General features: G+C 39.6%; 3 protein-coding genes across 5 annotated transcripts in view; all 3 read right to left on the minus strand.

Annotated features, from left to right (window-relative positions):
- Positions 1 to 359, minus strand: part of SUPV3L1 (Suv3 like RNA helicase) — a 22,881-nt gene extending 22,522 nt beyond the window's left edge. The window contains exon 1 of the mRNA XM_065894533.1: positions 86 to 359. Coding sequence (XP_065750605.1) covers positions 86 to 359 — 274 coding nt within the window. The remainder of the gene's footprint in view (positions 1 to 85) is intronic.
- A 4,201-nt stretch (positions 360 to 4,560) lies between these two features.
- On the minus strand, positions 4,561 to 30,142 carry VPS26A (VPS26 retromer complex component A). 2 transcript variants are annotated; one of them, XM_065893981.1, is made up of 9 exons: positions 30,067 to 30,142; positions 25,339 to 25,488; positions 18,242 to 18,317; positions 16,970 to 17,126; positions 16,169 to 16,333; positions 14,422 to 14,528; positions 10,920 to 10,988; positions 8,815 to 8,957; positions 4,561 to 6,289 (listed from the first exon to the last, which is right to left on the minus strand). In XM_065893981.1, the coding sequence occupies exons 1-9, from the start codon at positions 30,073 to 30,075 to the stop codon at positions 6,176 to 6,178; spliced, it is 990 nt and encodes a 329-aa protein (XP_065750053.1). In that variant the 5' UTR covers positions 30,076 to 30,142; the 3' UTR covers positions 4,561 to 6,175. The 2 variants fall into 2 exon arrangements, with proteins under 2 accessions (XP_065750053.1, XP_065750052.1); XM_065893980.1 differs by lacking the exon at positions 30,067 to 30,142 and adding an exon at positions 29,716 to 29,817 and having other exon boundaries at positions 6,176 to 6,289.
- A 14,629-nt stretch (positions 30,143 to 44,771) lies between these two features.
- SRGN (serglycin) lies at positions 44,772 to 61,141 on the minus strand. Of its 2 annotated transcripts, XM_065894519.1 has the most exons (4): positions 61,008 to 61,139; positions 52,042 to 52,189; positions 49,229 to 49,231; positions 44,772 to 45,666 (listed from the first exon to the last, which is right to left on the minus strand). In XM_065894519.1, exons 1-4 carry the CDS (start codon positions 61,081 to 61,083, stop codon positions 45,435 to 45,437), a joined length of 459 nt encoding a protein of 152 aa, XP_065750591.1. In that variant the 5' UTR covers positions 61,084 to 61,139; the 3' UTR covers positions 44,772 to 45,434. The 2 variants fall into 2 exon arrangements, with proteins under 2 accessions (XP_065750591.1, XP_065750592.1); XM_065894520.1 differs by lacking the exon at positions 49,229 to 49,231 and having other exon boundaries at positions 61,008 to 61,141.
- Between the last annotated feature and the right edge of the window lie 10,948 nt (positions 61,142 to 72,089).

A 72,089-nucleotide genomic window follows, 5' to 3' on the forward strand; every position in this document is an offset into this window, starting at 1 on the left:
AAGGGCGGGGGGGGGGGGCGGGGGTAAGCTTCTTCGCGGGCCCTGAAACACCACCCGCGCCGCCCTCGCCAGCTCCTGCACTCACTCTTGTCCAGAGGGCGGGTTAGCTCGGCCCCGACATCGCCGTCCGCGCTGCGGCCCTGCGGTTTCACAGTCAGCGGCACGAACAAGGACGTGTTCGGAGCTTTGGAGCCTCCTGAGGCAGAGGAAGAGGCGCAGGCAACGGCAGGAACGCGCCCCAGAGTCCCAGGAAAGGGCCCAGTGTGGGCGCGAAGGGCAGAGCAGATGGCTGCCCGGGGGCCAGGCTGGCGCCCCGGGGGAAGCCGAGCCCACAACAGGGCACACCGGGGGAAGGACATTGAGACCGCAGACTCGAGAGGAGGCTGGCTGGAGCAGCCTGCGGACACGGCGGCGGGCAGTGACGTACAGCGCCAGCGCCTATAGCCCGCAAAGACCCAGAACAGCGGAGCTGCCCAGGAAGACGCCCGATCAATAAAGAAAAAGTAGTGCCGAAAGATTGCTCGTAAAGGGGAGGAAAAGCTTAGAAGCGAAAATCACAGAAGATAAGTGCTTGTAAGTCCTTGTTCTCTCTCCCTTTTTTATTGGAGATTGGAGCCAGCTTTCTTAAAAAAAATAATCTGGCTCCTTTGGGGATGTCATAGATGAGAGGCGGGGCCTGCGAGGTGTGTCACATGACGCAAGCTGGCCCTGCGGGTAAGTGTTCGGAAGCACGTGGGTAGTGAGGCCAAGCCTTGTGGGTGCGACTGGTGAGAGACGCCAACTCTCTAGGTTGTGGCGCCACCGTGGCTTGCGGACTCGAAGCTTTGAAGAGCATTTCCCAAAAGTTCCTTAGATTATTAACTTTCGTTTCCTGATGGAAGGCGTTAGAGAACATAACTTGATCTGCCCTTCAGGACCGTTGTTAAGGAATTTTGTTCCACAAGTTCTTAGGTAAACCCCTTCTATGACGTGTGTAGGTACTTATACTTTAATATGAGCAGTTTGTATACATCATTCTAGCAGCTGGTATGTCACAGCCGCGTAGCAAAAATATGTACCCTGTACTCGGGGCAAAGGTTAATTTCTTTTGCATTAGTTGGATACTGTTTCATTTGAGGTTGCAACATCTTAAATTCAAGATATGCCGTTGGATTTTCCATATCTCTTATACTTAAAACATTAAGGTCTTGCAACTTGAAGGAGCACGGCATATGATTTGTACTATTGCATGTCAAATAAGATTTCAGTAACAATTTGCTATTGTGCCTTTGATTCACCGAATACTTTTTTTTTTTTTTTTTTGCTGTACGCGGGCTTCTCACTGTTGCGGCCCCGCCCGCTGCGGAGCACAGGCTCCGGACGCGCAGGCCCAGCGGCCTTGGCTCACGGGCCCAGCCGCTCTGCTGCATGTGGGATCTTCCCGGACCGGGGCACGAACCCGTGTCACCCTGCATCGGCAGGCGGACTCTCTACCACTGCGCCACCAGGGAAGCCCATCACCGAATACTTTTTAAACATCAGTGATTCAAGTAGACGGCCCTTTGCCCTCAAAGAGTTTTTGATCTGGTTTTGGTCATACTAACGGTTAACGTTAAGTAATGAAAATGTTTATTATTCTTAGGCTAATGAGAGTTCAGAACTACAGGCCAGTTGTTATGTCATCGTTTCTCACCCACATACCTCTGAACACATTGGGTGCCTAGTACAACTATCAAACCACTAAAACTGTATCATAATTGTGTTTCTGGAGTAGTAGTACTCAAACTTCAGGGTGCATCAGAATCATCTGGAAAGTTTGTTAAAATTGTTGGGGCCCTACTCCTGGAGTTTCTGATTCATAGGGTCTGGGGTGGGGCCCAAGAGTACGAATTTATAACGTTTCCAGGTGATGTTGACCCTGCTGGTCTGCGGAACCACACTTTGAGAACCACTGCTCTGGGTTATAGTTCCTTCAGGGTAGGGCAATAAAATAGCACTAAGGAAATACTCAGGAAAATGCTGAATGAATGAATAAATAGAGAAATAAATGGGGGACAGGGAAAGGAAGTGGGAGAAGTAAAGATATCCTTGGCAGTGGGGAATAAACTAAGTTCTCTCTTCTTTGCCTTTGCTATTAACAAAACCTGGTTTATAAGTTTTCTCAAAAGCACATTCTAGTAGATTTCTCCCCCTCACATCTTGCCTACAGATTCTGTAATTTGACATTTCTAGAGTATTTTTCTAATGTAAGGTTATCATGATCTGGATAACAAATTGTTTATCCCTTAGAATCATGGAGTAATAGAGCAGGAAAGGGGTCTTAGAGATTATCGGTCCAGTTTCCCCAGACCTAGGGAGGAAGCAACTATCAAATGCATTTGTAGAACTTGTAGATAGTGTCCACATGGTCCTGCTCTGCTGTCTTGCTTTCTCTCCCCAGCCTGATAAGACTCCTAGAGAGCCTAATCTATTTCCTTTATTCCAATACTAAGTTGCATAACAGTTCTTATCCGTAATTTTATTACATTTAGACACATTTTTTTTCTAAAGGAGGACACCTTTAATTTTATAAGCACTAGGAAAATAAGCTTCATCCATTTATTCAGATATTGAATGTATTATGTGATAAGCACAAAGTATACCAAAACAAAACAGGCTGAGCCCTCAAGAGGCTTATTAAGTCCATACAATTAAAAAGTCTTCTAGAAGTGTGGTAAACAGTCCTGGAGGTGTGCACAGCATGACTTGGAAGCACAACAAAGGGACATGTCTTTGACTTAGAGGTGGAGATTGTGTCAGACAAGAGTGGTCCGGAGAGTCTTACAAGAATTTAAGTGAAGTGCCAGCACAAGAGCACGTCTTCTCCAAGGAGTCTGGCATAACTGGAGCTTAAGGTGTTTTGTAATAGGGAATTTAAGCGTTTCCTGGAATCGAGTCACTGAAAGATTTTAAATAGGGGAGTGACATAAGAATTATGCTCATAGAAGATCCCAAGCCTAAAAAGGGATCTGTCATATTTGAGAGTGCACGTTTTCCTCACTGTATCTTTGATTTGAAACTGTAAAATGTGTTACATTTCAATCCAGGCTAGTATAAACCCCCTGGAGAGTGCCTGTATATGTGTTCAACAGATTCAGCTGAATATAAAAGGAACAATTTAAGAATTTACTGACTCACATGGTAATTAGAATTGAGTATTCCAACTACTTGATCCACATTGAAGGGGTCCAGAATATGCCACTGGGGCATAAAATTTTTAGAAGGCATTGGAGTTCCTGAAATCCTGTCTGCCTAATAGCAGAGCCTCCCCAAAGAACTCCATTGCCATAAATCCCCTCACAGGTAGCAACCAGGGAAGATTAACTCATCACCAGAGACAGCGAGAAATCGACACCTAAACAGACTTTCGTTACAGAACTATCATATCTACCATCTATTTTCCTAAGGATCGTTTTATCTTTCCTAAAAATCATTGGCTTTCCCATTAGTGCTTTCTCCCCACAACTTCCTCTAAGTCATTTATAAGCGTACTTCACCCCCTTTCCCCTAGCAAGATGATATATAAGCCCCAAATTCTAACCACCCCTTTAAGTCACACTTTTGTGAACTTCCTCTAACTCGACTACAACTGTCTTTTCTTTCGCTAGTCTGTCAGTTTAATTAGTAGGCTCTCAAACACAAAAGTGGGTAAAGTTTTTCCTCCCCAACAATTCAAAACAACGAAATTAGCTATTTCTCTCTTCACCAGCGAGAGAAATAACTAATTAAATGGTTTGAACAGTGGTTCTCAATCCTGGGTAGTTTTTATTTTTTAAATAAATTTATTTTTGGCTGCTTTGGATCTTTGTTGCTGTGCACGGGCCTTCTCTAGTTGCAGCAAGCAGGGGCCACTCCTTGTTGCAGTGCGGGGCTTCTCATTTCAGTGGCTTCTCTTGTGGCGGAGCACAGGCTCTAGGCACTCTGTCTTCAGTAGTTGTGGCACGTAGGCTCAGTAGTTGTGGCACGTGGGCTTAGTTGCTCTGCAGCACGTGGGATCTTCCCAGACCAGGGCTTGAACCTGTGTCCCCTGCATTGGCAGGCAGATTCTTAACTATTGCGCCACCAGGGAAGCCCCAATCTGGGGTAGTTTTTAAATGCTGCTGTCCGGGCCCCTGAAATTCTGATTTTGTTGACCTGGATAGGACCTGGCATGATTATTTTTAAAAACTCCTAAAGGTTGAGAACCACTGGATTAGATATTGTACTCTTTATTAAAGACAGAAATTTCTTTTTCAGTTCATTTCTAATTAACTGGCCAACTTTTTACAGTTCACCAAATACTGAGCTCAAATTTTTATTTTTTAAATCGGTTATGCAACGAAGTTCCAAGTGAATAAGCGTCCTATTTATGACAGTGTTTTAAGCCACCTAATTAAAAGCATTATATATTTAAAATTGAAATTGAATATTTTTAAAAACTTCTAATCATCACAATTATAGCTTCCTAAACTACTGAGCAATCCTGCCCACAAAGATAAATATGACAATGAGAAGAGATTTGAGAATATAAATATTTTAATCATTCACATAGCAAGCTCAGTATGTTTCAAATTCTTTATTATACATCATGGTTGCACAATTTGAGGCTGGTTAAATACAACTGTTTTTCAACTTTTCTTTGAATATTTTCCAGATTACTACATGCAAGTGACCATGAAAATATTTGGCATTTTAAAATTTTGAAACTCTGAACAGGCACTTACATGAAGGAAAACATTACCATTCACAGATATCCACATTTAAAATAGATGCTCCAGCACATGGTACCTGGAACCTTTTGCCAGTTAAGAAGTTGGTTACTGACCATTTTTCAAAGTGCCATAGTAGTAAAACAGGCTTAAAGAAATGTAATTTGGGTTACTTAGCTTACCCATAAAGTAAGGTTAACTGACAAGACTTGCACTGAAGTGTATAAAAAAATATTGGTACAAAAACCAATGAACCGTAAGTGAAAGTAGTTTCACACAACAGGCTTCATTTTAGTTCCTACACCCCACATTTAGTGTATTTGCGATCAGACCCCATGCATAGCATAAAAACAGATGACTGCAACCTTCTTTTTCAGAGGCTTTGAACAATACTTGAATTTAATATTAAAAAAATTTAAACAGAGTGGATGAATTAGTTTAAATTTGAGTCTGAACTAGTCAACTTTCCAATTTAACAAACATGAAATTGTCGAGATTTGGGTAACTACATACTTCACCAGTTCTCCTGAGTCCCCCATCCTCAAATTTTCCCCTGAAAAAGGAAGAGAATATTTGCAAGAAAATTATATTTGCATATATGTGCTAAAAAGATTCCTTAAATCAAAAAAATTTATTTTCAAAGTATTTATGGAAAAATTATATAGTTTTAACAAACTAAAATGCCAACATAGAGTCAACTCCACATTGCAGAAAACATACCGTGGTACCTATCTGATAGTAGTAGCAAAATGGTTACTTAATGTGGTACCCCCCCCAAAAAAAAGCTGCAATGACATGCCACATAATCTCTTATGGAAAAAAATTTAATATTCACACCACAGAAGACTTCAAAGAGAACAAAATTCAGGAAGCCATGAAATGGTAGACTCAGAGGCACCTACAGCGAAACACTCATATGCATTTCTCAAACACGTATGGAAAAACAAAAATGTAGTTTTCAAAAATATTGAGATGCCATGTTTTAAATCTTTGCAGGATTAAGGGCCACTCAGGTTTTTCTAATTTTATTTGAACACAAAATGTTTAATTTTTTGCATGTAGAGAATAAGAGGTGATCATTAGCATGAAAAAGAATAAAAGAATTTGTAATCAACATTATGCAGAAAGAAAGCAAAATTACAAATACCAACCTACTCACATGAAAATCTTTAATGTTTATGCTGATGTACAGCTGAGTGCTTATCATTAAATGAAAGTGTGTGGTTAAAAAAACAACAACACGGCAGTTTAAGAAAGTTCCAGTGTTTCAAAGAAAGCACTTTTTAAATGTATATACATGAAGAACATTTAGTTATGTCATAAAATAAACTCAGCACTGTAAGATAAAGGAAGACTATCATAAATGGGGTTTTGGCCTTTTCCCCGTCCTACACGCTGCGACCATCTTTAACCTGCCGAACTTCAATCTCAACAGATATAGTTTTTTTCTTTTTTTTCTCCTATTCAGTTCACATTTCAGGCTGCTCAGCAGATGCCTGCGATTCTGGTGATTCAAATCGCTGGTGAAAGTTTGTTCTCTGTTTCCTCAGTTTTTCAGGAGCTTTTCTCCACAAAATTATCTCCTAGAAGACAAATGCAAGACAACAAATTAATGTCCTCATATTATTCCTTGTATTTTCACCATAGAAGTAATGCCACTTCAATTTTAACCATAACAAAACTAACTTCTTCCCTACAAAATCCCTCCTCTTTCCTTATTGACTCACCTTCTTCCAATTCTAATATTGGGCCTCCCCTTCTGGCAACTCTGCTCCCCCCCCACCAACACCCATGCATGCCACCACCATGAATCCAATCTGGCACAAAGTTCTAGCTATTACTGCTTTAAAGAATTCCTAAAATCTACCTTTTGTTTGTTGTTCCACTGCCCTTATCCAAATTCAAGCCGTTGTCACTTCAACCTTAGATACTAAAACAGCTTCCTGGTAGATGGCTCTCCCTTCCTTGCCTGATACCCCTTTCTAAGCTATCCTTCCTATCACTTCCAGATTAGTCTAAAACATTGCTTGGATGACTCTTCCAATAGTTCTCAGTTCCTCCAGGATAAATCTCCAACCCGGCATTCAAGCCCTCCATAACATTTATCCAATTTATCAATACATCACTCTCTTCCCTACCTAGACCCCAGTACCCCACCAGCCAAACTGGGTTACTCTCTGCATCTAACGCACTTCAAATTAAACTTTCCCTCCATCTTCCCCTTTATATTCTTCAAATCCCTCTTCCTCTGCCTAAGTCTTACCCTAACCAATACATCCTGAGATCTCTTCTCTTCTAAATTCTTAAAATTACTTGCTTCATAAAGTCATGGCACGCTGTTTGTTTTTTAACCAACATAGCAGAATTTAAACATCCAAATGAATGCCCGTGGGAAGCATATACTTACTCAATAGGGCCACAATATGTAATTGATTTGGAAATTGTAAATTTCATATAATCTAATTTGAAATTATAAATCACCTATGTTTAATTATACAGCATTATGGCAGCATTAGCAGAGTAACTTTTCTCTCTTCCAAATTACTGTCAAACTATTACTTAAGTTTTCTGTTAATTATACAGTCTCTCTCCACATATCGGCAATGTGAGGGCCTTGAGGACAAACCATGTTTAAAAAGGTAGCTTTTGTATTCATCAACAGTACTCAACGCAGAATAATCTCTAATTTAGTTTTGAACACTCAGCTGACATTCAAATATTTATTAATCTGATTCTGAATACAGAAGACCATTCTAATCACAATCTTTTATTCAAAATTCACCAAAGGCTTTTAACTGATTTTCAAATGAGAACAAGTTTTATGATAAACATCTCATATTTAAAAAGTATTAGGGGGCTTCCCTGGTGGCACAGTGGTTGAGAGTCTGCCTGCCGATGCAGGAGACGCGGGTTCGTGCCCCGGTCCAGGAAGATCCCACATGCCACAGAGCGGCTGGGCCCGTGAGCCATGGCCGCTGAGCCTGCACGTCCGGAGCCTGTGCTCCGCAACGGGAGAGGCCACAACAGTGAGAGGCCCGCGTACCGCAAAAAAAAAAAGAAAGTATTAGGGACTTCCTTGGTGGCACAGTGGTTAAGAATACACCTGCCAATGCAGGGGACATGGGTTCAATCCTTGGTCCGGGAAGATACCACATGCCGCGGAGCAACTAAGCCCGTGAACCACAACTACTGAGCCTGTGCTCTAGAGCCCGCGAGCCGCAACATGCCTGGAGCCCATACGCCTAGAGCCCGTGCTCCGCAACAAGAGAAGCCACTGCAATGAGAAGCCCGCGCACCACAACGAAGAGTAGCCCCCGCTTGCCACAACTAGAGAAAGTCCGCACACAGCAACAAAGACCCAACGCAGCCATAAACTTTAAAAAAAAGTATTAGATTTGGGTCATCTCAAAAACATTTATAAGAAGATTGTTTAATTATGGAAAAATGGAAACCCCCAAATCCATCAAGTTGATGCAGTCATTAAAAGTGATAAAGGAAATCTCTGTCGATAAAGGAAAGCTATTCAAGATACTATTAACTGAAAAAACAAATTAAAGAACAATATGCATAATAATCATCTAAAAGCACATATACCAATTTGTCTAGAAAACTAATCACAATGGTGGCGGAATTTTTGTTGACCTTTTACTTCATTCTGTTTTTTATTGCCTGATTTTTTTTTTTTAACAAGTAGCAGGTATTGTTTTTATAAAAAACAAAGGTTTCAAGAGAAAAATAAAAGCCTTGCCAGGGACCTCCCTGGTGGTCCAGTGGTTAAGACTCGTCACTTCCACTGCAGGGGCCGCGGTTCGATCCTTGGCAGGGGAACTAAGATGCCGTGTGCCACAAAATTAAATTTAAAAAAACAAAACAAAACAAAACAAAAGCCCTGCCAAATTATAGCCCATTCTGGAGTCCTGCAGAATGACCAGGAAGAGATGGATTACAACATAGTTCCATTCATGCTTACTTCTATAACATACTGTCAGTGTTTTCACTTACTTAGAAACCCCCACTTGCTCAGTACAATAAAGCTTAGAAAAGTGGCTGCTTTCCAGGTGTTTTTGGAATTGCCACAGAACAAAATAACATCTGGGTGGCACCATACCTGCTGCTTGAAGTACCTCCTGTCTTCCTCATCAACAAGGACTAGATTCAAAAAGTACCTTACTGAAAATTTTTTGTTCACATCTCTCATTGTTGGAGTTGGGTCATAGCCTGCTAAAAACAGTCTTATTGGAATTGATTCACCTGAAAGAAAAGCAATTTCCATTTAATTCTAAAGGATGATTAAATATATCAATAGTTACATAACACCTAAAACTAAGCATCATAGAGAAGACATTAATGCTTCAGTTCCTCACAAGACAGCAGCATAACAAAAGCTTTAGACAAGGGTTTCTCAGCCTTGACACTATTGACATTTTAGGCCTGATAATTCTTTGTCATGGATAAGGTCCTATGCACTGTATGAAGTTCAGCAGCATTCCTGGCCTCTACCCACAAGATGCCAGTAGCAGTCCCCAAATATGATAACCAAAAATGTCTCCAGGCATTGTGAAATGTCCCCTGGGGAGGGGGGACCAAAACTGCCCCTAGATGAGAACCACTGCTCTAGAGCCAAAATGCCTGGATTTGAATCCCAACTCCAGCCAAGTCACTTAACCATCTGTTTCATCTGTACCATAATTTCTAATCATGTATATAAATTCTTGAATACTTATTACTAATTCACCCAAAGCAACAAACATGTTCAGAATGATGACATTCCTTCATTAGCAATGAAGCAATAGCAAAAAGATTGCTATTCAGATTCTCATGGCTTCTTTTTTTCTAAGAATAATTATTTGCATATTCTGCTTTGAATCCTTTTTATGTAATACTTTTCTTATGTATATCTATTTCCTTAAAGATGTACAACCCATCACTTTACATGAAAATTTGTGGCTGCTGGAATTTTACAAAGTTATGTTGCATAACACAAGAGTACACACACGAGTCCTGGAGTCAGAAACCCCTGGACTCAAACTCCAACTGTGCAATGACTAGCTATTGAAGGAAACCAGAATATGTCACCGAAAAATATTCCTCTTTGACATACAGATTATTTTGAGCTGAAGGCAATTAAGCAGCAGCAAAATCAGAAAAGAATCCCCTGTTCTGCCTAAAGGCAGGATATAAATTCTCCTTTTACTGAAGACAGCCTCTTTTCAGGCCAGGGATGGTACCAGAGGAATATGCAAACAAGCCTACTCCATTGGTTTTCTCCCACATATTTACCTGCCCGTAGTTTGCCGCCCTGGGAAGCCTAAACTGCTCTCCTTTGCCCAGTCATTTCTCTCCAAATTTATTGTTCTTTTGAAGATGCTATATAAGCTGAAATTCTAAGTCACAGCTTTGAGTTACTCTTTTGTTGAGGTTTCTCCTGGGTGATGTGTACTGCATGCATTAATCAACTGTTTTTCTCTTATTAATCTTTTTGTTAAAGAATTCCAGCTGAAAATCTAAGACAGGTAGAGGGAAAGTTCTGCCTCCCCTACAGTATATCACCTTTAACAAGTTTTCTACCTCTACATCTCAGTTCCATGTATAAAATAAGGGCTACCACTACCTAACTCAAAGTGTGGTAGGGAACTTGACAGCGCCTAAGAATACAATGCCTCATCTATAGTTGGTACTCAGTAAATGGTAACTACTCTTTGAAGTAATTACTAACAGAGTAAGAAAAACCCAAAGACATAAATTTAAAATGATAAATACTGGCTTCATTGTCTTAGACACTGAAAACTATCTACTAAGGGAACTGCTTATTTTCTTGAGGGCTATATAAGAACTCCAAAATCCCACAGAAATGAATACTCAATTATACTGCACCTTATGTTCAGCGTGAGTAAAAAAGATTTACAGAGAGAAACTACTGTAACAAAAGATAATTAAAATATTATAAATTCAGAACTAGGGAAGAGATATCCATAAATGTCTCTTCTAAATTCTAAATTTAAACTGAGTAAAAAATTAAACCTTATTTCAAACTAGGAAGTACTACTATAGTCTTCTCAGCATTTATACAAAGATGATCTTAAAAATCATTGTAAGAATCATTTTAAGAATTCACAGATATATTCACACCGAATAAATACTTTCAAACTAATCTGCCATGAACAGTGCTATCTGCACTACCTGTAACTTAAAAGTAAATGAAAAGTGTATTACCTTTTACTGGTGCACCATCCATTATTTCATATTTAGCGATTGTTTCTGTTTCTGTTGTGGTACTGGGTCCTAGTGCAATAATGTAAATGATATTAATTTAAATACTGCTAGAATATGATCTCCAGACTTATACCTTCTTCCTATTTTCTGACTACATTATTTTAGTACTAATTTACTTTCCCCTTTTGTGAAAATGTTGATCATTCTTTTCTATTTCTTGATCTACACTTACTTACCACCCAACTGAAGGTCTCACTCCCTTCCTCCCAAAGGTAATTCAGTAGACTCTTGAAAAACTGCAGGGGCTGGGGCGCTTGACCGTACACACAGGAAAACGTGTGTATAATTTATAGTCCATTCTCTGTATCCTCCACTCCTCCCTATCCACGGTTCCTCCCTATCTGTGGATTCAACCAACTGCAGATCATGTAGTAGTGTAATACTTACTACTGAAAAAAATCCGCTATAAGTAGACCCATGCAGTTCAAACCTCATGTTATTCAAGGGTCAACTGTATACAGTTCAGAAATAATCTTCACAGACTTCCTTCTATCATTTCTAATATCTGCTAAAATAGAAACTATCAATGCACAGCAGTGCACTGACATGCTAGTTTTCTCTGCAACACCCAAAATGTTTTCTCTTGTTAACTTTAACATAGACAAAACATCAAAGTGAATACCTGACATACATACAGTTCTTTTAAACAGTCAATGATACAAGTTTAAAAGGTACACTAAAACATATAGTAATGATCCCAATGTTGTAAAATATATAATACGCAAAGGCTAAGGTCTGTTCTGGATTATGAGTACAAATTATTTTTTATTTAAAATTTTCCAGAACCGAACATAATTTTTATAACTAGAAAAAAATGTTTAAATAAACAATTTCTTTTTAAACAACAAATGGGAACCTGAAGTTTGGTCTTAATATCTTTAAATCACTTTAACTTTTTTTTTTTAATATTTTTTTCCCCAGTCTGTGGCTTGTCTTTTTATTCTCTAAACCATAGACAGTTTTTTTTCTTTTTAAATTAATTAATTTTATTTTTGGCTGCCTTGGGTCTTCGTTGCTGTGCACAGGCCTTCTCTAATTGCGGCAAGCGGGGGCTACTCTTCATTGAGGTGCGCAAGCTTCTCATTGCTGTGGCTTCTCTTGTTGCGGAGTGCGGGCTCTAGGCGCACAGGCTTCAGTAGTTGTGGCACGGGCTTAGTTGCTCTGTGGCATGTGGAATCTTCCAGGACCAGGGCTCGAACCCACATCTGAGCATTGGCAGGTGGATTCTTAACCACTGTGCCACCAGGGAAGTCGCTAATCACTAACTTTTATTAGCAGGTGAAAAATGGAGATTAAGAAATTACAGATATTTAAAATCATGACTACCAATTATAAATTCTTAAAAAGTGTTGCCTAAAATTCTTTTTAGCAGAAAACCAGCAAAGTTAAAGGGAACAAACTAAATCTAAATATTAATTAAAATCAGGGAATTCCCTGATGGTCCAGTGGTTAGGACTTCGCACTTCCACTGCAGGGGGCACAGGTTTGATCCCTGGTCAGAGAACTAAGATCTCACAAGCCACATGGCGTGGCCAAAAAAATAATAATAATTAAAATTAAAAAGCAGTTATGGGGCTTCCCTGGTGGCGCAGTGGTTGAGAGTCTGCCTGCCGATGCAGGGGACACAGGTTCGTGACCCAGTCCGGGAAGATCCCACATGCTGCGGAGCAGCTGGGCCCGTGAGCCATGGCCGCTGAGCCTGCACGTCCGAAGCCTGTGCTCCGCAACGGGAGAGGCCACAACAGTGAGAGGCCCGCGTACCGCAAAAAAAAAAAAAAAAAAAAAAAAAAAAAGCAGTTATGAACCAATAGAAGATTTGGGGGCAACTGGTCAGCTATCTGGAGAAAAGTAAAGTTGGATCCATAGCTGATCTCTTACATCAGGACAAATTGCAAATGAATTAAAAGTTTAATTAATTAATTTAATTTTAATTAATTAAAATTCCTAAACTATAGTGTATTACTTTCGTAGAATCAAGCACAGAAAATTTTTAGAACCTCAGTGTAAAAAAGGCCTTTCTAACTGTGGTATAAAACCCAGAATCCATAAGAGTAAAAACTGATAAATCTGACTTACATAAACATCAAGAACTTCTAGATGGCAAAAACCACCATAAGCAAGACAAACTGGGGAAGTTTTGCTGCTCTTAATACAGAAAGAGGGGGACTTCCCTGGTGGTGCAGTGGTTGAGAATCCGCCTGTCAATGCAGAGGACATGGGTTCGATCCCTGGTCCAGGAAGATCCCACATGCCATGGAGCAACTAACCCTGTGCACCACAACTACTGAGCCTGCGCCCTAGAGCCCGTGAGCCACAACTACTGAGCCCACATGCTGCAACTACTGAAGCCCACGCGCCTACAGCCCGTGCTCCGCAACAAGAGAAGTCACCACAATGAAAAGCCTGTGCACCACAATGAAGAGTATTCCTCGCTCACCGCAACTAGAGAAAGCCTGCACACAGCAGCGAAGACCCAATGCAGCCAAAAAAGAAAAAAAAAAAGAAAAAAAACAGAAGAAAAAGGGATTGATTTTCCTAATATATAAAGAGTTTTACACATCAAAAGGAAAAGACTAATAATCCAATAGAGATGGGGCAAAGGATATGGATAGGTGGTTTACAGAAAAGAAATACAAATGGCTTTTATACACACATGAAAAGATGCTCACCCTCACTCAGATGAGAAAAATGAATTAAACTTTTCCCCCTACCCATGAGATCAGCTAAAAGTTTTATAACATCATGCTTATGAGAATACAAGGAGAAAGAGGTACCCTCCTACATTCATTGCTGGTAGTAATGCAAACTGGTACAGTCCATAAAGAGGATAAACTGATAATATGAATCGAAATTACAAATGAATATACCCTTGGAAACAGCAATTCCACTTCTAAGATTTTATCTTGCACACAAACCAACACATATGTGAAATGATATTATTAACTAAAGCATTGTTTATAATAGCAAAAGACTAGAAACAACCTGTTATGTCCACCAATAGCTAGTACACCCATTGAATGGAATACTGTAAGAAAGATGAGGAAGTGTTCCACACATTGATATGTAAAGAACTCTAAAGTATGTATTGTATATAACCACTTAACTAAAAAAAGGGGGGGGGTGTGATGTAGAGGCACTTGCAGGTATATGGATAAATACTTAAAGGATTTTAAAACTTATAAACATATCACCTATGAGTAGCTGGAGTACATAAACAGGACACTTTTTACTGTATAATCGTTCACACTTTATTTTTGAACCATGTGAATTTATCTACTCAAAAATTAATTTTTTTAAAAACATAAATGAGTAACTCACTGCCAGCAATATTAAGTATCAAAGTTAGTCTCCAAGGTGGATATTTATTTTAAGTTTAAACAATATTTTAAGATTTCAAAATTTCAACTAAAATGAATTTCAGTTCAAATACTCTTCAACTTACCAATTCCCGTGATCTCTTTTTTGATCAGTTGTAACTCCATATGTTGGATTTTTATTCTTACTAATAAGAAGTAAATTTTTCCAACAATCACATCCTTTAAATGATACCTTTGGGGAAAGAGTATTTGTCACTTACTAAATATCAGTTTACAAAACAAACAAAAAGAGTGAAATATGTCCTGAAAGGCTTTATTAGATATCTAATAATAGGATAATAGTAGGATAATTACTATTTAAGAATACCATTCTGACCATTCATGTGTTTAATGTTCTTTTTTGAAAAAAGTACTATAAAAATAAGGAAGCAAAGTTTACTTGACCATCGATACACCTCAGAGGGAAGAATTAGCCTGATTAATTGTTGGTCCCTACGTAGAGGTTAACTTAGTTTCCAAAGAACTTAAGCATGGAAAATTAAGATTTTTATGCCTGAAAATTTTTATTTGGTGTATGAAGATGTTTTGAACATTAAAAACTCTACACATGGGTTTAGTGTCAGTATTACTCCAAGTGCTACAATAGTGCAGCTAACAAATCACCTGGCCACAAAGAGAGACTCCATAAATTGAGTTTGTTGCTGTAATACCTACTAATCAAAGACTTTTCCCAGGGACCTTGAAATAATATGGTAGCAAACCTAGGAATTCCTGTAATTCCCAGAGGGCTTTTTTTTTTTTTTAAACTTCTCCCAGGTTTGGATCTCAAGAGTTGATTAATGCAATTATGTTAGTCTGAAAGGAGGCTTCCAGTGACAAGTTTTAGATCCTAAACTATCTAATAATTTTATCAACAATATAATTTAAGACCCTGAACGCGTATCACAATTTCAGTGATATAAACTGGGACATGCCAAGTAATAAAAATCATGTAACAGAAGAGTGCACAGGAAGGGGACAAAAGAATGAACATCCATTTCTTCAACAATAAACTTTAGCGAAAAATAAATAAATAAAAGAGAAAACCTATAAATTAAAAGAGATTTAAGAATAAAAAAAAACAAATGTAGTGTGTTTGGATCCACTGGATTTGAGCAAGTCTTGTTTGGATACTGATTTGAACAAACCATATGGGGAAAAAACATTTATGAGTAAATTAGGGAAAAGTGAACACTGACTAAATATGTGACGAGGTTAAGAAATTATTAATATTTTTAGATATATACTTTGGTATATGTTTGAAATTTTCCATAATAAAGCTTTAAAAGGCATTAATAAATAAAATAAGTGCCCATTTCTGAAAATGTACAACATATATAAACATATATACCCCCTCCCATGGAAAGATATACATGAGAATTTAATAGTGGTTAAGTAGTAATGGTGAAAATATGTGGTATTTTTACTTCCTTTGACTTTTCTACATTGTCAATTTTTTTAATAATAAAAATGTATTGCTCATGTAGTCAGAAAAAGAACATTTTTGCTTATTTTTAAAGAGATGACCAGCTAAAATGATCTCAAGACAAGAAGATAAATTTTTTGAGACACAGGATTAGATGCCTTCTGAGATGGTGAGATCCTCTATAAAAAATGGTCAATTACCAGGAATAGAATAAGAAAGACATCTGTGCTGAGTGAGAAACAAAACTAAATTCCTAAAGTTTCTTTCAGCTCAGAGATTCTGTTGGTCTGTTAACATCAGATTAATGTTGATTCTATCCTTACCTTGACCAATTTACAAAGACATAAAAGGTTTACTTCTTAATTTTCCCTGAACATTTATGTTATCTGTTTGTGAAAGGTACTTACTTTGATTTATTATATTCAAATTCTATGTGTAGACAATCTTCAATGCCCACTTCCATCTTAATAGAATTGTTGACATCAGGATAGGTAGCAAGCTGGTGAACAATAAGATCATATTCTTTTACCAAGTCTGTCAGTCTTCTTACTATCGTCACTTTAAGGAAATACCTACAAAATTAATGGAGAGGACAAGTTAAATCTCCTGTGATATATCTCAGTGTTTTAAATAAGCAAACATTAACTGCAACTCTGCTTTCTCCTTGCTGGAACTCCTTAGGGATCAATTTACTCCATTTACTTCATGAAGAAGTTTTAATTTTTAAATAAATACCCCCACCATAGAAAAAATACAAAGTTCAATTTTAAGAATAGTGTACATACTTTTTAGATCAATTTGAAGCACCATCATCAAGCCTACTTGAGGACATCTCTCTAGATCACTGCTTTTTGTTTGTTTTTTCTTTTTCTCTAGATCACTTCTTAACCATACACTAAATGAGATTCATTGGGAAACTAATGGATTTAGAGAGTAATTCCATTTACAGGACAAATGAAGTACCTAAGAATGATTCATACAGGGAAGTGTATGACTAAAACTTCTCATAATAGGATTCTCTAAAACTACAGAAGGCTCTTACTACATCAGATGAGCATTAGCCAGAAAAAAACAAAATATCTGACAGAATTTTAAAAATCTTAAGCCTTCCAGTCCAAAATTATAATTAGAAGTTCTAATAGGACATTCAATAGTAGTCATTACTTTCTGGTTTTGATCTGTCTACAGTTTCTGATACACGTTCATACCTTAAACGGACATTGGCACCGATGTAAGATTCATATGGCTTTTCAACTTGCATAAATTCAAAATCATAACTTCTGCTCTGAGTCAGTTCTCCAGGTAAGGCTAGTTCTTTCACTAGGTTTACAAATTCGTGAGTATTACTCTTGTCATTGAAAAGTTCTAAGAAATTTTAAAAAGCAAAAAGACCAATTATATTTAATACCCATCTCATTAAAACCCAAACTTCTACTTCCAAAGCAAATAATTTTTACAAAAAGAATTAGTTGGATTTGTCTCCACTTTAAATACTAGAGCTATGATCTGAATTCCATTATCTTTCTCACTATTATGCTCCACTTAGGCATAAAAAAATTCAAGCAGCATAGCAAAATGAAAATTTCTATTATAAAAAAATGAATTCATTCCTTTAATGCATTTAGGGTTTGCCCAGTATGAAGCTGTTTTAACAGACATATTTCCAGCAATTATTTGAACTTCCTCCCTTCTAGGCAAAAAATGTATTGTCTTGTTGTTTTGCTTTAGTTAGGCAAATATATTACCTTGATAAAACTATAATACGCAAAAGACTAAAATCAACAATCAGTTAATTACTATAATTTGCCCCTTAAATATAATCTCATCCAAAATAGACATGTAAATAAATATCCACCCATTCCAATTTTGATACTTTAAAAATGTACAGTAAAACTCAGAAAGCTAGGACCTATTTTCTTTTCTCTTTTCCGAATCTGCAATACCAAAAGATTTATACAGTTTAACTCCTACTAAATCAAGAATGTCTCTGAAATACACATATGGAAACATACACAAGTTGATCTAAGTCAAAAAGAAATTACATTTTTCCTTTTCACATGGAATTTTCTATTGACAAGTGAGTCTGGCTACAGGTACACACTAAGTTAGGAAGACAAATGGCGTGGGTAATTAGAGAGTGAAGGATGAAGGTGACACTGCTAATTGTGAATAAACCTGGTGAAAAATGTAGGCAGATGGAAATTTCAGTGAGTAAACTAATTTACTTGAATTATTTTTCAAGGCTGGTAGCTTACGTAACTCCTTTCACTTTTAGTAATTAAGTTTAATCACAAATAAAGGCAGGATTAGTCAAATATCATTTAATACAATTAAAAGAAACATGATTTAATGTTTATAAAATAAATCCTCTTTTATTATGCAAAATCAAGTCCTTCTTTCCATAAAGCTAAGTGCCAAATCAAACTCTCTTCAAACTCAGTTATCAAAGAAAAAAAAAGTAATACTATTTTAAAACTCACCAATTTGACCTACAAATTCAATTCTAATTCCTTGGTGCTCTAGCCTCTTTCCAGATTGCTTAAAGGCTATGTTTACCTGCCAAAACATGAAATTGTAAGAGATGTTAACAATCCTTTGCGGGCCTACTAGCAGACTGCTTCCAGATGAATACAATGTATAAATATTTCAGGTATTCATTTCTGAAGTCTGAGACACCACCACATACCTAGATCCTACCTAGACCTTATAGCGCCAGAGAAGGTAAAACCTACTCATATACAATCAGTAATGAACCTCTTACTTATACGTACACTTAAAGCATCTTCTTTGTTAGTAAGGAATCCTTCTTTACAGCTGGAGAACTATAAAGACTCAATAAAAGGGAAAACTTTCAACTATCCAAATATGTTTTCAGGTCAAACAGTTAAAAAATTCTACAACAGCATTTTAATGTAAGGTTATTACTAATTCCAAGAACTGATCTTAAAGATCACTTTCAGCCTTTTATAACCAACAATATATTGTTATAATTCCTGATCTTAAAAGCAATGCTTATTGCCCTGAGTTTGCTACTCATCCTAAAAACAGAATGTCTAAAGATTTAAATTTTGAGTATGATTATCTTACATACTTTTCAAATTAAATATATAATCTAAAATCCCTAAATTCATATGTGCCAAATGAAAACCTTAATTTTATACATTTTAATTTGACAAAATATCTATAAAGTACATACATATTAAAAACAAAACTCGAAACATTTAAGGATTAGCTAACATACCAAAAAGCATACTTCCGGGTTAATTCTTTACTATAAAAAATATTGGTAGCATGACTCTTAAAAGCTTTTCTTTCAAAAGACAACAGAAATTAAGGACCAATAAAAACTGAAGTTCAGTTACTTCTGTCTGTAAACTACATAATTAAAACATTCATGCTTCTATATCTTCCATATATCTGTGACCAGGATGAGTTAGTTACTTGCCTTCCAAATTAATATCTCAGAAAAACAAGTAAATAATTAAACAAATTTGTAGTACATCATATGATGGAGTATAATTAAAGTATAAAAATAATAAGGTCAAAGAATATTTAATGATGTGGAAAGATGTGCATGGTATGTCACATGAAGGAAGCATGGTCAAACTGTATACAAGTATAATGCCAATTAAATTTTTTAAACTAAAGAAAAACTCTTAACAGGAGTTACTTCTGGAATGTATGCTTATGGGTAATTTTGTTTCCTTCTCTGTAGCTTTTTTTGACAGACGGCAATTAAATTTAACTTTAAAAAGTATATGCTTCAGGAGTCCCAAGACAATTCAATGGGGAAAGAATATTCTTTTCAACAAATAATGCTGGAACAACTCAATCTCAACATACAAAAAAATGAAATTGGATCCCTACCTTGCACCATATACAAATATTAACTCAAAATGGATAAAAGACCTAAATGTAAGAGCTACAGTTACAAAACTCTTAGAAGAAAACATAGGTGTAAATCTTCTTTATCTTGGATAGGCAACTGTTTCTCAGATGACACCAAAAGCACGAGAAATGAAATTTTAAAAAAGATAAACTGGACATCATCAAATAGAAAATTTTAGTACTTCAAGACACCACCAAGAAAGTGAAAAGACAACTCACAGAAATAGAGGAAATATTTGCAAAACGTAACTGACAAAAGACTTGTATCTAGAGTATATAAAGAACTCTTACAACTCAACAATCAAAAGACAAATAACCCAATTAAAAATGGTCAAAGGATATGTACAGACTTTTCTCCAAAAGAGTTATACAAACAGCAATAAGCACATGAAAAGATGCTCAATATTATTCATCGTTAGGGGAAATGCAAATCAAAACCATTATGACCACTTCTCACCCACTAAGATGGCAATAAAAAATACAGACAATAATAAGTATTGCCAAGAATGTGAAGAAACTGGAACCCTCATACATTGCTGAAGAGAATATAAAATGGTGCAGCTGCATTGGAAAAGCCTGGCAGTTCCCTTAAAAGTTAAATATTAAAAAAAAAAAAAAGTTAAACATAGAGTTAACGTATGACCCAGCAATTCCATTCCTAACTATACACCCCAGAGAAATGAAAACACACAGTCACACAAAAACTTAACACACAAATATACAGCAATATTCATAACAGTCAACAAATAGAAACCCAAATATCCTCAACTGAAATGTCCTCAACTGATGAATGGATGAAGAAGTGTGGTACATCCATATACTACACAGATATATACTGAAATATTATTCCGCTATAGAAAAGAATGGTGTTTTGATACATGCTGCAACATGAATGAACCTTGAAAACATTATGCTACATGAAATGAAGCAGACACAAAAAGACAAATCTTATATGACCACTTATATGAAATAGAACAGGCCCAGAACAGGCAAATTTATAGGAAAAAAAGTAGACTAGAGGGACTTACTTCCCTGGTGGAGCAGTGGTTAAGAATCCGCCTGCCAATGCAGGAGACACCGGTTTGAGCCCTGGTCCAGGAAGATCCCACATGCACGCAGCAACCCTGTGTGCCACAACTACTGAGCCTGCACTCTAGAGCCCGTGAGCCACAACTACTGAGCCTACATGCCACAACTACTGAAGCCCATGTGCCTAGAGCCTGTGCACCACAAGAGAAGCCACCACAAAAAAAAAAAAAAAAGAAGCCACCACAATGAGAAGCCCACGCACCGCAACAGAGAGTAGCCCCCCTTCGCCGCAACTACAGAAAGCCTGTGAGCAGCAACAAAGACCCAACGCAGCCAAAAATAAATAAATAAATAAACTTATTTTTTTAAAAAAGTAGGCTAGAGGTATCCATGGACTGGGAGGAAAGGGAAAAGAGTAGTTATTGCTTGATGGTACAAAGTTTCTGTTTGGGGTGATGAACAAATTTTTAAAATAGTGGTGATGGGGGCTTCCCTGGTGGCACAGTGGTTGAGAATCCGCCTGCCAATGCAGGGGACACGGGTACGAGCCCTGGTCCAGGAAGATCCCACGTGCCGCGGAGCAACTAAGCCCATGTGCCACAACTACTGAGCCTGTGCTCTAGAGTCCGGGAGCCACAACTACTGAGCCCACGTGCTACAACTACTGAAGTGCTACAACTACTGAAGCCCGTGCGCCCTAAAGTCCTTGCTCTGCCACAAGAGAAGCCGCTGCAACGAGAAGGCCATGCACTGCATCGAAAAGGAGGCCCTGCTCCGCAACTAGAGAGAGCCCGAGCACAGCAACGAAGACCCAATACAGCCAAAAATAAATAAATAAATTTATTAAAAAAAAAATAATGGTGATGATTGCACAACACTGTGAATGTGATTAATGCCACTGAATTAGACACATAAAAATGGTTAATATGGTAAATTTTATTATATATATTTTTTACCAAAATTTTTTTAAAAAGGAATAAACCTTGAAGACATCATGCTGAATAAAAGAAGCCAAACACAAAAGGCCACATATTTTATGATTCCATTTATATGAAATGTCCAGAATAGGCAAATCCACAGAGAAAGAAAGCACATTTACAGATTAGTGGATGCTAGGTGTCTTAGTCCATTCGGGCTGCTATGACGAAATACCATAGACTAGGTGGCTTAAAAACAACATAAATTTATTGCTTACACTTCTGGAGGCTGTGAAGTTCAAGATCAAAGCGCCAGGAGATTTGGTGTCCGGGGAGAGCTTGCTTTCTGGTTCACAGACGGCTGTCTTTTCACTATGTCCTCACATGTCAGAAGGTGCACGTGGGATTTCTCTGAGGACACTAATCCCATTCATGAGGGCTCTGCCCTCATGACCTAATCATCTCCTAACCACCCCCAGCCCCACCCCCCCAATATATCACACTGGGGATTAGGTTTCAACACATGAATCTTATAAGGACACAAACATTCAGTTTATGGCACCAAGGGAGTTAACTGCTAATGGTATGGTGTTTCTTCTGGGGTGATGAAAACATTATGGAATTAGATAGTGGTGACAGTTGCACAACTTTGCAAATATAGTAAAAACCTCTGAACTGTACACTTTAGTAGGGTGAATTTTATGGTATGTGAATTACAACTCAATAAAGCTATCTTTTTTTTTTTTTTTTTTTTTTTTTTTTTTTTTGCGGTACGCGGGCCTCTCACTGTTGTGGCCTCTCCCGTTGCGGAGCACAGACTCCGGACGCACAGGCTCAGCGGCCATGGCTCACGGGCCCAGCCGCTCCACGGCATGTGGGATCTTCCCAGACCGGGGCACGAACCCGCATCCCCTGCATCGGCAGGCAGACTCTCAACCACTGCGCCACCAGGGAAGCCCAATAAAGCTATCTTTAAAAAAAGAAATGAAAAAAATAAAAAATGAAAGTATATGTCACAAATAAACCAATGGAACAGAACAGAGATGTTGAAACAGACTCATACAACCTCTGGCTGATGACAAAGGTGATGCTGCAGTGTAGTGGGGGAAAGGATGGCTTTTTAATAAATGTCCTGGGTTAATAAGATATCCATGTGGGGAACAAACAAACAAACAAGTAGCCTTGACTCCTATATCACAAAGACAAAATCAATTCCAAAAAACTGAAGATCTAAATGTGAAATGTAAAATTGTTTTAAATTATAGGAAAAACAGGAGAACATCTTCATGCCCATACGGTAGGCAAAGATGTCTTAAACAGGATACAAAAAGCACTAACATTTGTAGAGTATTAAAATTAAGAACTCCTGTTCATCCAAAGATACCAGTAAGATAGTGAAAAATCCAGCCAGAAAGATATTTATAATACATATGCAGAGGACTCTATATTGAGAAGCACGTATCAAGAACATACCAAGGGGCTTCCCTGGTGGCGCAGTGGTTGAGAGTCCGCCTGCCGATGCAGGGGACACGGGTTCGTGCCCCGGTCCGGGAAGATCCCACATGCCATGGAGCGGCTGGGCCCGTGAGCCATGGCCGCTGAGCCTGCGTGTCTGGAGCCTGTGCTCCGCAACGGGAGAGGCCACAACAGTGAGAGGCCCGCGTACCGCTAAAAAAAAAAAAAAAAAGAACATACCAAAAAAAGAAAAAATCCTACATATCAATAAGAAAAAAAGTCAACTGAGTATAAAAATGAGCCCAAAAAACTCCCCACCAAAACCCAAAGCCTTGAATAGGCATTTCACAAAGGACATCAAATAGCCAATAAATATATGAACAGTCACTCAACCTCATTAGATGTCAGGGAAATGGAAATGTACACATGTAGTGAGAAAATGAGAAGATAAGACGACAAGCCATAAACTGGGAGAAAATATTTGCAGAAGCCACATCTGAGAAAGGGCTGTTTTCCAAAAAGGGCTGTTTCCCACTCTTAAAACTCAATAAGAAGAAAACAAACAACCCGAATGAAAATTAGGCAAAAGATTTGAACAAGCACTTCACCAAAAAAGATATATATTTGAAGATAAACATATGAAAAGATGTTCAACACCATATTATTAGGGAACTGCAAATTAAAACAATGAGATACCACTACAAAACTATTAGAATGGGCAAAATCTAGAACACTGACATCATCAAATGCTAGCCAGAATGTGGTACAACAGGAACTCTCATTCATTGCTGAAAATGGTAGTGCTACTTTGGAAAATAGTTTGGCAGTTTCTTACAGAACCAACACTATTTCCTTTACTCGTTTGACATGTTCCATCCTTTTAATGATTTTGTCTGCTCTCTTTCAGGCCTCTTCTCTTTCTCCCCATCATTTTAAAGGGAGAGTAAAGTAGAAAAGCAAAAAATTTATTTCAAATATAACACTAAGACATCAGTAAGTAAACTGGCAAAGGACCAGAACAGACAATGCAGTAAAATAGCTAATAAACCTAAGTTCAACCTATCTAGTAACCAAAGAAATGCTATCAAAGAATAATATCATTTTTGCCTATAGAAATAGCAAAGATTAAAAAGTGACCATATTCAGTACTACCCTGAGTGAAACAAGGCATTAAGTGAACATGTGATTTGATGCAAATTCTCCAGGTTAATATGTATTGATACCCTTCAAATATTCATGTCTTTTGGTCCAGCAACTCACTTCCAGGAATTCATTCTAAGGAAGTAATCTTATCCTACAGAAATTTGGAGAAAAACTTATGTACTAAAGTTTTATTACTAAAAACATGCCTGTATTACTAAAGATACGGTGATATACTACAAGCAGTCTGAAAAATACAGTAGAAACTATTTAAATATCCAATAATAGGGAAAAGTTATGCTTAATATATTATACATACATTAACTAATGCAGAGAGACTAGGAGGAAACACATTCAAATTTTAACAGTGAATTATTTCCATATGGTGGGAATATAGATAATTATTTTATTTCCCAAACTATCTACCATGTGTATGTATCACCTTAACAAGCAGGGGAGAGAAACTCTTAATATTTCAAAAATATTGAAAATAATTGAAAAATTATTTCAAATGTTTTATGACTTGATTTTATCTAGGATATTACCATTCTTCAGTATCACAAACTAATGAGTACTAATCATGTTCCGTAAGGTATAAGAATAATCTTATACATCACTTGGTAAGGAAAAGGAGGAAAAAGTTAAACCACAGAAGGTATCATAAATGTATCTGACCATGCATGGACACATTCCAAATGTACTTAAGCCCTCTACAGAGTATCAAGAAATGAGATCAACAGACACAATGACAGTAGTACAGACAGATAAGCTATAAAGAATGAGAAAGAAACTTTTAGAAAGGTATACTAGAGAATTATCCCCAATCTCCACAACTCAACTTTATGCTAAAGGAGAAACAAACTTTGAGTGGATCACAGCCCCACTGTAGAAGCTGTCTGAAGTTAAACAGATGCACATAGTCACAAACACACAAAATTTTGCACACAGCTTAATTTAGACTCTGCCCCTGTAACCCTTCCAGTTTAAGAATCTTTCCTGTAAATGTTCTATTGAATCAAGGATTTAACTGACCTGAAAAAAATTTTCCATCTCTAATAAAATCATTCAAATTTAGATACAGCACAAGCCATTTTCATGACTAATTCTAATATGCTACAACTAGGTAATTCTCCAAACAAAATATTTACCTTCCCTGAAACAGACTCTCCATCATAGAAAAGATAGTGTTTTTCTACTTTGCCATCCTCAGTTTTCATTTCTGCCATTTTCCTGGTTTCCCCATCATTAAGGACAACATCGATCTCACAAATGGGACCAAAAAATCCTCCAAGAAAACTCTGAAATAAAAGGAAAATGTTCATAATTATGTTTTGTCAGTCACTACATTTCTAAATTCAAATTTAATTACCTATAACCTACAGTTAATCTATGAATTCACAAGGAAATAACAACTTATATCAAATACTACATCAAAACTAAAATTTCATACAATATGCATACAGTTAATGCTGTACTGTATGCTTAAAATTTTGCCGAGGATATATTTGTTATATGTTTTCTACCACAATAAAATTAAAAGACAAAAAAGAAAACAAATTTAAACACGCTATAATTTCAATCATTTCCACAGGTAACCACTATAAATAATCAAATAGTAACATATACCAAAGATCTAAAAGGACTACCCCAGTGGTCCAGTGGTTAAGACTCACCGCTTCCACTACAGGGGATACAGGTTCAATCCCTGGTTGGGGAAGTTCCGCATGCATGCCGCGGGGCTAAAAAATTAATCCTAATATCTGGATTTGAAAGGTTACCTTTAGTAATACATCTATGAGGTTCTTTCATTATACTGCTATAATGAAACTCATACAATCCCAATTACTCATGAGTTATTACAATGTACTAGTTATGGTAAAATCTACTGCTATATAGGTCTGAACAGCATGTGTTACATTGTGTAAGCCCTTGGAATAAAACTGGCTCTAATGGAGGAAACTAATTAAATTTCTGCAAATTTTGTGAATACCCAAAAGAAGTGAGCTAAAACTAGGCATGTTTGGTAAGACCAGCCCTCCCGCAGGAAGTTAGTATTGGTGCAGTAGCAAAATCTAGAGCAAGGAACTTGCGTTAAGGCTAAGTTCTGTCCTCAGGAGGACAGCAAACAAGCTAATGATCCTGCTAAGGCTATGTGGGTCATAGGATGATACTATGATCAAAGGAGATAGTGTTTTCCTAAATTCTGAGCTTGCTTCTTTGTTTTTTGGCAATGCCACGCAGCTTGTGGGATCTTAGTTATAGAACTCGGGCCCTCAGCAGTGAAAGCTCAGAGTCCTAACCACTGGACCGCCGGGGAATTCCCACTTCTTTATTTTTATTAATCCTTTATTAACAAAAGGATTATAATTTCATGAAATCAACTCAAAGGATTGCCAGATTAGTACTTATGACATACTCCAAAGACATAACCAGCAAATTTTCCTTTTGGCAAGATGTTTTAATCTTTCCTGGCAATATTATAAATGACAAACAATTTTAATTAGAAAACTATTCTGAACTTAGAATGAAAAACATCAATGATAGGGCATGTGCACTGTCCCTTCCTAGTTAGCTTTCATACCCCAAGTTTTAAATTCAAAACTTGCTCAAAATGGTATACATTCTCGTAACAGTTACAAATATGAGAATGTATAGCAGCTGAAAATCAGTTACTATTTATCAAGTATGTGCAAAGCACTGAACCAGCAAAGCGGGGTGGGGGGGGCTGCTGTGGGAGGAGCAATTATGAAAGGGTAGAACATGACAGTCCAAAATTCGGGTTATAAAATAGAAGCAGGAAAATAAAATTTAATTTTCTCATTCCCCCTTAATATTCTTAGAGCTGGTTGCAGGAAAATGAGATTTGAAAACTATAAAAATTGTTTTACAAATGAAAGGAAATATTATGGTAACTTTTCCCACATACATATACTTAACACATACAGCTGAACTGGGATTTGAAAGTTGATATTAAAAGATCAAATAATCAAAAATAAAATAAAATCAAAATTGCCACTAATTAAAATGGTATAAAACAGACTTAAAAGTCACATAAAACTTCACAATTAACTAACAACAATTAGTAATTGAAAACAATAAGTTTTATTTTGACACTATATGTAAAAATGTAAGTCTTAGGCCTTAAAAATATGTAAAAATTATGTGTTATCCTCTATTATTTTCTGTATGCATGAAGTATTTCATAACTAAAAATTAAAAATGGACTTACTTTTCAACACAATCAAAACACTAAGATTGGGAGAGATCAGAAGGAATAAAAAAAGCCTAGTGTAGCATATGCAGAAAAACAAAAGGTTGATGATAAACTACAGCACTTTAACACCGTTAAGTTAATGAGGCCATGAAAATTTAGCATTGGGTTAACATCCAGTTTTTTACACCAGGACACATCAAAAATGAACTAGTCTTGGTAAAAGCCTCCAGAAAATTGTGCATGTAGATAACAGAGAGAAAAATATCTGAGAAAGAAGTTTGTCTTGTTTTCCTTCTAGAAGGAGTTGAAAGAACGATTCTCTACCCAAAGTCTTCTAGAGTTTTTATTTCTAAAAAAAAAAAAGGAAGGGATTTCCCTGGCGGTCCAGTGGTTAGGACTCTGCGCTGTCACTGCTGAGGGCATGGGTTCAATCTCTGGTCAGGGAACTAAGATTCCACAAGCCGCATGGTGTGGCCAAATAAATAAATGAAGTTTTTATTTCAAGATGTGCATCTTCTGTATTTCAAACAAAAAGTCACAAAATTAAAATCTTCTTAAAATTATTCACAATCAAATTATAATACTTCTGATATATAAAGAGGAAAAAAATGGTCAGAATGGTGAAGACCAGAAGAAGGAAAAGGAATAAAAGCTGTAAAGAGGGTTAGGATATATTAACATATACTTCTGCTGAAATTACAGAAGGCAGTTTTGAAATCTTTTACGAGAAAAACTACCAAGTTCTTTTAGAAAAGATATCTTCAAGTGAGCATTCAAAATAGGGGATTTTCAGCAGCAATACTAGACAATATACAGGTTCAAATTCTTAGGTGGCCTTTAAATAACTAGAGGGCAATATATATGACTACTTAAATATTAGAGCAATTGTTCTCACAGTTTTCCAATCGTAGCGTAAACTACATATCACTGAATTTAGCTTAATTTAAGATTTTTCACATAATTTGTAAACCTAACACTGAGCATTACCATCTAGCAAAATTACACGTGTATATGTTAAAATACAAACTTTTTAGCCCTCACTGAAGAAATTTCACTACATCCAGTGGCTGTAAAGAAATGCAACTCAAGGTGAGGCAGAAGAGAGGCTCTCAAAATTTATTCACTTAGGGCATACACGAACAATGAAACAGCAAATTTTCATACATATATTATTACACTTGTGCCCATTTCAGTGTTATAAAGCTTTACAATTGTGTTTGTTTCAAGAGTAACTTGAAAATAAAAACTGCTCTTGAACATAATTCAAAAGCTCATTAAAAGTAATAATTTTAAATGTAAGCAAAAGATAGGAGGGCCTTTTAAGTTTTCTTTGCAAATTATATTCAACTAAAGAAGCCTTCTTTAACTCCCTGACAAGGCAAGGTCCCCCAATACTTCCTTCTTATCACAACTGTAATTACTTGTTTCCACGTTAAACAAATAATTACACAAATAAATGTTTATCTCCCTCTGGATTGCAAGCTACAAGAGAGCAAGGGCTGTTTCAGTCTTGCTCAGGGCCCCTGGGAGCACCTAAGTATTGTAATTATTTGTTTAAAAAAAAGAGGAAAAGGTTCCAAGTTTAAGAATGAACATGTCTGTCCTCTCTTTTATAAATTAAAACAACTCGATTTCTGACTTTAAATGTATTTATTCAAAGTAACTTTTTAAAATAAACCTAGCTTGGTCTATAAGCCAAAAGTCTAAAGCAGTTTACGGAACCGGGTGAGCTTTGGGAAAGCAGGTACTATTAAGGAGAGCACACAGTAGGCGCTCAACATAAGCTTGCTAAGTGAACCGAGTAATGAATACTACCATAAAATGAGCCAAGTGAGATCAAATCTAGAGAAGATCGCCAACACACACAAAGCTAAACGCCATCGCGCCCACGCTGGTGCTTCCCACTAACTGTGGTGAGAGTACTCAGATTTCCCTCCCTCCTCTGCTCCCTAGGCCATTTCAACATCCCAAAGCGGTAAGTTTCCAGAATGGCTTGGTGAGGGAAACGAGACCTAACGCTTAAAACAGCGCGCAAGAAACTACTGCCTTTTGCATTAAAAACGTCCTCCCCTCCAACGTCCTTCTCTTTTTCTCTCCCATTCTATAACTGTCAACATCAAGGCTGAACTGGGGTCAGGAAATCGCAGAATATCACCGTATGCAGGCTAAAAAAATCACGGAGTTTATCAAGCTCCCGATCAACACTGGAAGAGAGTAACCAAGTCCCCCCGAGTCCGGAACTGGGGGATTCTTGGGTCACCCCACCTGAAAGGAAGCGAGGCTGCCCAGGAGGAGCAGAGGGGCTGGCTACCTTGGAAGGGGAGGGGGAGGCGGGCCCCCGCAGAGGCGGGGTCCGAGTACCCAGCCAGGGCCCCCACAGCCGATCGAGGAACTCGGGCAGAGGCTCCGACATGGCCAGGAGAACGCGCCGCCACCCGCAGGTGCTCGGGCATCGCCGAGACCGGGAAAGGGCGGCGCAGCCCAATAGTCTCCGACCCCGCGGCGGCCAAACAGGCCTAACCCGGCCCCCCCGCCCTGCCCGCCTGCCCCCTCCAGCCGCTCCCCGCAGCCCCTCCCGCGACATCTGGCCCGCCGTTGGCCGTCCCGCCGCGCGCTCCGGGGCGAGGGCTGCAAGCGAGCGCGCTGGCCGCCGCGCACTCACCATTGTCATCGCCACCGCCGCGTGCCCCACACTTCACTCCTCTTCCCTCAGGAGAACTCCCAGCCCCGGCTCCCTCCGCCCAGCGTCTTCGTCACGTGACGTCGGGCAGCTCGCCGCACGTGACCCCTCCCTTCCCTTCCTCCCCTTCGCCCAGCACTGGCCCCCTTCGCCCAGCACTGGCCCCCTCCGGGCCTCTCGCCCCGCCCCACTGGTCAGCCTGGCGCTCCGGGGAGAGGCCGTTTGGAGGCGGGGCCTCGTGCTCCACCCCACGGCGGAGGGGGTGGGGTCACTGAGTGGCGTCAAGTGGGTGGGGCCAGGGCGGACGTAGCTTCCCCAGGTCCTCCGCGCCCTCTTGTCTGTCACGTGAGGGGCGGTTCGCTGACGGGCTTTTTGCCACACCCAGTTCCACTTCTAGTGGAAGTTTGAGCATCTGGGAAAGAAGAAAGGAGGAAAGAAAAGGTTCGTGCGGGAGGCCATCTCTGCGGGTGGGTTACTAGGCCGAGGAGTTGAAGGGGCGCTGTTACCCGAGGCCCTGATTCGTTAGGCCTCGCAAGAGACGTGCTCTCTCAATTTGAGGATGAGGCATTCTGCCACCATTCTCGAACTCTACCCAACTTCCTTTCTTTCCCTCAGCTTCTGAGATTTGAGAACTCAGAAGCTTTGTCACCTATGAGGAGACCAAAAAAAAAAAAAAAAAGGGTACTGTATCCGTTGCCTCGTAAAGTACACAGATAGTTCGTGAACTATCCGCCCCTTAGCTGTGGAGGACTGAGAAATCACTTGTACCGCCCTGCCATTCCGTGAGGGGTGGAAGGCGTTCCTGAAAAGCGCAATGATGCTGCTCAAAAATACTGTCTTGGGCTTCCCTGGTGGTGCAGTGGTTGAGAGTCCGCCTGCCATTGCAGAGGACACAGTTCGTGCCTCGGTCCGGGAAGATCCCACATGCCACGGAGCGTGTGGGCCCGTGAGCCATGGCCGCGGAGCCTGCGCGTCCAGAGCCTGTGCTCCGCGACGGGAGAGGCCACGACAGTGAGAGGCCCGCGTACCGCAAAAAAAAAAAAAGTACTCTGTCTTTAACCGCAGCCTAATCACTGTGGTGTAAACCTAGAGGACGGGCCCCTGAATGAATACTGGTTTTTTTTTTCTTTTTTTTTTTAACACCTTTATTGGAGTATAATTGCTTTACAGTGGTGTGTTAGGAATACTGTTTTAAGATCTCAAAACTTAGCGTTGAGCCACCGCAGTGCACTCTATACATAACCGAAACAGAAAAAAATGAGCCTGAACCTACCGGTTTTCCCATCATAACAAAACAGCATCAAGTTTGTGAGGCAAGGTCTTAAAGCGAGTGTCAAGTTTAAAAGGCTTGAAATTAGAGTTTGGTCTCTAACCACATTAGAATTGAACTAGAAATAACAAAAAGCCAGAAAATCCACAAATGTTTGGAAGGTGAGCAACATAATTCTAAACCTCTATGTCAAAGAATATTTCAGTGGGAATTTTTATATAGTTTGAACTAAAGGATAATGAAGATACAACATAGTAGAATTAATGGGATGCAGTGAGCAGTGTTAAGAGGGAGATCTGTAGCATTAAATGCATGTATTTGAAAAGAAGAAAGGTTTAAAATCTGCAATCTGTGTTCGCCTCGGGAAGTTAAAAGCATATTTAGCATGTGGAGGGGAGCAGGGGTTACATGGGAATTCTGTACTTGCTATGAACCTAAAACTGCTCTGAAAAATAAAGTCTATTTAAAAAATAAAAAGCGCTCACATATATGGTCAAATGATCTTTGACAAAGGTGCAATGATGACTCAATGGGGAAAGGACAGCTTCTTTAACAAATGGTTTTGGGAAAACTGGGTATCTATGTGCAAAAGAATGAATTTGGACCATTATCTTATACCATATACAAAAATTAACTCAAAATGGGTTAAAGACTTAAACATCAGACCTAAAACTATAAAACTCCTAGAAGAAAACATAGGGGAAAATCTTCAGGTCATTGCTCTTGGTAATGATTTCTTGTTTATGACACCAAAAGCACAGGCAACAAAAGCAAAGATAGACAAATGGGGCTACATCAAACTTAAAAACTTCCATTGCAGGAGGCACAGGGAACTAAGAGTCCCACATGCCCCACTGTGCGGCCAAAAATAAAAAATAAAAAAAACGTTTGTGCATCAAAGGACACAGCAGAGTGAAAAGGCAGCCTATGGAATGCAGAAAATATTTGCAAATCATATATGTGATAAGATACCCAGAATATCTAAAGAACTCTTACAAAACAAAAAAATCAAACTGATTAAACAGTCCAACAAGCATATGGAAAGATACTCAGCATCACTAATCATCAGAGAACTGCACGTCAAAACCACAAGATGTCGACTCACACTCATTAGGATGGTTAATATTTGGAAAAAAGAAAATAACAAGTGTAGGTGAAGATGTGGAGAAATCAGAACCCTTATGCACCGTTGGTGAGATTGCAAAATGGTACAGCCCCTGTGGAAAGCAGTATGGAGGTTCTTCAAAAAAGTGAGAATGGGACTACCACATGATATAGCAATCCCAGTTCTGGGTGAATATCCAAAAGAATTGAGAGTAGGGTCTCAAAGAGGTATTTGCATACTCACGTTCACAGCACATATGAACGTTCCTGTTCATTCATAATAGTCAAGAGATAGAAGCAACACAAATGTTCACGGACAGATGAATTTTAATCTTTAAAAGGAGGAAAATCCTCTCATATGCTACAACATAGATGAAACTTGAGGACATTATGCTAAGTGAAATAAACCAGTCACAGGACTTCCTTGGTGGCCCAGAGGTTAGGACTCCACACTTCCACTGCAGGAGGCACGAGTTTGATACCTGGTCAGGGAAAAAAGATCCTGCATGCCTCATGGCGGAGCCAAAAAAAGAGAAATAAACCAGTCACAAAAAGAAAAACTTCTATATGATTCTACATATATGAATTACCTAAAGTAGTCAAATTCATAAAACAGAAAATAGGATACCAGTTACTAGAGATTTGAGGGGAGGAGAAAGGGGAGTTGCTGAAACAGAGTTTCAGATTGCAAGATGAGAACCTTCTGGAGGTCTGTTTTACAGCACTGTGAAAATAGTTAACACTGCTGAGCTGTATACTTAAAAATTGTTAAAATGGTATATTTTATGTGTTTTGTTACCCCCCACACACAAAGCAAATTAAACTCTAAGAAAGTAGAAGGAAGGAAAACAAAAAAATCCTAAAGTTTATAAAGCAGAAATTTCTGTGAAAACAGTGATCTGTGGATTAGCCCTACACTATGGTTAAATGTGCTTTTTTGTGTACGTGGGACAACATCTTTATACATGTTTTAAAGTTTATCTCTATTATTGCTGATGCTCAGGTCAGCATCATAATGTATAGATAAAATATATAAAAATAAGAAATCACTATGTTCTTTACGTGAAACTAATACTGTAAGTCAGTTGTACTTCAATAAACAGGAAAAAGTGGAAATACTTTTCCATTTTTCATTAGGATGTTTGTCTTCTTATTATTGAGTTTATTAATATTTTGGATACAAGTCCTGTATCATATATTAACTGCAAATATTTTTCCCAGTGTGTAGCTTCACTATTTATTCTCTTAATAATGTTTTTGGATGACCTGAGAATTTTGGCTTTTACATTTAGGCATGTGATTCATCTTGATTTAAATTTTGCAAATAATGTGAGGTAAGATTTGAGGGCTTATTTTTGTCCACATGGTTCCAGCACCATTTGTTGAAAATAATTTCCTTTCCGCATTAAATTGCTTTGGTGCCTTTGTCAAAAATCTATTGACTATATAATTATGGATTTATTTCTGGACTTTTAATTCTGTCTCATTGATCTGTTTGTCTATCTTTATACAAACCACATTGTCATGATTACTGTAGATTTATAGTAAGCCTTGAAAGTAAGGAAGTGTAGTTACTCCAAATTAGTTCTTTTTCAAGAATGTTTTGGTTCTAAGATTTTTGTGTTTCCATATAAATTTTTGAATTGTTAATCCACTTTTTTTTTTAAGCTGCTGTGATCTTTATTGGAATTGATTGAGCTCTATTTGAGGAAAATTGACATCTTAACAATACTGAGGGGCTTCCCTGGTGGCACAGTGGTTGAGAGTCTGCCTGCCGATGCAGGGGACACGGGTTCGTGCCCCGGTCTGGGAAGATCCCACATGCCTCAAAGTGGCTGAGCCTGCGCGTCTGGAGCCTGTGCTCCGCAACGGGAGAGGCCACAACAGTGAGAGGCCCACGTACAGCAAAAAAAAAAAAAAAAAAAAAACAATACTGAGCTTTGCAATCCATGAACATGGTATATTTCTCTATTTATTAAGGTCTTTTTAAATTTCTCTCAGCAATGCTTTGTAATTTTCAGTGTAGAAAGCTTACACATCTTTTGTTAAATTTATTCCTAAGCATTTATATTTTTAATAATATTGTAAATGGAATTTTAAAATTTCATTTTCCAATTGTTCAATGCTTGAGTGTGTGTGTGTGTGTGTGTGAGAGAGAGAGAGAGAGAGAGAGAGATTGCCTTTCTATGTTGACTTTATAACTTACAACCTTGTTAAATTTCTTTGATAATGTCCTCCCTTCTCTTTTCTCTCCTCTTTTCCTGAGTCTTCTATTAGTCATATTGGGGCTTCCTGATTGATTTTGTCATTTTCTTACTTTTTCTTTCCTATTTTCCATCTATTTGTCTTTTGGTTCTCCTTTCTAGGTGATTTTCCCTGATTTTATGTTACAGCTCTTAGAACTTTTTTTTATTACTGTGTTATGGTAAACAGCTTCTAAGATGCTCTCCAACGATCCATGTCTCTGTGTACTCCCTTCTCAAATTCTATCAAGGTTGGTCTGTATGACCAACAGAGTAAGGTGGAAGTGATGATGTATGACTTATAAGCTTGCTTCTGACTTGCTCTTTTCTGGATCAATTACTCTGAGAGAAGTCAGCAGCCATGTCATGTAATCCAATGGAGAGGCCCATATAATGAGCTGAGGCCTCCTGTAAACAGCCAGCACTAACTTGCCAGCCAGGTGTTTGAGCCATCTTAGAAAGGTGACCCTCCCACCCCAGTCAAGTCTTCAGATGACTGCAGCCCCAGCTAACATTCTAACTGCAATCTTATGAGGGACCCCCCCACAACCACCTAGGTAATCCACTTCCAAATTTTGGATCCACAGAAACTATGAAATAATACATGCTATTTTTTAAATTTTATTTTATTGCAATATAGTTAATTTACAAGTTGTGTTCATTTCTGCTGTACAGCAAAGTGATTTAGTTATGCATATATGTATATTCTTTTCATATTTTTTCCCATTATGGTTTATTACAGGATATTAAATATAGTTCCCTGTGCTATACAGTAGGACCTTGTTGTTTATCCATTCTATACATAATAATTTGCATCTGCTAATCCCAAACTCCCAGTCCATCCCTCCCCTACCCCCAACCTTGACAACCACAGTCTGTTCTCTATATCTGTGAGTCTCTTTCTGTTTCATAGATAAGTTCATTTGTGTCATATTTTAAATTTGATATATAAGTGATATCATATGATATTTGTCTTTCTCTGTCTGACTTACTTAGTATGATAATCTCTAGGTCCATCCATGTTGCTGCAAATGGCATTATTTCATTCTTTTTTTAATGGCTGAGTAATAGTCCATTTATATATGTACCACATCTTTTTTATCCATTCCTCTGTCGATGGACATTTAGGTTATTTCCATGTCTTGGCTATTGTGAATAGTGCTGCTATGAACATAGGGGTGCATGTATCTTTTGGAATTATAGTTTTTTCTGGATATAAGCCCAGGAATGGGATTGCTGGATCATATGGCAACTCTATTTGAAATAATACACGTTTATTCTTGTTTTAAGCCACTAAGTTTTTTTTTTTTTTTTTTTTAACATCTTTATTGGGGTATAATTGCTTTACAATGGTGTGTTAGTTTCTGATTTATAACAAAGTGAATCAGCTATACATATACATGTGCTCCCATGTGTCTTCCCTCTTGCGTCTCCCTCCCTCCCACTCTCCCCCTCCCACCCCTCCAGGCTGTCCCAAAGCCCCGAGCTTATATCCCTGTGCCTTGCAGCTGCTTCCCCCTAAGCCACTAAGTTTTGAGGTAATTTATCACACAGCAATAGATAACCATTAGATGCTATTATATTTTTGATTTCCAAGAGCTCTTTCTTATTCTCTGACAGTCCCATTTTAATATCATGTTGTCCTTGTGAAGATAAAGAAACAAAACATCCAGTAATCAACATATAAACATCTAAAAATGTAGATTTGTGCATAAATCACTGATGTAATTTCCTTTATATCAAATCACGTATCAAGTGGCTGAATGATCCATGATAGTAAAGTCTCTAGTTCCTGTGTACCAATGATAAATAATTACTATTCCATTATAAGGTGAGAACATAACTAATAAGACTGTAGTCCACAAATAATCATTGATTTAGTGCAGTGGTTCTCAGAGGGGCAATGGGCATTTGGCAATGTCTGGAGACACTTTTGATTGTCAAGTCTGGGTGAGTGCTACTAAGATCAGAAATGCTGCTAAGCATCCTACAATGCACAGGACAGCCCCTTACAACAAAGAAATATCCTGTCTAAAATGTCAATAATGACAAGGCTGAGAAACCCTGGTTTAGTATAAACCTAAGAAGACAAACAGAATTCTGAAAGATCAATCGTATTAATATTTTAAGCAGTGATTTGAGTGGTAAAACAGACTACGTGCTGAGGGAATGGAGACAAAAAGCTTCTGCAAAATCAATCATCCCTTCCTCTTTGCTGCCTTAGCATTTTGTTTATAGCTATTGTAAATTGGAAAAAAAATCTATAATGTAATGTATTACAATTATTTATTTGTTTCCCCCCCCTACATCGTGAGTAGTCTTAACTGTTTATTCCTGGTGTCTTGGTCCTTAGTAGGTTTTTGTTGATTGTATAATATGAGAAAAAGTGACTGTGAGTTAGAGAGGTACAAAAAGTACAAATTGAAAGAAGCCCAACCCCTTCCCTTCCCTCAAACTCTATAATTATGGCAAATGATTGATTGATAAATAGAGCCCAAAAGGTAAAAGAGTAAGAATGAGAAAGAACATGGGTTATATACTATTTCCCCTATGTGCCTAAGAATATTTACTTCTATCTGTCTACCTTCCTTTGTGCCAGGCAAGACTAACATATTACATTCACTCTCACTTGATCCCTGTTAAGGCTCTAAGCTCAAGCACAAAGGCTGTCTGGTATGTCTTTGTTCTCCTTTGTATCTTCAATGCCTAGCACAGTACCTGGCCATGCCAGGAATCTTTAAAACAATCTTATGAAGTAGCTATAACACACGTTCATGATTACAATTTTTTAGGGACTTTGAGCTAATCGTATCACATGTATTGCCTCATTTAATCTTTACCACAACACTATGGGCAAATATTGTTAACCTATAGTACAGATAACGATAACAGCTTGTAAGTTTATTCATCACTCAATGACATTGTTCTAAGCACTTTACATACATTAATTTATTTAATCTCAACAAACCTATAAGGTAGTCACTATCATCATCTTCATTTTAAAGAGGAGGAAACTGAGGTACAGAGAGGTTAAATGAGTTAACTCATCTGATGTTACCTAGTTAGTAAGTGACAGCTTTGAACCCAGGTGATCTGGCTTCAGAGACCACACAATTAACCCCTTCACAACGTTGCCCTCCATAGACAATATTAGCAAAATTAAGTAACTTGCCTTAAGTTACAAAGCTAATAAAGAGTGAAATTGGTATTTAAGCCAGGACTTTGAAATTCTAAAGCTCGTACTTTTTTTAATTAGTCTAATTACCTCTCTAAAAATAGAAATATTCTACATTTTCTTTGTGGCAAGTTTAAGATCTTTCTTAGTAAAAAAAAGTGTCATTTTTTGATAAAAATCAGCCTAGACTATCTACCCCTTCTTCAAATGTGTAAAACTTATCACTTAACTAGAAAATGCAAAATAGTATGTATATTTTTCTAAACCATGCCTTCTTTTTTCTGCTATGTATTTTTTGGGACCCAAAAGATAGATCTCATGACAGTAATGTCCTACTGGGCATAAAAACTCACAAAGTTCCTGTTAAATAATCACAGATAGATTTATTAATGGAAAGATTAGGGTATAACTTAACAACTATCACCAGAAGTAAAATGCTGTAAAGATAATTCCTATGAGACGCAAACCCATAGAGGAAATTTATCAGGGAGTGGCCTTCGGATCAATGCCTGTGGAGGATTGGAAGGAAGCAGGGTTAGACAGGAATAAACTGAGCTGCAATGGAATCACGATATGGTGTCTTTGTGTGACACCATAGAGAGTTCTGAAGCAGTTGTCCCTTCAGAGTTGTCCCAAGTGGAGCATGAGGTCTGAACCTTTATACCCCCACATACATGAGTCTTTGGCTGTGAGCTGTCCTGGGAAAGGAGCATGACCTTAGATGATGTGGCTTCTTCATCTAAGTTGTAGCTATCAGCCAACCTTCCCAGTAGCTGGAGGAATAAGTCCTCCAGTTCTAAAGGGGGAATCTGGGCAACACAGTACAGCACAGCATCCATAACAGTCCACCTTTGTGCCTCTTAGATCCATTTGCTTCATATACATTCTGGAAGCAGCTTTTTCAGGACACTGGAGGGTTCTTAGGGAAAACTTATGAGGGGAGGGTCAGTGGAATGAACTGCAGCTGCTTCTGCTGCAACTGGTAGCAAGATATAATCAAAACTCATCAAATTCCTCCTTTGTTATCAATGTAGTTTTCTCTCATCCGTAGCTAACACCACTACTGGTCTAGATGGCTTAGTTGGAGGATTGACCCAGATCTTCAACCATGAGGATCTGAGCCCCTGGTTACCATGCATTTCTCGGGCCTAACTGCTAACTTTATCCATTTACCATCAAAACTAGGTAAGGAAGTACTAAGAGAAGCCTCAGTAGGTCACCTGGATTTCAAAGATAGTCCTCCCTGTCCCCATTGTGTAGCAACAGCCCTCTCTCCTCCTGATGATCAGGTCCATTTCCCCCACCTAGATGATTACTTCTTATTGACTGTTCATCCCTTGGCACTAAGGGCTTAAAGTGCCTGAATGATGAGAACCATAGCTTAAAGTTCAATAGGATTCTTACTGTGTCCCCTGGTGGAAACATTTCCCCAAGGGTACCATAACATCTAAATCTGCAGAACACAATTGTAGGGATAGGAAGCACAAATTCCCCAAGTAGGCTTGATGTTAAGTGTGTCCTAGCCTACTTCCACTCATTGGTTCCTGGACCCATATATTCTCCACGTATTAAGGGCACAGTAGAATACAGAAGTTACTGATTTAGCATGTATACTGCATCCTGGCAGTTGGTGTGCCAACCTCGGTGTATCATATCCAAGCTTGTACCTCAGCTGTGCCTTCGATAAACCCTTCTATCATTCTATCATGTTGGTGGCATCTAGGGTCAACAGTGGATCCCGTCATCACATGCCACTGCTGAATCTCCTTGCTATAAAGTGGGTCCTTTGGTCTGATGCAATGTTATATACGAAGTTATGTTGGTGGATCAAATATTCTGTAAGCCCTTAGGTATTGATGTTGCTGGAGGCCCCGTGGGTAGGAAAGACAAATACATACCTAGAATACATGTCTATTCCTGTTAGAACAAATCTCTGGCCCATCCAGAATGGAAGGGGCCTAATATAGTCAACCTGCCACCAAAGTCTCCTTGAAGAATGGTGCCATATCGGTGGCACAGCAGTGAGCTCTGTTGCTAGCATATGGGACATTTGGCAACATCAGTAGCTAAAGTAGTCTTGGCCAGTGGGCCAAGTTGCATAGTTTCCCTCTCTGCCATTATGGCTACTCCTCCATTAGTTCATTGTGCTCTCATTAGGGTAGCCCATGACAGAGGCTGACTAATACCTGCCAGTCATTTAATCTACCTGGTTGTTAGTGCCTCTTCTGTACTGGATGCTTTCTGATTGGCATTGGCATTTGACCCAAAGATTTTCACACTTTGCATCTTCTCTCATTGGTCCATTCATGTGCCTTTACCCCAGACTTCTTACTCCCCAATCTTGCGATATTTTCTATATTAGGCCCCTTATCAACTTACCAAAACATTTACCACTACCCATGGAACTGTGTATATCCTAACCTTGGGCTCCTTCTCTTTCTACACAGGGTAAATGACCAGGTTCGCCACCTGAAGCTCTGCTCATTGGATTTCCTCTCACAGCTATTTTCAAGGCTACCCCTAATTGGCACTTCAGTGCACCTGCCATCCATTTTTGACTTGAACCTATATAAGAGGCCAATTCACCTATGAACCCAGCTTGATCTTATTCCTGCTTTGTCAGTCATAAAGAACACTCTCTACCCCCACCATATGGCCATAGTTTTTAGCTGAGGGGGAGATGTCAGTTCATCAGTGGCACATGACATGGGGGTCTGGATGCAGGTTCATGATCCATCGATACAGTGGACCACTGTGATATTCTGTGAGATGTCCAGTTAGTCCAAGTGTCTTCAGATTATATTATGGCAGAGGGCAGAAGATTTAACATAGCCCTGAGAATAGACTAAATGTATACTGTTACCCGTTCCAAGAGAACATAACCTGTTTCTGATTCTCCTTTTTGATAGGGATGGAAATGAAAGCATTTTCCAGCTTAATGCCTGCCTACCACATACCTGAAGCTGTGTAACTCTGCTCCAGCAAAAGTACTATATCTGGCATAGCTGCTGCAAGTACAACTACTACTTCGTTGAATTTGTGATACTCTACTGTCACCCCCCAGAATGCATCTGGTTTTTGCAAGATCCAGACTGGTCAATTAAATGGAGATACACTGGGGACTAGTATCCCTGCATTCTTCAGGTTTTTAAAGGTACTACTAATCTCTGACATTCCCCCCAGGATGAAATGTTTTTGATTTGTTGACAGATGGCGGCGGGTAGCTTTAGAAGTCTCCACCTGGTCTTCCCCATTGCAATAGCTCCTATCACACAGGTCAAGAAATCAATGTGGTGTTGTGCTACCAATTATGTCCATTCTAATTACACATTTAGGGACTGGAAAAATGACCACTGTGAGCTGGGTCAAGATTCCATTTAATACCTGATCACCTAATGCCCCACTAACAGGGAGGCCATGATGATGCTTTGGATCTCCATGTATCAAAGTTAATTAGACCCTGTAACTGATTGTCTTTGAAATGTCTGAATACTCTCCTTTCCCCAGGTTATAGTACCTGAGTTAATGGCCATCAGTCCCTTTGGGTAAACATTAGAGGAATCAGTGCTGTATATACTTGCCATGGTGTCACAGGGTCTTATTCCAGAGTACCTAACCTCTCTTTTAGTCAGTGGGTTCCAGGTCTGAAAACTGGCTCAGGTAAGGATACTGGAGCCAACTGTTTGATTAAAGGGTTGCAACTTTCAGTCCCACCCCTGACCTCCAGGCAAGGGAGATGGGAGAGGGGCTGGAGATTAAGTTCAATTACCAGTGGCCAATGATTTAATCAATCATACCTATGTAATGAAGACTTCAAAAAACCCACAAAGGACAGGGTTTAGAGAGCTTCTAGGTTGGGGAACCAGAAGCTTCCATGTGCCACCGTGCCAGGCCCCAAACTCCAAGAGGACAGAGACTCCTTTGTTCAGGACCTCACCTTGTGTATCGCTTCATCTAGCTGGATTTACACCCTTTTATAATAAATTGGTGATCAGGTAAGTGAAATGTTTCTCTGAGTTCTGAGAATTGCTCTAGCAAATTAACTGAACCTGAAGAGGTGGTCATTGGAAGCTCCAATGTACAGCCAGTCGATCAGAAGCACAGGTAACAACCTAGGTTTGCGATTGGCATCTGAAGTGGAGGGAAGCCTTGTGGCACTGAGCCTCTAACCTGTAGAATCTGATGCTAGCTCCAGGTAGATAGTTTCAGAATTGAATTGAATTGTAGGACACCCAGCTGGTGTCAGAAACTTTCTGGTTGGTGTGGGGAAATTCCTCACCCCTACCCTGCCAACCCCACCCCTCCAACACACAATGGAATTGGGTGCAGAACTGTTACCAACTATCTTACCTCTGAAGATGCCACTCTATAACTTTGCCCTGCATTCCATTCTGACCTTCCTCATTATGATAATTGTACCACCTGGCTTCTGATGGCTGAACACCTCCACCTGTCCTCTATTATTTTGGGATTTCCCCCCCCCAATCATTCCCATTGCTATTTGTGAACCCAATTCTGAAACAACATTCTACCATCACCTCTGCCCTTTAGAGGAGAGCTACCACTGATAGCTCAGAGATGCTGCCCCTCTTACCAGCATATTCTTCATTGCTTTGGCCTTCCTTTGGAACAAAGTCATTTGGTAGGTTTTTAGGGCTTACACAAACTGTCCATTCTAGCATGCTAACTTCCTTAAACTTTTTGACCCCTTTTCCACTGCCTACCATAGTAGTTCTAGCATTTTTACTTAAGAGGAGCTGTCACTTTTTCCAAGCTTCTAAGAGCCATTCTAGAAGCATGTCAACACCTTCTCCCGGAGTTCTTGCCAGGGTGATAAAACCTTTATCCCAGAAGAGTACTTCTGTTGCAGGAATGGGAACCCCTTCCAGGGCCCGAGAGTGGGCTCTTGTCTAACACTCAGAAGTGAATTGTCTGAGGAGATACGCATGCTGACAAAGCAAGAGACTTTATTGGGAAGGGGCACCCAGGCAGAGAGCAGCAGGGTAAGGGAACCCAGGAGAACTGCTCTGCCACGCGGCCCATAGTCTCAGGGGTATTGGGGTTAGTTTCCAGGTTGTCTCTGGCCAATCATTCTGACTCAGGGTCCTTCATGGTGGTGTGCACATTGCTCAGCCAAGATGGGTTCCAGCAAGAAGGATACTGGGACATATGGACTGGCGTCACCTCTCTCCTTTGGCCTTTCCCGAATTCTTCCAGTCAGTGGTAGCTTGTCAGTGGTAAGGTCCTTCCTTACCAGGACGTCCTGTTGTAAGATAACTCATGCAAGTGGTTACTCTCATGCCTGGCCAGGGCAGGTTGTTTTGGTCAGTGGTTCCCCTAACACTTCCATATTGATAAACACTTCCTTATCCAACTTTGTTTTTCCTCCATCCCTTGATCTAGCACTCTTAGAGTTAAGGCACATAGACACTTTCTAGGCTTCTGAGGTGCATGTCAGCTAAGCTCTGCAGTAAACCTTCACCTTTCCTCCTTAGCAGCCCCAACACTTTCCTGTTGGTTTATATTGTAACTTTAGTTATGGATCTGGTGGCTAGGTGGGGTGGCAAGGCAGACCTTGAGGGAGTGTGCATGTGGTCTTAAAGGTCAGAGGCTTCTTAATCATCTTCAAGCCAGAGGAAAGCATTAATTCTTAAGGAATGGGCCTCTTCTATAGATTCAGAGGGTTTGAGGAAGTCTGGGGATTCGAATTCTGAATCTATCAACCCAGATACATTTCTACTCAGAGGTCTTCATTTCTGAGGGTCCAGTATTTTCCCAGTCAGGGCCCTGATGTTGTATAACAGACTTGGCTAACTTGGCAACTTAACATTCTTGAACTCTGCTATTCTTCTGATTATATCCTGGGCCTGAGCCTCAGCTTTTCCTGCCCTTCCACTGCAGAAGAGAGTTTCTTAATATGCTGCTGAGGAGGTCCATTAGTTTTCACATTTAGTCTTTAATTAATCATCCTTGGTGTTTCATTAATTGCCTCCAGCAAGAGCCATCCAGTGTCATTGTCTCTATAATTACTACTTCCCCATATTTCTCAGATGCCTCATATACCGCACCCTGGTGCACTTCCTTCCACTGGTACACCATCCCAGTTCATCATCAGTGAAAGTTTGAACGATTGCAGTGCTCTCTTGTGGTTGTTCTGCATCTACAGCCAGTGATGGGGTCCTCATTGCCAGCCAGACAGTAGGTGATCCAGCTCCAAAATCCCATTTTAGCATCTGCTTTCTACCCATCCTGGCACCAACTTTCACAGGTTGGATTCCCCACAGAGCAAACTCTGAGATGAAAACTAGTGTGCAGAAAGTTCCTAAGGGAGCTCTCTCAGGGGGGAATGGAAGGAAGCAAGACTAAGTAAAGGAAGAAACTGAGCTGCAAAACAGTCCCAACAAAGCCTCAGATGACTCCTCAGGGAGCTCTGAATCTGTGATTGCCCTGCTGAATTGTTCCAAGTTCAGGGGAGGGGTCTGGCACTCATATGCTCACATCAACCAGGCATTGGGTGCAGGCTGCCATGGGAAGAGGTGTGCCCTTGGACAAGGTGTCTCTCTTCCACAGAGGTTAATTTGAATAAGTCCTCAGTTCTGAAGAGGGGATCTAGATGGTACAGAACAGGATCCATGACAATGATGCTGACAGACTTTTCAGAATTAAGGGGAACAGAGATGTGTATAGTATAGCCTTAAAGAAGAGGAATTGTTTGGACAAGAGTAACCCTCTCTGTAGCATGATTGTTTTCTTCATCTGCTAGTTAACAGGATTTGATTCCAGTTACAAAATTTGGTCTCACTGTAAAATAACTTTACAGATATTTTGTTGATGAGAATCTAGAAACATTTGAACAAATAATTACTTCATGAACAAGAGAGCCCAGACAGCTTGACCCTTTGATTATACTTCTGCTTTAATAGAGTAATGTTTGAAAATACGTAGATATCCAGGGAAAAAAGTAAAGCAGTATGAGGTATTGAGAGCACAATTGTGCTTTAATCTGGGTGTTAAGTTTCTAATTGTGACAGCAATCACACTGCTAAGCAAACGCTGTCCACTAGCTCTGCAAACACCTCCAGTGGTACCATTAAAGCAGTTAACTTCACACTGTAAAACATGTCAAATACCCACTCTGTACATTCACTGTATGTTTCATCTGTGTTTTTTCACAAAAAGAGAGGCATATCTAGATTTCATAATCAGAGTCAGCTTCCTGAAGATTTAGATATGAAATAATGCCTGTCAATTTGTTTCTCAAACTAAATGTTTTAAGAACAGTATAATTTATTCTTTAAAGCAATTTTATACTTATGTGGAGTCTAGTTAACTTCATAGTGATGTTGTTGAATACAATACAAAACAAATGCAGGTATTTTCCAGGACATTAGGATAGAAAAAGGAGGCTTTAAGAATTCATGAGAAAAAAAAGATAATAAAACTTAAACTTCCTTTTCAGATGTTTTAAATTTTATATAAAGCCTTTTGTCCTCAAATTAATCATTTAACCATGGTACACAAATACATTGCCTGGTGTCAAGCTGGGAAACCCTCTCTTTTATATAGTAAAATCCTCTTCTGGTCCATTCTGACCCAAGTCCTGGTTGTCTGAGGGCAAATTTCTCTCCAGAGACCTAAAGTTGTAATAAAAAGCATCGTTTTCTTCTAGTGGTTGGTATTCCTGTTCGATTTCACGTAGGAAGCCACTTCCAGAGCCACTTCCAGAGCCTGATCCCGAAAAGTCCTCAGAAAGAGGGAAGACATCATTCAAGTTCCTGGATTTCATCATTCTGAAGCATGACAGAAAAGTGGAAAAGAAACATTAAAGTTTGAGACATGAAAAGATAATCATAATAAATTTTTTAAGATATGAAAGTAAATGTAGCCACTCCGTTGCTCAAATTTTAAGTTAAAAGTTTCCCAGTTATTTAATGTTTTAAAACAAAAAATAAGTCAGACCTTTCCACATATTTACAATTCTTACTGTATCTAACTCGTTGCCTTTATCAGCTTCACATCTACTCATTGCAGATGCATATAAAAATGCTAATTTTCTTATCACTAACATAGCAATCCTATGTTTAGAATTTACTTAAGGGGTCATTTATTTTTTACAGAAAAGATCCCATTTTTACACTTTCTCCCACTGAAGAAAGGACACACAAGTAAATTAGACTAGATATATATTTTTCCTATTTTAAAAATTCTGCAAAATCTCTAATAACTTCACAGGGCTTCAACAAAGCTCACACTTAAGAAATTCTTTGCAACAAGTCAAGCATTATATTTGCCAGCATGTTAACATTCAATCTCCTCCCTGCAAATAAGTGCATTCATTCAACTGGGTTCAGTGGGGTAGTTTGAAATCCACTCAGCACCAAAGGACCAGAGCAATGATGCCACCCATCAGTGGCAGAATAAGGCAACAAAGCATCAGAGACAAAAGTTGAGTTTCACAGCCTATGGGTCATTTTCTACATGAAAATAATAAACCACAGGCCATACAACAGATTAGAGTTTCCTTCATGCCTACATTCGATAAATATCGAATATCTGATCCCTGTTCTGAGGGCCTGGGATAGAATGGGGACTGATAGATGAGGTCCCTGCTCAGAGGTTTATAACTTTGGCGGGGAGACAGACAATAAAAAGTGAATAAGCAGATCGGGAAAATATTAGGTGGGGCTAAATGTTATGCAGAGAAACAAAGTGGAATAATGTAATAGAGGGTGACCTGCTGGATAGTTGGTCAGCTGGATAGGAAAAGGAATCAGAGCTGGAAACAGATTTGGTAGTTTCTCCCTCTTCCTCTCCCTCTCCCTCTCCCTCTCCCTCTCCCTCTCCCTCTCCCTCTCCCTCTCCCTCTCCCTCTCCTCTCTCTCTCTCTCTCTCTCTCTCTCTCTCTCTCTCTCTCTCTCTCACACACACACACACACACACACACACACACATAGTATTTAAAGCCATGGAACAGGATGAAGTCACCCAAAAAAGGCATGCAGATACAAAAGCAGCCCACGACAGAGCTAGGGCCACCCCAACATATTAAATATTAACCAGAGGAGAAAGAACAGCCAGGGAAGTAGAAGGAAACCCAAGACAAGGTGGGGCCATGGAAGCCCAGAGAAAAAAGTATTTCAGAGGAAGGGTGGTCAACTGTTTTTGAAAACAACTGACAAGTCAAGTGGGAATTCCCTGGCGGTTCAGTGGTTAGGACTCTGCACTTCAGTGCCAAGGGCGCAGGCTCAATCCTTAGCCCGGAACTAAGATCCCACAAGCCATGTGGCGCAGGAAAATGAGAGAGAGAGAAGTCAAGTAAGCTAAACATAGAGAAGTAACCAGCAGATGTGTCAACAGGAAGTAATTGTGACCTATTTGGTTGCTGTTTTTATTCTTTTGGATCACTATTCTCCCTATCCCTTTTTCTTTTTTTTTTTTTTTTTTTTTTGCGGTACGCGGGCCTCTCACTGTTGTGGCCTCTCCCACTGCAGAACACAGGCTCCGGACGCGCAGGTTCAGCGGCCATGGCTCACGGGCCCAGCCGCTCCACGGCATGTGGGATCTTCCCGGACCAGGGCATGAACCCGTGTCCCCTGCATCAGCAGACGGACTCTCAACCACTGCGCCACCAGGGAAGACCTCCCTATCCCTTCTTGCCTCCCTCCCTCCTAAACATGTACAATAACTATGACTGCTACAAACTTGTATATAGTTTTTGAATCAAATAACATGAGGAGATGGGGAACCATTAAAAATTGGGACTCCTGCTCTCCTTTGATTTGTAAATTCAGAAGTCGGGGGTGGGAAAGAGGGATAGTTAAAATGTTTAAAAAACTTTAAGCTCCCTTGGAACTTTTACCAGTGTGGAGGAAAATAAAAAAGAACTTAAATTGGGAATTCCCTGGCAGTCCAGTGGTTAGGACTCCACGCTTTCACTGCCGAGGGCCCAGGTTCAATTAAAAAAAAAAGTGGGCTTCCCTGGTGGCGCAGTGGTTGAGAGTCCGCCTGCCGATGCAGGGGACACGGTTTCGTGCCCCGGTCCGGGAGGATCCCACATGCCGCGGAGCAGCTGGGCCCATGAGCCATGGCCGCTGAGCCCGCGCGTCCGGAACCTGTGCTCCGCAACGGGAGAGGCCACAGAAGTGAGAGGCCCATGTACCGCAAAAAAAAAGTAAGTGCTTCTACCAAGCTCTCTGGGTGAAGGTAGAACCAGAAGGGGTTGAGGGGATAGTAAGCATCGGCAACCCTATCAGGAAGTGTTACTACGAAGAGGAGCAGAGAATGGGGCAACAGCTGGAAAGGATGCAGAGTCAAAGAGGGGATTTTACCTAAATGTAGGAGATACTAGAGAATGTCTGCATACTGATGAGAAGAAGATGCTGGGTTCAGAGGGTTAACTGCAGAATTAAAGTCCTGGAGAAGGTGCATGGGGATAGGATGCCCAGCACAAGGAGGGGTGGCCTTAGAAGCTGCCACAGTCATAGTACAGTCAAGAAACTTACCTAAATATTTAAGACAGGGAATTGCTAACACATGAGATGGAAGAGAAGCAAAGCCAAATAGGGAATAATAAGGAAACCCAGAGATGAGGAACAGCAAGAAAATATTTCCCTCCCTGGGCTAGAGGGACAGTGGAGGAGGTGGTACTACCTGAGCCCAGGGACCAAGAGCATCTGGTGGAAGCTGAAGCCATGGATGAGACACAGCCCTGCCAGAGGTGCCAATCCTTGTCTGTCCTTGCCGCCCACGCTGACCAGTCTCCCTTTCAGGCATCCCACTGGCCAAACTCAGCCACAGATCTGGGAGCCTGAGAAATGCAGACCATAGGGATCAGCCCTCACCACCCTCACCCAATGCAGAGCAGGGAGGTGGAAGGAGAAGAAATGGATCTGAGAGCAAGAGTGTCCAAGACCGTCACAGAAGCAGGGGCTGTGCATCCGTATTAACAGGAGTGTCAGAGCAAGAAGGAAAGTTGCTGGCTGAGGAAAGGGAAGATCCTAGAGATTTTTTAAAATTTATTATTTTTAGTTGAGGTAGAGTTGATTTACAATATTATATACATTTCAGGTGTACAACAGTGATTCACAATTTTAAAGGTTATATTCCATTTATAGTTATTATAAAATATTGGCTATATTCCCTGTGTTGTACAATACATCCATGTAGATTATTTATTTATTTTTATTTATTTATTTTTGGCTGTGATGGGTCTTCCTTGCTGTGCGCGGACTTTCTATAGTTGGTGCGAGCCGCGGCTACTCTTTGTTGTGGTGCGCGGGCTTCTCATTGCGGTGGCTTCTCTTGTTGCAGAGCACGGGCTCTAGGCGCACAGGCTCAGTAGTTGTGGCACACGGGCTTAGTTGCTCTGCAGCATGTGGGATCTTCCCGGACCAGGGCTTGAACCCGCGTCCCCTGCATTGGCAGGCGGATTCTGAGCCACCAGGAAAGCCCGATTATTTATTTTATTCACAGTAGTTTGTACCTCTTAATCCCCTGCCCCTAGCTTGCCCCTCCCTCTTCCTTCTCCCCACTGGTAACCACTGGTTTGTTCTCTATATCTGTGTGTCTGTTTCTTTTTTGTTATATTCACAAGTTTGTTTTATTTTTTAGATTCCACATATAAGTGATATCATACAGTATTTGTCTTCTCTGTCTGACTTATTTCACTAAGCATAATACCCTCCAAGTCCATTCGTGTTGCTGCAAATGGCAAAATTTCGTTCTTTTTTATGGCTGAGTAGTATTCCAATGTGTGTGTGTGTGTATCACATCTTCTTTATCCATTCATCTACTGGTGGACACTTAGATTGCTTCCATATCTTGGCTATTATAAATAATGCTGCTATGAACATTGGGGTACATATATCTTTTCAAATTAGTGTTTTCATTTTCTTTGGATATATACCCAGGAGTACAATTGCAGGATCATATGGTAACTCTATTTTTAGTTTTCTGAGGAACCTCCACACTGTTTTGTACAGTGGTTGCACCAATATACATTCCCATTAACAAGGTACAAGGGTCCCCTTTTCTCTACATCCTCACCAACAATTTATTATTTGTGATCTTTTTGATGACAGCCATTCTGACAGGTGGGAGGTGATATTCACTGTGGTTTTAATTTGCATTTCTCTGGTGATTAGCGATGTTGAGCATCTTTTCATGTGCCTGTTGTCTAACTGGATGTGTTCTTTGGAAAAATGTCTAGTCAGATCTTCTGCCCAGTTTTTAATCGGGATGTTTGTTTTTTTGACGTTGAGTTGTATGAGCTGTTTATATACTTTAGATATTAACCCCTTATTAGTCATATCACTTGCAAATATTTTCTCCCATTCAGTAGGTTGTCCTTTCGTTTGTCGATGGTTTCCTTGCTGTGCAAAAGCTTTTAAGTTTAATTAGGTCCCATTTGTTTATTTTTGCTTTTGTTTCCTTTGCCTTAGGACACGGATCCAAAAAAATATTGCTACAATTTATGTCAAAGAGTGTGGAAGATCATACAGATTTGAGGAGGGAAGAAATAGTGTAAATATTTGTTTTGGAGGACTTGCGTTGTTCCTCTAATATCTTAGATTTAAATGAATCACTGTTGAAATCCGTGACTTAAAATAATGGAGGATGCTGTAATATCACGTTCAAGCTTTATGCCATGGACCTAAAAGCACAGGGTTGCAGAGTTGCATTTTGAGGATGGTGGTGATATAATTTCAGTGATGAAGGGGGTTACCAGGATCCCCAAAGTGATGATAGACTTACGTGGTTTGGACATGATGATTTACGTGGCTTTCAGGGGAGTGATTTTCTATTTAAGCCTGAAGATTAAAACTTTTATGATAATTCTTTTCATAATGTATCTTTGCTACATATAATTTTGATATTCATTGAAATAATGGGTTTTAATACAATTCAATTTTTGTTACTTATGAATTCCTATTGGATCTTTTTTGCAAGTATAAGGCAGGTTTTATTTGATCAAGAAGAGTTTTGGATGTATGGACACCAAGGGAGGAAGTGGGGTGGGGGATGAATTGGGAGATTGCGGTTGACATTTATACACTAATATGTATAAAATAGATAATAAGAACCTGCTGTATAAAACGTAAATTAATTTAATTTAATTTTAAAAAAAGAAGAGTTTTGACTTTCTTTTTTATGAGTCGTGGTCACTTATTCTTCCTTTCCCTAATTTCTTCTTTTTTTTTATCACTACTATCTAAACGGAACATTTTTGTCACCCCTCAAAAATCTTGTACCTAATAGCAGTCACTCTTTATTCCTCCCTCCTTCACAGCCCCTGGCAACCACTACTCTATTTCTGTCTCTATGGATTTGCCTATTCTGGACATTTCACATAAATGGAATCATACAATATGTGGCTTTTTGTGTCTGGTTTCCTTCACTTTGCATAATGTTTTCAGGATTCATCCATGTTGTAGCATTTATCAATAACTCCTTCTTTCTTATGGCCAAATAATATTCTACTTAAGGGATGTACCACATTTTGTTTATCCATTCAGGTGATAGACTCCTATTGAATTTTAATATAAATATACAATGTGCTCTATTTACATTAATAAAATAATGTTCAATCATTTTCAATACCTATTGGTGAAAAGTATTCAATTTTTGTTTATGCCACAAGAAAAAGACCTTGCAAAAGTGTAGGTGAATAGGGACCTCCCTGGTGGCGCAGTGGTTAAGAATCTGCCTGCCAGTGCAGGAGACACAGGTTCTATCTCTGGTCTGGGAAGATCCCACATGCCGCAGAGCAGCTAAGCCCGCTCTCCGCAACCACTCAGCCTGCATGCCTAGAGCCCATGCTCCGCAACAAAAGAAACTACCACAATGAGAAGCCCGTGCACTGCAACGAAGAGTAGCCCCTGCTCTCAGCAACTAGAGAAAGCCCGCGCGCAGCAACAAAGACCCAACTCAGCCAAAAATAAATAAATTTTAAAAAATAAATAAAATTCTTAAAAAGGTAGGTGAATCATGTATTCTCGTGCATCTCATATACCAGTAAATACAGTACAGTTTTACCCTGTACTGTGCAGTGAAAACCTAACCATGGAAGCAAGAGCCTGAAGAAAAACACTCTTGGCAACCCTCCCACCTCCATGCCAAGATCTCAGCAGCGGATGGTGAAAGTAAAATCAAGAAAGTCCACTTACGAAAAAGAGTCAGTCCTTGGAGGTAGGATTCTGTTGTATTCACCTGGAAGTAGATCGAACTCTGGTCCCTTTTCATCAATGCAGTTTGCAGAATTGCTGTCAGGATTGCAGCGTACCCACTGGTATCTGGCTTTCCGCACAGGAGAACCTGTCCAAACATGGAACTCACGTGGTCAATAAATGTCTCTTACACAGCTTCTAATCACTCTGTCCCTAAGAAATTTTTAATTAAATAGATTCTAAATTTGGTAGGTAAGGTGTGGACAGGTTTTATGATCATTAATATCACAGGAGCACCGACTATTTGCTAGCCCTTTATGCACACCATTTGTCCTTCTCACAACACCCCTCTAAAGTAGCCTAGAGTTTAAGGTTAGAACAGGTTTTGGCAATTAGCTGCCTGGAGTGAAGTCCCAGCTCTGCTACTGGTGAGCTGTGAAACCTTAACTTCCCCAAGCCCCCACCAGAAAACTGAGGTACTAAGAGTGTCTCTTTTTCATAAGCTGGTCACAAAAATTAAATGAGAAAATGCATGTAAAGATCTTAACATAGTGCCAGGTACACAGTAAACACTTGAAAATATTAACTATCATTATCTTTGTACTATTATTTCCATTTTATACAAAGGAAAACTGAGGCTGCACAGGTACTAAGTAAAGGACCCAGGATTCAAACCTGTATCTGACCCTGAATCCTGCCTGTTCTGGTAGAGATGAGTTGAATCATGCTCAGAAAGGTTAAGGAATGTACCAATTGGTACCCGAGATACTACAGAGCCCTAGTTCTTTAGGGCCATTCTTGGGTATTCTTAGGAATGAAAAGTAGGTTAAAAACTTGGCCTCTTTCTTTGCCCTCACATCTAGTCAGAGATTTCAAAAATCCCTCGGCAGTGAAAGTCAGGAGTCCTAACTACTGGACTGCCAGGGAATTCCCTCCAAGGTATATTATTAAGTTAAAAAAAGTAAAGAACACTATGAATTGTTTGTTACCATTTGTGTGTGTTTGTGTTTTTTCACACTATATTTACATATATGCTTACATGCACAGAACATCTCTGAAAAGATACACAGCAAACTGATCATCTTTGTGGAGGGAATTGGTGGCTGGAAGACAGTGGAAGGAAGAGCATTGACTTTTCACTGCATATCCTTTTGAATCATTAGATTTTTGAGCCATATGTATGTATTATCTATTCAAAATTATTTTTATTTTTTGACAGCTTTCTTAAGGTGGACTTGCCATTCAATAAGCTGTGCATATTTAAAGTGCACAATTTGTTTCGACAAATGGATACACAATGGAACCATCACCACAATCAAGGGTATGAACATATTCAACATCCCCCAGAGTTTCCTTGTGCCCCTTTGTGATCCTGCCCTTCTCCCTCCCTCCTCCTGACTCCCCCCAGCCCCCCTCAACCATCAATCTACTTACTGTCATTATAAATTAGTTTGCATTTTCTAGAATTTTATGTAAATGGATACATACAGCAACTTGTCAATGGTTTCCTGACTTTAACTCAGGTTCTAGAGGGCTCTCTACCTTTTATAGTACTCTCTCCTAGAAATGGAGAGTTTATTTAGATATTCCTTACATCTAGACTGCTTTTGTTGCAATTTTTAATAACATTTATCTTAGAAAAGGAATGTATGTTCATTATAGAAAATTTTGAAAAATGTAGCAAACCAACATACAAAAAAATTTACTCCTAATCTCATTACCCAGCCCTCCCAAAGACCATAAGTTCTGGAGTTTGCTTTTTTTCCCTCTGGGTATCTGTATTTCTAGGAGAGTATGCACAAGTTGTGTCCTATTCTCAACTATCAGAGGTTGAAAAGTGAAGCCTCTACTGAGGTCAAATTCACTTTACATCTTAATGGGATGGCCATGGACTTTGTTCTTAAAAGATTGCAGAACCACAGAACTTTTGCAAAATGTCGTCTTTCCTCATGAAACTCTATTATGTCTGTTTACACTCAACTTTGTCCTAGCTAATATTTCTGATTAATTTTATAAATACAGCATTGCTAAGTTATTAATAACATCATTAAGATATACATTATATACATATATATGGAGAGAGAGAGAGAAAATATATAAAGAATTCATGATGCTGTTCACCTTAGTATTATTTAAAATAGGGAAACAGGAAATAACTAAATAATCAAAACAAGAGAAAATACTCAGATTAATTATGAGGCATTCATATGAGAGACTATTAAACAAATGGGAAAAAAGCAGTAGTTATGGAAAAGACTATATAGCATCATAGGAAATTCTATGTTCAAAAATGAGTTTAAAAAAAGCAGAGGGGACTTCCCTCGTGGTCCAGTGGTCCACCTTCCAATGCAGGAGACTCAGGTTCTATCCCTGGTCAGGGAACTAAGATCCCATATGCTGCAGGGCAACTAAGCCCGTGCACCGCAACTGTGAGCCCACAAGCCATAACTAGAGAGCCCTTGCGCCACAACTACTGAGCCCGCACGTGCTGGAGCCTTTGCGCCACCACTAGAGAGGAGTCCGTGTGCCACACGAAAGATCCTGTGTGCTGCAACTAAAACCTGATACAGCCATAAATAAATAAATATTTTTTAAAGAGCAGAATACCACTCTATGCATAATAGTTGTTAATGCAACTACATAAATAGATATCGGGGGGGTGAGGAATGGGAGGAAATACACAGAAATAACTATAGTGGTAGACTCTGGTGATTTTTTTCTCACTTTGTTTTCTAAATTGCTGTAATAAACAATATTCTTTTAAAAATATAAACAAAACAAAGACTCTAATGTAGAAAGTAAATGTTCTCCCATTGTTTTCCTTCTTTCTGTCTGTCTTACTTTCATTCATTCTTTCTTTTAGAACTACTATTCTATCACAATCTTCCCCATAGTTCCTGAATATAGCTTACAGTTTCTGGTCTGGGACACTACTCATCCAGAATGGGTTAGCTTTGTCACTGCTTGGAGGCTGGAGGTAAGGCTTGACATGTCAAGTTGACATGATGTCAACTTGATGTTGACAAGTTGACATCACAATGTCTCCCCCTTACTAGCTGTGTAACCTTAACCTCTCTGTACCTCAATTTCCTCATCTATAAAATGGGGACAGTAGTAGCTCTAATAATGAGATATAAATATTAGGCTCGTAGAATAGTACCTAGCACCATGGTCAGAGCTCTTTTTTTCTTTTTTTTTTTTGCGGTACGCGGGCCTCTCACTGTTGTGGCCTCTCCCATTGCGGAGCAAAGGCTCCGGACGCGCAGGCTCAGCGGCCATGGCTCACCGGCCTAGCCGCTCTGCGGCATGTGGGATCTTCCCGGACCAGGGCACGAACCCATGTCCCCTGCATCGGCAGGCGGACTCTCAACCACTGTGCCACCAGGGAAGCCCAGAGCTCTTTATTTATTTAAATTAATCTCTCCCTTTTCTTTTCTTTTCTTTTTTAACATTTATTTGTTTATTTATTTTGGCTGCACTGGGTCTTGGTTGCAGCACGCAGGATCTTCATTGTGCCATGCGGGATCTTTGTTGCAGCATGCGGACTTCTTAGTTGCAGCATGTGAACTCTTAGTTGACACAGGCATAGGAGATCTAGTTCCCCGACCAGGGATCGATCCCGGGCCCCCTGCATTGGGAGCACGGAGTCTTAACCGGTGGACCACCAGGAAAGTCCCGTCAGAGCTCTTTAAATGCTAGTTTCTCTGCTGAGGAGGAGAATGAGAATGACCTATTGACCTATCTCTGATAGTGAACAGCTTGTAGAGAGATCAAATTTAAATTCCTGTTCCACCACAGTATCCCATAATAGTATCCCAAAGAGTTCCTGTTTAAACAAGATAAAAGTATCTGAAACATCTAGCACAAGCCTTTGCACATGGTAGGTATTTAATACATTTTAGCTCCTTCTCCTCTGATTCTTTCCTGAAGAAGCTTAAGCTTGGCATCTACTGAATTGTTACTTAGAAGCGTCATCATTGTGAGTCAGGTAAAAATTCAACATCTTTTCCAGCAGAGGGCAATGTCTTCACACCCCATGCCGTCTAGACCAGCGCGGTCCAATAGAAACAAGAGAAACCATCCGTACACGTATGGATGTTACAACAGCCATATTTTAAAAAGTAAAAAAGAGGTGACATTAATTTGAAAATATTTTACTTAAATATATTCAAATATTGTCACAACATAATCAGTATAAGTTATTAATGGATATTTTACACTTTTTTTCATCCTAAGATTTCAAATCTGGTGTGTATTTTGCACTTACGCCATACCTCATTTTGGACTCGCCACATTTCACACAAGTGCTTAGTAGCCACAGGAAGCCCGTGGCTACCATTTCAGACAGAGCAGGTCTAGACAATTCTTCTCTACTGTCGTGGATGGCTGAATATCAAACCAAGTATAGTGCTTGCATAGATAGGAAGTTAAACAGAAAAGTAAAACTAATAGTTTAATGAGGAAGCACCTAAGTGAAAGATCTCATCTTTTCACTGGTGTAAAGAAACACAACTCTGGTAAATTAGAAAACTTCTAAAATACAAATTCCCTCTAGAGTTTAGAATCTCAGCTTTTAAAATTTATAAAGAGGGGTTTCTTTTTTTGGGTGATGAAAATGTTCTAAAATAGACTATGGTGATGGTTGCACATATCTGTGAATATACTAAAAAACCATCGATGTACACTTTAAATGGGTGAATTGTATGGTATATGAAATCTATCTCAGTAAAGCTATTCCAAAATTGATAAAGAAATCAAAGATAGAAGTCCACCTCCCCCACAGAAATGTTTATCTAGTTTGGGACTGGTGATTTTATTTTTTTAATTAAAAAAAGCTTTATTGGTATGTAGGTAACATAGCACACAATCACTCTTCTAAAATGTAAAATTCAGTGGTTTTTAGCATATTCATAGGTATGTGCAACTATCACCACAAATTTAGAACAATTTTATCATCACAGAGAAATCCCCTATCATTTAGCTAGCCAGCTCCTATATCTCATGCTTCTCATCCCTAAGTAACCACTAATCAATCTACTTTTTATCTCTATATTTTTAAGCAAGTTGGATGTTTCATGTAAATAAAATCATATTAGGTGTTTTCTTAATATTTATTTATTTATTTTTATTTTTGGCTGTGTCGGGACTTAGCTGCGGCACACAGGATCTTTCGTTGCGGCATACGGGCTTCTCTCTAGTTGTGGTGGGCAGGCTCCAGAGTGTGTGGGCTTAGTTGCTCCACGGCATGTGGGATCTTAGTTCCCCCACCAGGGATCGAACCCACCTCCTCTGCATTGGAAGGCGGATTCTTAACCGCTGGATCACCAGGGAAGTCCTGAGGTGGTTTTTCTTTTTTAAGTATAGTTGACCTAATATACTATGTTAGTTTCAGGTGCATAACATAGTGGTCCTGTATTGTTATACATTATAAAATGATCAACACACTGGGGATTTTAAATCTGCTTTAAAATAAAGAACACGGTTACAGATACCAAGTTCCTGACATATTTATTCAAGGGTGTTGGCAGAATGTGAAAATTCAACAGTTCCAGCCCCCGATGTGTGGGAGTATCTTGATTCTGTCTTGCTTGAGAGAAATCTTAAGATTACCGTAATTTAAAAAATAAAAGGGAATATGCTCATGGACAGAAAAATTATCTTCCTAAGAGGCCCCACTTACAGATCTCCTGGTTAATGTTGTGGTGGATTCAAGGGAGAAGAATGTTTTTTATTAACAATCACTTCCCTCACTGCCTACCCCCGCCCTTTCTCTGTCTGTCTTTGTCTCTCTCTGTCTCTGTCTTTGCCTCTATTTCTTTCACACATACACACAGAGTCACTAGTCTTGCTTTAGCAAATACTTTCTATAAGTGAACATTACCAGAGCAAATAACTTACCCCAGTAATATCGTATTGTAATATCAATTTTTCTCCAACGTCATCTCGATTTACTAATTTCCTATTCTTAATGGAGACTTGCTACAAGTGTGCTAGAAAAATTTAAGCAGAAACTGCCATGTTGTGGGGAGGGGGGGGAGGGAGACCATTTCGTTCATTGTTTGGTGGCATTCAAACAGAAGTCACCATCTAAGCTGGAGCTGCTTCCTACAGGCCAATCAATTCCACAAGATGAATAAAGTTCCCCCACCCTTGCATGGTTTGACAAGCTATAAAAAGTTCCAAGTTTACTTTCAATTTCTCCTTCTCTGTCCCTCAACTCAGTGGTTTTTATAGCAAGGGCTGGAGTCAAAGCAAGGTTGTTTTAAATAAAGAAAATCTCTAATCCACCTGGAATACAGCTAAATTGCAGTAGAAATCAGATGACCAGCTCTGCCATTAATTAGTTGTAATGGGCCTTGGACAAGTCTCATAAATTTTTTGCAAGAGGTTGATGTAAAGAGCAAATGAAATGATGAATGTAAGATCCAATTTTCCCCTCTATAAATTGGTATTAATTCCTCCTCCTAGGGAATGTGACGATCCTTTACCCGAGAATCGATGTGAATCACTTTATAATCAAACAGCAGCACACATAGGTGGAATCAATATCATTATCGTGATCTCAGAGGCAGTGTAGAGTGGAAACATAGTCTGGCAATGACCCCCTTGGCCACACCTGCTCATGGATTTTCCATTTTCCCTCTTTATGGGCATCTTTTAAAAAGAGAGGCAATAAAAGAGTAGGAGTCACCTCATCAATTGATGAGTAAGGCCTCATCGATAATCCCCTGGAGCTCTACATTAAATTGATTAGCCATCTGTCCTCTCCAGGGTCTCCCACACATTGCCAAACTTCCATCTCTTTGCACTTGGTAGACATACTTTTACAGCATGTCTTTACTTCAGCTTCACTGATATGGGCTGAATTGTGTCCCTCCAATTCAATGTGTTGAAGTTCTAACCCCCAGTACCTCAGAATGGGACTGTATTTGGAGACAGGGCCTTGAAAGTGATAATTAAGACATAATGAGGTCATGCAGATGAGCCCTAATCCAGTATGACTGGTTTCCTTACAAGAAGAGGAGATTGGGACATAGACACACATAAAGAACCATGTAAAGACAGAGAAAAGACAGCCATCTACATGCTGAAGAGAGAAGCTTCAGAATGAAACTAACCCTGCTGACACCTTGATCTTGGACTTCTAGCCTCCAGAACTGTGAGGAAATAAATTCCTGTTGTTTAAGCCACCCAGTCTGTGGTACTTTGTTATGGCAGCCTTAGCAAACTAATACAATAACCTAAGATGTTTTGTTTCAGTAAAAACAAGCCAAAAGCCTAGTGCAGTTGATCAGTTCAGTCAAATCAATGGGTTAAGAAAAAAAAATTTTTTAAGTGGGGAAAGAATGCTACAGAATCATATCTGGCATCACATAGAAGTATGATGAAATAGAGACCTCTCTGCAGCCTTGAGCTGATGTCACTCACACACGCAGCTGTGGGTGGACATCTATTTCCCTTCTTATTCAGATGTGAACACTAACCCTTGATTCCAATACCAACTGCACTTCTCCTTTGGAAACTCCCTAGTTTTTCAGTCCATTCATTCTCTCTTTTTTGGTTCCTTTCCCAACAAAGAGCTAAACCTACCTGGTGATGACATAAATACTAGTACTTTATAAAATGTTATAATAGTTTCTTCACTACATTCTGAAGAATACCTATTACATAAAGAATGCTTTTGTTTTCATTTTAGTTTTCCCTATAGAACCTTAGTGGGGAATGTGACATTTCTGGGAAATTTTGAAGATATAAAGACTCACAGAGCTCTGGTCAAGGTAGACCCAGCACCAACAGGTCACTCAAGTCTGTGCTACAAACATGGACCTGACTGCTTGGATCTTGTCAGAACACATGAGGGAATTATTTCATCAAGCTGAAGGTTTTCCCTAAAAGATCCAAGTAAAGCCTGTTCCTTACATTCAACGATGTTCTATACCTTAAAAAATAAATAGACTAATGGAAAATTTCAGCAACATTATTTGCTGGTTTTTTCTTCAATAATTGCATAACAAGAAGAAAGTGATTTTATAAATTTCCAATACATATGAATGTATCTGAGATCATGTGTACAATTTCATTTCCACCAGAAGTAAAAACAAGACAACTAGAAATGACTTCAAAGAAACAGATCCAAGATATGTGCAATCACCATGACTCAATATTTCCTTTACAGTTTGGAGGAACTTTAGTTTTTCTACTATAAATTCTCCCATCTACTTATCAGGCCATGACTTTCTGCCTTATTCAGACATGATCGCTTATTTACCAAAGGAGAAGAAATTGTATTTTTCCTACAAACTGATTGTTTTCATTTTCTTAGTCATTAAAGGTTTTAAGTTGTTTCATTCTGACTAAACAACCCTAAATGATAGACCTAATAAGAAATTTCCCAATGTGATGTTTCTCTGAGCAACAAAACAATTACTAAAATTCTTTGGCCTCTCTTTAAAATCTGAGATGGTTTTCATTAACTATGTCTAAATATAATTGAATTTTCACTAAGAACCAAGTTTAAAAAAGGAGAAAAAATACACGCAAATTTACTCTGATTTTAAAAATAGTATTTCCCAGTGTCACAATAATTATAACACTACCATATTATGTTAAAACTTGGGATTGATGTAGACACTTAGGGGTAGGTCATTTTCTATATTCCTTTCTTAAGCGTTTAAAAATTTATAAACCATTTTCATCTGACAATAAAATAGTACATTTTTTTATCATTTTAAGAACTTATAAGGCCACACCTCCCTCAGAGTTTAAATTTTTTTGGTACCAAACTTAACCAATCTCACACCAAGGAGTTCAGCTACCCCAAATCCTTTTTTTTTTTTTGTTTTTCTTTTTTTGGTCTCCTTTCCCACAGTATAATACATTCCATACCTTAAAGCAAATATAAACATTTGTGTGGACCCCAGGACTTACAAGGAAGATTATAGGGGGACAAGATTCCTGGGTCTTACCTTGAACTGAAGAACCCAAAATCAGGATGAAGGCGAGAGCCAGGACAAGCCTACTGCACTGGAGGAGCACCTGCATGATGACCAACTTGCTTCAGCTCCACCGCCTGCACGCCAACCTCACGACAAGGAAGTGTAGCAGAGTGCTCTCTGTCCCTTTTAGAAAAGGTTCCAAAACCTCAAACCCTGCCCAGAACACACGTCACAGTTTCCTGAACAAATAGAAAGAAATCCACATCAAACCCCAGAAAGATTTAGAAAAAAAAAAAAAGGTAGAAAAATAACTATTCATACCCATTATGAAACTGCAGTGGACTCTCCCCAGGTCTGCTTTTTCAAAAGTTTTGTTGTTTGCCACTTGCTGAGTAGAATCAGCATTCAGGACACTTTGTTTTTTCTTTCTTCAGGTAACAATCTAAACACGAGATTGCTAACATTAAGAGCCCACTGCACAGTTGATGAGATAAGGGAGCTAGATGCTGCCATGCTGCCTTTTCATCACTGATGCCCTTCAACATAAAATATTCTTAATTTTCTTTTTCTTCAGGAGTAGCATAACTCACTGAGCCAAGCTCAAGAAGTGAAACTTCAAAGCTGAATTTTAATCTACAAGAAAGTGTTGTCAGATTTCAAATGAGCAGTTTCTTCTTACTGGACTCAGTTTCTCCCACTGGCTCACCAGCTTTCCCTCTGCCTCAAGAATCTAGTGAGGATTTTCGGTTACAAAGAACTGGGTAAAACAGAAAAATGATTTTGCAGTCCTCTGCTCCTTCACACCGAGTATTTCTTATGATTTCATAAGAAATACTTTCATGTTTTTCTCCTGGTAAAACTTTTCAACTTGACTTTTGGTCTTCTGGCCTTGAATAAGCCGGAAATCAAAAACAAGGGGAGGTTGTCCTGTCAGTGGGCTGCTGGACCTCAGAAAATACAAAACAACAAAGTAAAGGAACAGCATTTTCCCCATGTCCTGGGGATTGTGTGCTGACTGAGGCCCAAGGAACACGAGGTAGAGGCTCCTTATTAAAGTCACATAATAAACACAACAGTTTATCACACGCCCTTGTCCTTGGGGCATGTACTTTTCCCTTACTTCCAGTCAAGATTCAACCTCTCTCCATTTCAACACGTCTAACCCTACAATGCCCACTTTCCATTTTCATCCTCACTCTGGCCTGTCCTTTGACAGGAGGGAGGAGTTTCCCTTCCCTTGTTCTAGCCTTCCTGCTGATTCCTTTACCATTTCCTGCTAAGGATAGGCCTCAGGATCTAATCGCTGAGCAGCTGTGGTGCAAGTCCACAAAGGCTACAAAGAATGCACATTTTGACCCTCCTCAGAACCAGCTGGACGTGTGTCTGGGGACTCCTCCAAGTGCAGTAACCAACTCCCAAACTCACAAACCCAGTGAGTTCCCCACCATGGAATATTGGTTTCAGCTTGAAATAACAACCCTCATCTTTGGTCCCTTTTAATCCTATCCCCCAATTTAAAACCCTGGCACCAAAACAATAATCCCTGTCAATAGCTTCAACAAGGCTGCTGCAATGTCTCAGATCTGATTAGAGTTTGTTCTTTAAAATGGTAATTTTGGAGGCTCTTCCCATTTGAGTACGTTATTATTTTAATTCTCTGGTCGTGGTGATTTTTTAAAAAACATCTGCAGCATTCATAAGCATTTACTCTGCTTCCGCTACACTGACAATCAAGTTTCTTTTTCCAAACAGTCTTCCTCCAGCTTCATTTCCCTAGTCCTCTTCAAACTGTGGAGGAGCAGGATGTATCCCTAAACCTCAACCTCTCTACAACAAGTTTTCAGTATTTTTAAAAGACAAATTCCATTCTAGACTTAGTCCTTCATTCACCAGGCAACCTTAAATGCACTTGCTTTACTTCACACTCAGTTGATTTGCCTGTAAAATGGGTGTCCTTAAGCCTTAATGGTCATCCTGGAACAGGACAGAAATCAGTTCCTTGTTGTCTAAAAGTGTAACTACCCCCTTGCCCCAAAGCAATATAAACGTTGCCTTTCACCTGCTATTGGTCTCAGGGTGGCCTTTGGAAACGGGGGATCTGTTTGGAGCACTTGAACATTCCCAGAATCACGAGTCAGCAGAACAGTTTTTAAGACAAATTGAGGTTGTCAGAGGAGATACTGAGGGTAGCACAAAACTACTCCAAGGGATGGCTCCAAGGCTCACTTCTTTTTTAAAGCTCCAAGTTAGAGATTCTGCCACTCAGCAGCCTCTGGGGCTTTCTTGGCTGCTCACTGAGAAGGTCTTAACTCTGAACTGGGCACTGCACAAAAAACCCCAAACAAACAGGAAATAGATCCTGTACCAAATCTATATCATGTCTCTGGAGGCTAAAAGAATGAATTTTCCAATAATTTTTTTATTTCTAGAACTGGAAGAGACCTTAGAAATCATCTGCCTCACCCACTCAGGTGGGAAAAGAACAAGCCCAGAAAGGTTACAGGACTTGCAGCTGGTCCCACAGCTGGTGAGTGGCAAAACCAGGTCTAGAACTCAGGTTTCCTAATTCAAAGTCCAGTGACAGAGGAAGAATGAGGAAGAAACAAGATTAAGCTTTGTAATCATCAGAAGTCTTCCTTTTAGTCTCTTTGGTCTTTAGAGGTATGTACTGAAATATTCCTGTTTAGAATGATAAAATGACTGGAATTTGCTTCAGAATAATGCAGTTTGAGGAGGGGGCGATGAGAGAGGTATAGCAGTGGGCTGCTGATTGCTGAAGCTGAACAATGGGAAAAGTGGGGGCTCATTATATCAGTCTCCCTACCTTAATATATTTTTGGAATTTCCGTAATTAAGACACTTTAAAAAATCAACCTTTTAAAAAGGTATGTTTATCTTATTTGGAGTCCATATAAATAAGAAAACATCTCCTGACTTAAAAGAAGACTTATAAGGAAAGTCCAGGAAAAAAAAAAATTCTTTTCTTTAAAAAGTCACTTCTTTATTCTTGGATCTCAGTCATCCTTTGAGTTTCCCATTCTTTCCGTTCTACTCTCATTCCTACCACCCTTCCCTTTAGTGCATGGGAAGACGGTATCTAAGACATAAAAATATCTTGATGCTTCTGGTACAATGAGAACAGCTACCGCTGTGTTCTTAGACCTCTCATCAAGTATCAGTGGATGGGTACCCGTAGGATGAGTGCCCTGGGAGAGGGCACAGGCTCACAGGCATCCCCAGCAGCTCTTTTCCTTGATCTACCCTTCTCATCACTGTAGCCACATATCCATCTACCCTTCTCATCACTGTAGCCGCATATCCAGTTTCCCAGGAGCAGGTGCCCCTTGTTGAAGGTTTCCACAGTCCTACTCCAGAAGCTGCCCCAGGTGTTGCCAAGTACATAAAAGTTTGGGAACTTGGGGCTTCCCTGGTGGCACAGTGGTTGAGAATCGCCTGCCAATGCAGGGGACATGGGTTCGATCCCTGGTCCGGGAAGATCCCATATGCTGCAGAGCAACTAAGCCCGTGCGCCACAACTACTGAGCCTGTACTCTAAAGCCTGCGAGCCACAACTACTGAGCCCACGTGCCACAGCTACTGAAGCCTGCACGCCTAGAGCCTGTGCTCCGCAACGAGAGAAGCACTGCAATAAGGAGCCCGCGTACCACAAGGAAGAGTAGCCCCTGCTCGCTGCAACTAGAGAAAGCCCGCATGCAGCAACAAAGACCCAACGCAGACAGAAACAATAAATAAATAAAATAATAAAATAAATAAATTTACAAAAAAAAAGTTTGGGAACTTGAGTGTTTTAGTCTTGGAGTGGAGATAGGGGAGGGGAAGGACACCCCTCCTCCCATAGTTTGGATCTACAATTCGACAAGAAGAAAAACAAGGGGCAGTAGGTATGTAGGAAATCTCTGTACCTTCTGCTCAACTTTGCTGTGAACATAAAACTGCTCTAAAAAATAAATTCTATTTTTAAAAAAAGGCATAAAAGAACTTCTCAAATACTAACTAGAGTCTAGTAGAATATGACATTCCAATTCCAAAATTATAGGGCTTTGAAGAACCAAAAGTTGCAATGGAACTTGCTGAATATTATTGATATAAATAACTGGGAACAGGGGGATGTGTTACTTTTCTTGGGAATATTTTCACAGGGATCAAAAATACTGGAAACAAATCTCTTAAGAAATATTTCAGACATGAGGGAATGGGAGCAGACACATGATTAGGGGGAATAAGACCATCTGAAAACGAATCAGGAAAGGAGTTTCCTTATTTGACTTCTGAAGTCTTATCTTTTTCCTAAGATTCTATCTATCAATACTATTCTAAATTATTTTTCATATATTTATTAAATTATATTTTGTATTAAAAATTAATAAATGTTTACTATGGAAAAGTGGGCAGTTGAGGAATGGCAAAAGGGGACTTAAAGGAAAGTACAAATCCCTTAACACCTTCCATCCAGAGATTAGCACTGCCATGTCCTGCCTTTGGTAATTCTGGTAGCACATACCTCTTGCTTGCACACTGGGATCCCGCTCATCTCCTCTTACGGCTTTTATTTTACACCTTACCCTGTGGCACTACCTGGCCCCACGAGGGTCCCCAGAACTAACTTTGTTGTTGATTCCAGCCAATTCTATAACCCACCCATCAATTCACCACCTGAAGACTCTGAGCTCCCTCTGCAGACTAGCAAACTATCCAAGTTCCCAAACTCAGTATTTCCTAGGCTTCACAACCAACTTCACTCCTACTCCCCAAAACACACACATACCGAAATTCCACTCACTTACCTACAATTATATTTAAGGTTATTGGTTACTAAGGAAGAGAGAAGTTCTTGCCCCTTAATGTGTAACCACAGAACATCAACCAGATCTTCAACGGCCTATTGATTTCAATCTTCTGAGGTGGACCACATTTACCAATTAAGTTACTACACTTTAGTTGGTTCTTATTTTTTGCCAGACTCTAGGTTCCTTTTTTTTTGGCTGGGGTCAGGGGTGGGGTGGGGTGGGGGGCAGTCCTCGGTAACAAACATGAAAAATGAACAAAATCTCTTAGTTAAATGCTCTTTAGAAGCTTCACCATTTGGTCACAGTTATTACATTGAAGTAGTGAACATTTTTCTCATGGGAATCTTAACTTTTTTTTTGGGGGGAATCTTAACTTTTAACCCCCACTAAAGAATGAAAAGATACTGCCTACTCTCCATCCAAAGAGATAGAATCCACTGCTGGAATCAGTTGCTCTTCTGACCTCAATGATATACTCTACATTTGATGACTTTTATTTGATGACATCTCCAAATGGACTAAACTTCTAGATGAGGTTAGCATGTTTCTGTACATTCCCATAAGGCAATGAATGAATGGATAAATGAATGAAATCTGTATTGAATACTTCTATTTTGTTGTATGTGCTAGTCTTATCTTCACACCTAGATTATTCCAAGGATATAGTTTTGACTGGTATAGAATATAATGAGCTCAAATAACTGTTGCTTTCCAAAAAGTTAACAGTGGTGCTTTCTAGACAGTAGGATGACAAATGTTTATCCTTTATCCTTTCTAGACAATGCCAAACTTTGTAGAATAAAATTATGTATCACATTAGTAATCAAGGAAAAAACAATAAAAATATATATTATTTAGTTAGTTATGTTTGGCTGCATTGGGTATTCGTTGCTGTGCACGGGCTTTCTCTAGTTGCGGCAAGCGGAGGCTGCTCTTCACTGTAGTGTGCAGGCTTCTCATTGCAGTGGCTTCTCTTGTTGCAGAGCACGGGCTCTAGACACGCAGGCTCAGTAGTTGTGGCTCACGGGGTCTAGAGTACAGGCTCAGTAGCTGTGGCGCACAGGCTTAGCTCCTCCGCGGCATGTGGGATCTTCCCAGACAAGGGATCGAACATGTGTCCCCTGCATTGACAGGCAGATTCTTAACCACTGCGCCACCAGGGAAGTGCCAATAAAAATATTTTGATTGCTAATAAAAGTTAACTTAAAAAAAACTTTTAATGGAGAATATTCTTTGGATAACCTCTGTGGGGACACAATGAGACTAAAGAAGTTGAGTCAGTGATCAGCACTCAGGAACTGCCTGATAAAAGTAATTTTCCTCAAGACAACATAGCTGGGAATACTATAGGTTGGGGGAAAGTAGCAGTCAGGAAAGCTGAAGGGAAAGGACATTTGTGGGTTACGTAGATAGTCCAATCTCATCACAGATGAAACAAGAATAGAGTTTCTTTTCAGACTTTAGAATATCCACAGAGATAATAATACTACTGGCTAATGGGGGTGGAAGTGAGGTCCCTTTCACTCTTTCCAAGAACTTGGAAATAGGAGAATGAGACCCCCTTCAAACAAACTTATAATAATGGATTGGAGGAAAGATGTGCAAATTAACCCTAAAACAAAAGAATGGGGAGAGGGAGAGATGAAGAGAGAAATCAAGCCAGCCTTTCCCAAGGCACATCCTACTTTAAAGACAAAACTGAAATCTCCTTGAATGGAATCAAAGAGCATTTCCCCATGGGGAGAAGGAGTGGTCTCTCCTTCTTCTGGGCTGCTAGGAATGGATGAGCAGAACAAGTTTGCAAAATTCCTACGTTAAGGGACTCCTGATGTCATCTTTATATTCGGATTCATTCACCTAGAAAAATATCAACCCAAGGTGCTCAGAATGCTGGTTTCTGCTCTCACTCTCATAGCTGCTGCCTTTGGTTAATGAGGTTCCCATTAGAGCTAAGTGACTCATGATGGAAGAGCTCATTAAAGGCCAAGACCCTGCAGAATTAGTTCTGCAAGGCTTTCCTATCATTGCTGGCTTTCCTATGATGCTACTTGCCAGAGCTTCCATACAGAACCCAAAAAGACATTCTACTTCCCATCCTCATCTCTATCTCAACTACCTTAGTCTCAGGTGATACTCAATGAAGGTATTATCCCAACATTTGCATTTTAATAGAGGATGATAACCATTAATAAACTTATTTTAGATTTTAATCCTCAAGACAGGTGGAGGTGGAAGATGGGGTTAGTGGGGTGGGAGGAAAAGACCGTTAGGGGCAGCAAGCAAGAGCTTGCTCAATAGATCTCAGTTCAAACCACACTGTTGGGCTTTTAGGGCTTGCATCAAGAACCTCCTTGTTCCATATGACCAGAAGACCACCCCTCCCAGAGGCCTTTCTGGTTATCATAGTGGTGACTGGAAGAGAGTCAGGGCCCAGAATGACTAGCCCATCCAAGCTCACTGCCAAGAACCATCCTCCTGTCATTTAGAACTGTACTGTCCATCATGGTAGCCACATGTGGCTATTAAGTGTTTGAGATGTGACTAGTCTGAATTGAGATGTGCTGTATTTGTAAAATGTACATTGGATTTCAAAGATATAGTTAAGAAAAAAGAATATAAAATCTCATTAATAATTTCTATATTTATTATATGTTGAAATAATATTAGATATATTAGGTTAAAATGTATTATTAAAATTAATTTCACCTGTTTCATTCACTTTTTTAAATGGGGCTACCAGAAAACTTGAAATCATATATGGTGGCCTGCATTTGTGGCTTGCATTATATTTCTGTTAGACAGTGCTGGCCTTGAAAACGGAGGCCCTTTTAAGATTAAGAAAAATATTGGTTAGAAAGAAGAGAGGCACAGAAACCTATATTCAATATACTATGATAAACCATAACGGAAAAGAATATTTTTAAAATAGAGTGTATATATATGTATATATATATATATATATATATATATATATCTGAATCACTTTGATGTACAGCAGTAATTAACACAACATTGTAAATCAACTATATTCAATAAAAAAAATAAAATATTTCTGTAAAAAAATTTAAAAAAACAAAAGAGAGAGAGAGAGCTGCATGACCTACAGTGTACTTGCACCAAAAATATCCCTAAATAGGAGTTCTCAATGAAAATCACTCAGACGTTGGTTAGGAAGAACCTATGTAATCCAAAGAAAAAGCACCCACTGTTGGCTTTTTCTTTAGGACATATGTATAATTCTAAAGACTTCATCGTGTTAATTCACTTGATCATCATAATTGCCCTGTGCAGTAGGCATCATTTTTACACCTATTATATAGATGATGAAACTGAGGCACAGAGAGGTATAAATGCAGGTGGGATTTGACTTTTGGCCATCAGACTTCAGACCCTGACTTGTACCGGTTCTGTGACCCCTCATATAAGCTCTCCGGGTGTACTTTCTGGGGGGAATTTTCCTTGTTAGTGCTATTTCCCCAGCAGCTCAACCCCAACTCTGTCCTAGCACTAAAAAACCAAACACTCCTGTCTGTCATGGGTAGGGAAAGCCCCTACACACTGGGCCCTGAATCCTGGAGTTTGGGTAAAACCAAGTGTCTGGAAATATGGTGCTCTCAAACCCCTCTTAGCAACTCAGTAAATTGTGAGAACACAATTTTGCATTTCTAGACGTTGCAGCCTAAAGGCTAGGAAACTTTGCCAGGTTTTATCTTTTTTTAATTTGTCAAAGACCGTTTTTTCACCTTACATAATACTTTCCAAACCTTCCCAAACTGACAGTTGGCTGCTTGCGGATGTTCTGAAGCTCAGCTAAGGAAATATTCTCAGGGAGCAGCCCATAGGGCCTCAGAGCCCATTTCCCACAAAGGGATGACCGTTAAATGCTGGTGAGAGGAAGCCTTTTGCCTCTTTCACCTCATTTTTTTTCCTGACCAAAGGCCATACTCTTGCCTTTCTTTTCCTCAGAAACCACAGAAGTTAGATGGTTTTGCTTTTGATTTTAAAAAATCTCAAAAATGCTGCAACTGCCATCTTACTTGTAACTTTATTATTATTATCATTATTATTGTAACTATTATTGTTATTACTATTATTACTATAAAGTGCACTCAGGAGATTGGTGAGCAGGAGACCAGGGAGCCGCTAGATGTTGCCTGTCTTCTTTGACAGATGTGGCCACTGAGGCCCAGGGAGTATGCAATTTACTCGAGGCCATGGCCTAGTTGTGAAAGAGCCTGGATGGAGGCTAATTTCCCTTGGCCCAGAGGTTTGGGCAGAGCCTGGTCCCCTGGGTCAGGTAAATCATCCCACCCAGTGGGGCAGCCACAGTGCAATTAGCATAGGCATGCATGGCCTCCTTCCTCCCTCCCCTTGGCCTTTTCTCAGATTCCTTATCTTTCAGTTGGCCCCTTCCTGATGTTTGTGTTGGATTTTTTCTTTGAGGCTTTAGCTATTTCCACTGCCTGAAATGTTGGATTCCCAGATACCCTCGTGGATAAACCCCTTTTTCAAGTCTTGACTCATATCTGACCTCCTTAGGAGGCCCTGATTCCCATCTAACACAGTACTGCAGCCTCCTCACCCACACCCTGCACCCCAGCCCCCTTCCTTTTATTTTTTCTATAGCATTTATCAACTAATTGCTTTCTCTTCTAGAATGTAAGCTCCATGGGGACAGGGATCTTTGTTCACTGATGTACCCCAAGTGTGCACAAGAACCCCTGGTCACAGCAGATGCTCAGCAAATACTGGGTGAAATGGAAAGTGTTCAAAGCCGTTCTTGATGCTCACCAGCTCAGACGGTAAGAACCGCAGGGTGAGGGCTGTGCCCCTGCCACAGGCCCTTGCGAGCAGTGCCCGGCCCACAGGCAGGCCCTTGGGTTCAAAGTAAATTCTAATCTGTACAAAAATGTCAGGAGAGGAGGTCTTAGGGATAACTTCTTTCCACTACTTCTTTCCACGTTTATTTCCTGTCTGAATGTTCTGGAATATGGAAATAACAAAGTAAGCTAAAACAAAATTCTGAGGACCCCATGTGCACCCTAGGTGTGACCCTCAGCACGTAACCAGTGGAAGGAGAGGCTGTAAACTCCGAACACTTTTCTCAGGGCCGGGGACAGGAAACCAGCCCATTGGAAAAAGGGCCAGGTCCCTCTTGCTCAGAGAGATTTTGAGACATCATAAGACTATTTTCAAGCATGAGAAAGAGCATGCTGATCAGCAGTTTTCCATCTCTACAGGTGACAGAGCAAGAGAAAATATGCCAATTTCTGAGTATAAGAGTGTTCAATGAGATTTAGAGAATACCCTCCTCAGAAGGAGATGAAACACCAGCAGAATATAACCAGGGGAAATTTGAGACGTCCAACTCTGGAGTTTTGATTTAAAAAAAAAAAGCAAACAGGGCTTCCCTGGTGGCGCAGTGGTTGAGAGTCCGCCTGCCGATGCAGGAGACACGGGTTCGTGCCCCAGTCTGGGAGGATCCCACATGCCGCGGAGCGGCTGGGCCCGTGAGCCATGGCCGCTGAGCCTGCGCGTCCGGCGCCTGTGCTCCGCAACGGGAGAGGCCACAACAGTGAAAGGCCAGCGTACCGCAAAAAAAAAAAAAAAAAAAAGCAAACAAATAAAACTCTGACATTCACAGGACAAAAATGATGCTCCTTTTCCCAGTTCTTCTGGATTCTAAACATTAGGGTCATACAGTGGCAAGAAAATGGAATGGTTGGGAGCTGGGGCTTAGACTGAGACTGCTTGGGTTTAAACCTGACACATCCTAGCTGTGATCCAGGCAAGTTGTTAAGTCACTTGTGCCTCAATTTTTCTACGTTTTAAATGGGGTGATAATAGCACCAACCTCCAAGGAACACCAAGGATCAGACAAGCACATCTGAATTCACGTGAAGACCTGGCACCTGGCAATAAAGAACAAAGCCAGGCAGGCACCCAACCAGTGCCCAGTAAGCAGGCGTTCTACCCATATGGGTGTGGTGAGTGAAGTAGTAGTCCTTAAAGGTAGAGGTGGAGAACTGGAATAGGGAACAGCGGGGAATCTTAGTGGAGACAGAAGCTACAAGGAGACACACTAGGTCTGGGAACTAGAGGATGGGAAGCTTGGGGGTTGGTGGCAGTGAGAGGGGTGGACAATTGGGAACTCCGGAAGGAAGAACAGCAGGAGCAAAACCTTCCTGAGAAATCTTAAACCCATTTTTTAAAATCTTGGGTGAGGTGGGGCCTACTCGTGCCAGGCAGGGTGTGGGTGTGAGATCTGATCTTCACACATCTCTGCCAGGTTGGCCTGACCAGC

This window comes from Phocoena phocoena, chromosome 16 (genome assembly GCF_963924675.1).
Source record: "Phocoena phocoena chromosome 16, mPhoPho1.1, whole genome shotgun sequence".
NCBI lineage: Eukaryota > Metazoa > Chordata > Mammalia > Artiodactyla > Phocoenidae > Phocoena > Phocoena phocoena.

Bases quoted from the DNA above. Each gene is read 5' to 3' on its own strand.
- VPS26A (XM_065893980.1), bottom strand. From the start codon at position 29,817: ATGTCGGAGCCTCTGCCCGAGTTCCTCGATCGGCTGTGGGGGCCCTGG. The intron at 17,127-18,241 runs GTGAGTTTTAAA...AAAATTTCTTAG, and splicing joins TGAATTTGTAGGTCAAATTG to AACTTTTCAATGACAAGAGT. The intron at 8,958-10,919 runs GTAATACACTTT...CTTTTCTTTCAG, and splicing joins GGATGGTGCACCAGTAAAAG to GTGAATCAATTCCAATAAGA.
- SRGN (XM_065894519.1), bottom strand. From the start codon at position 61,083: ATGCAGGTGCTCCTCCAGTGCAGTAGGCTTGTCCTGGCTCTCGCCTTC. The intron at 52,190-61,007 runs GTAAGACCCAGG...ATGTTTGGACAG, and splicing joins TTTGGGTTCTTCAGTTCAAG to GTTCTCCTGTGCGGAAAGCC.